This window comes from Chelonoidis abingdonii, chromosome 3, assembly GCF_003597395.2.
Source record: "Chelonoidis abingdonii isolate Lonesome George chromosome 3, CheloAbing_2.0, whole genome shotgun sequence".
NCBI classification, from domain to species: Eukaryota; Metazoa; Chordata; order Testudines; family Testudinidae; genus Chelonoidis; species Chelonoidis abingdonii.
The window spans coordinates 112,082,493-112,133,086 of NC_133771.1; the positions used below are offsets into that span (position 1 = coordinate 112,082,493).

The 50,594-nt window shown below is 41.3% G+C and overlaps 1 protein-coding gene across 1 annotated transcript; it reads right to left on the reverse strand.

The window, feature by feature from the left end:
- Positions 1-22,907: 22,907 nt before the first annotated feature.
- Positions 22,908-50,163, reverse strand: NMBR (neuromedin B receptor). The gene is made up of 3 exons (XM_032795063.2): positions 49,136-50,163; positions 26,306-26,654; positions 22,908-23,566 (listed from the first exon to the last, which is right to left on the reverse strand). Exons 1-3 carry the CDS (start codon positions 49,561-49,563, stop codon positions 23,165-23,167), a joined length of 1,179 nt encoding a protein of 392 aa, XP_032650954.1. The 5' UTR covers positions 49,564-50,163; the 3' UTR covers positions 22,908-23,164.
- Positions 50,164-50,594: the final 431 nt, after the last annotated feature.

Consider the following 50,594-nt stretch of genomic DNA (forward strand, 5'->3'; position numbering starts at 1 on the left):
ATTTAGTTGGTGTTGGTCCTGCTTTGGGCAGGGGGTTGGAGTAGATGACCTCCTGAGGTCTCTTCCAACCCCAATCTTCTATGATTATATGATTCTTACTCCTCTGGCTCTTGCCAACAACTGCTCTGGGCAGGTACTGCAACTCCCGTACTTAACTAGGAGCACCAACCTTCCTCCCCTGGCTCCAGCCAGCAACTGATCTTCTCTGTTCAGCAGGTCCTTTTAAAGGAGTCTGCTGGGCTCTGACTGGTTGTTCCATACAGCCTCTGTTTGATTGGTTGCTTCCTCACAGCCTCACTAGGCAGTGTTGAGGACCCAGTTCTACTGCTCTTTTCTGGGGCTGGGTGTGGTAGGACCATGAAATCCCCAGCAGAGGGCCTGATACACCCCATCACAGGTGAGCATGCATTGGAATATTTGTGTACAAGCTTTGGGATAGAGTAATGAGGGATGTAAAAATTTTAGATTGCCAACTCCACTCCTGGCTGCACTTCAGTGACTCCTTAGGAAATCAATATGTACTGCACTTTGGGACCCTTGTACATGAAAGGTGCCAGCTAAGTCATGGTCAGCTTTGTTGGTTTCCCCTAAACTGTTTCTCTTCAGTTAAATTCAAGCTGATGAAATGTGAGTCTAATCACCTAAAAACCAGTTCCAACATAACTTACTTTTGTAGAATAACATCTAGGGGCGGAAAAATGCTCTGAAGTTTGCAATTTTGTTAACCACACCGATTATGTTTGAGGGTTGAAGTTCACAGCCTTAAATCAAGTGTGCAAAACTTTCCTTCGTGTAATATACGCGGAGGCTCAAATCTTCAGGTGGCATAAATTGTCATAGCTCCATTGATACTGAAGAAGCTATGCTGATTTTCACCGCTAAGAATCAAGCCATTATATATAGATTATTTCTCTCTCCCACTCAGTTCCTTTTTTCTACACAATCTCTGTCTCCCTCCCTGTGCTTTTTCATTCTGTTCACTCTCTGCAGTTACAATAACAATAATGTTGATACACTTAAGCTCTTTCGAATATGACTTGACTTATGCCTCTTTATTCCATGTGAAACATAGGTCTTTCACCACTGCTTTCCATCTTTGATAGCTTCTTGCTGTACTCATTGCTTTTTCCAGTGTCCTTTTGATACCTTTCAATTCTGCTTATACTGAGAGTTTCCAGGTTATCCTTGGTCTACCTTGTCATCAAATATGGTGCAGTATTAATGTGACTAACAATATAATTAACAAAGCTGTTACAATATCTTGATTGTGCATAGGAAAAAAGTGTTTCTCTAAATACATTGTGCTGTGTTACTGTGCATATAAATAACAATACTGTATGGCAACTGTGTGGTATTAATATGCAGGAGATACAGTGGAATAGAGTAGAATCAGCATTGTATTTAATGTGCCTGTGATTAGGGTTTGTTTTATTCCCAGCCAAAGAAATCAAATGCCCTTAATTTGATTACAAACCAATGTTCTGTTGAAAAGCCAATGGTTTTTGCAAATTCATCAAAGCACTCCTACTTCTTTTGATCTAAATGAAAGATATTTCATTTTAAACCATGAAACATTTGTCCTTTGCTATAATTACATGTTCTGTAATCAGAGGTATTTGACTTCTTATTACATTACACAAAATGAGTTTACCTAACCATTTTATCATCATTTATAAGTCATCTGGTGGAGGAAATAGGTTTCATTTTTCATGTTCAGGTTAGGAGTGACTCAGACCTTGTCTTCACAGGGGAAAAAGATGTATTTTTGCCTTGTACTAGCTAAGACGGAGTAACTAACACAAGGTAAAATTCTAGTGAAGACAGAGCTGCTGTAGTTCTCACAAGTTAACAGATCAAGGTAAACCCAAGACTTCTCTATAGTCTTTTTACCTTGACCGGCTGATGTATGAAAAATACAAACTGTCTTTTCTTCACGGGGGTTTTTCTAGGATTTAGTTATCATGTGATAGCTAATATGTGGCGAGAACACGTCTTTTTTTGTTAGGGAAGATGCACTGAAAAAGCCATTAGTACCATATCCTGTTTCTTTGGTGGCCTACATGAAATAGATGGGGGGGGTGGTTATTCTAAGTCCTCTGATATAAGAATCCACATTACAGGGGATGCTATCAAGGAATGAATGGGGCAAAACCCTTTTAACATTAGACATGATTCCTCCAAATCAGAGTTGAGAATCATTGAGAAGCTTGCACTGCCCCTGCCCTGTGCTAGCACTGAATGGAAATTTTCAGATAAAACAGTTTAATCTGAAAATGCCAGCTCATTGAATCCAACATTTCTCATGAGAATCAAGTCAGCTTTGATGAACTCCGGCTGAATCACAGGCAGGGTTCCAGCCAAACCCTATTGATTTTCATGGTTCCATGCCTGCTTGCCTTGCAGCTGGTACTACTAATATCCAAATGATGTATACAACATACCATGTGTTGTTTGTACTTATAGTATAAGACCTGATACTTTGTAATTGGTGACTGTACTCTCATAATTACTGTTCTGCAATACATCTTGTGAACATCGCATAGTTTTAATCAGATAATTGAACCTTGCTAAACTGTCAGAATAATAGATTTTTATAATATTCTTAGTTTAAGAAACAGGAAGCAATTATTACTGGGCTGTTACCAGTATATATTTACTGTTTTAGTAACAATTATTCTCTGACACTTGTAACACTTTAAGGAACAACATCTCCCCTGCACCAAGATCCACTCTTGCAGAAAGTGGGTATAGGGTGCATCAGGGTGTTGCTTATGGCTACAGCTGGCCAGAAAATAGAATTTTCTTCCCCTGGAAAACTTAGATTTTTTTATTATTTTATTCTGATCAATCCCAAATCAAGTTAAAAAAAAATAAAAATATTGAATGGAAAGGCTTGCTCCCAGCTGCTCGGATCCTTGGGCAGCTGTCTCCCAGGGCTGCCTGGATCCCCAGGGAGATGAAAGCCTGGAGACTTGAATGGACCCAAGAGGCACCAGTGCAGAAGTCAGAGAGATGGAGCAGACTGGGCTGTCAGAAAATCAGGCAAGGAGGTCTCAGCCTCACTGACATGGAAAGTTTTGATGGAATCAACACATTCTCATGGAAGGCCTTCCATTCCTTCCAACATTTTCTGGTGGAAAAGCGTTGCATTGGAAATTTTTCAGCTAGCTCTGCTTATGGCTCCCTTTTTCTGTGGGCTGATCTGTGCCAGCCCTAAGATCCCACACACCAGATAAGCACTGAGAGAGCAAAGCTGTGCTCTCCTCCTGGCCCCAGCATGCCCCCCTACACCAACGTGGGAGAGGAGGCTGGTTCTGGTGATCATGGCTCCCACTGTCCGCAGTTCACCACTTCAGGCCAATGGGGGCTGCAGAAAGCGGCACGGGCCAAGGGATGTGCTGGCTGCTGCTTCCCACAGCCCACATTGGCCTGGAGTGGCGAACAGCAGCCAGTGGGAGCTGCGATCGGCCGAACCTGTGGACTTGGCAGGTAAACAAGCAAGCCCGGCCCACCAGGGTGCTTACCCTGGCAAGCCACGTGCCAAAGGTTGCTGATCCCTGAGCTAGATAAATATAACATTATCATTGCTAAGAATGACTGAGCTACTGACCAGTGCAGGAAGGAGCTGCAGTATTGCCATGCAGTGTTGTGTATATTAGGCCTTATGCCTTCAGGATGGATTGTGCTAAACACTGTGCTATTATACACTTTCTTCTGTAATAAAGTCATGATTTGTAGGTATCCTCTATTTTTTTTTTCTCTCATGTTTCTGGAATACTATTGGGTTTGGGGTTGCTGTATTTTGTTGTGTGTTTGTTTGTTTGTTTGTTAATACTATTATATTGATAGCAACTTTCAAAATAATGCCAAGCACAGGTAACATATAATTCAAGAAATATTTCAGAATATTGTTGGTGCTTATACAATCTTGATTTAACAAGCTTTTCTTATCTGTTGGCCCTAGAATGATATTGAAGCAAAGGTGGGTGAGATAATATACCTTATTGGACCAGCTTCTGTTGGTGAAAGAGACAAGCCTTTGAGCTTTGGTAGAGCTCTTCATCAGGTCTGGGAACTTTGTGTAGTCTCAAAGGCTTATCTTTTTCAACAATAGCAGTTGGTCCAATAAAATATTATCTCACCCACTTTGTCTATCTCATATCCTGGATCCACCACAGCTACAACAACACTGCAAATATCAATATCTTTGGAGCATTTAAGTGTTTGAGTATGCATTGCAGACTTCATCTGGGATACATTTAGTTAACCAGATGGATTTACCTAAAGGAAGCAAGGATCTTTAATCTGTAGCCAGTGATTAAGAACTGTCTTTCTCTAGTCTTCCATCAGTGCGGGGACAGAGAGGGAGAGATTGGGTAAGGCCTTCCGAAAACTGATGTCTCCCACTCTGTATCGCTTAAGAAGTTGACTCCTTTAACTGCTTGTTAACATTTGCAGCACAAGATGAAATCTTGTGCATAATACTGCCATCTGAGAATAGCAGAGCTTTCATCCAAGTTATCACTTTCTCCTGTTTTAGCCTTGGCTCAAACTAATATTTCCACATATCCTTGACAAATTCCACTCTGGCATACTTTTCTTTTGCCTGTTGAGAGAGAGAAAGAAAGATCATGTGCCTAGTCCGGGAGTCAGCAACCTTTCAGAAGCTGTCATGGTATCTTTCCCCAATCTGAACCTTAGAGTCCAAAAAATTGGGGTACCAGCATGAATTTCTCTAAGCTTAATTACCAGCTTAGATCTGATAAGCTGCCACCACCCAAAAACATATAGTGTTTTAGGGCACTCTGGTCCCCCCAAAAACCTTCCCTGGGGACCCCAAGACCCAAATTCCTTAAGTCTCACAACAAAGGGGAATAAACCATTTCCCTTCCCCCTCCTTTCTTCCTCCCAGATAAGAGGAGCAGAGAGAGGAGAGAGGGAGGAATTAGGTATTTAAGAAAGCTTTAATAAAGATAGATGTATAATAAAGTAACGAGAATAAATGTCAAGATGGACATTACAGGGTCTTTCAGCTATGAATCATGAAAAATAGGTCTCCTACTAGCAGAAGTATTTAACAAACTTTCCAGCCATACCATTAAATCTCTACCGCCGCATACACATTTGCAAATAACATGAAAGAGCCCAATTAAGAGGATAACCGTGCCTTCTTATCCTTTGGTACTTAAAAACTGGAAGCGAAGAGTTAGAGAGGCCTGTAGGGTACATGGTTGGTTCCCTCATCAGACCTCAGGAGAGGATACACACAGCAAGAGATGAAAGAACAGACACAGCACAGCTTCCCTCCAGCCAGGATTTGAAAAAAGTACTCTGTCCTCCTGATTCGGTTGCTTGTCGTTGGTCAGGTGTTGTGTTGTTACATCCTTTACAGGGTGAAAGTAGACATTAATCCCTTAGCTATCGGTGTTTATGGGTGAACAGAAGCGCGGTGTGCCGTTGTACGGTCTTCATTTATTCACTCTAACTGTAAGGGTTGTTGACACGTGCAGTAATACATTTAAACGTTTTTAAAAACGGTCTCTTTCTCCAAGTCTGTAAATAAGTACTAAACTATTGTTGTATGTAAAGTAAATAAGGTGTTTAAAATGTTTAAGAAGCTTCATTTAAAATTAAATTAAAATGCAGATCCCCCCGGACCAGTGGCCCGGACCGAGGCACTTTGAGTGCCACTGAAAATCAGCTCGCGTGCCGCCTTAGGTTGCCTACCCGTAGCCTAGTCCATTCTCTATTCAATTTGGCATGGATTAAAAACATCTTATTGCATCAAGCGAGATGCCCTCTTCATTGTTGCTTGTGAATCTGCAAACTTTTCATTTCCTGAGTGATAGATTGTGGAACTCAACTCTGCAGTCATTATTACTTACAATCCTTCACATTTTGAATGTATACTGGTATCATCACAAAGCTCAGAGAACCAGTGTATCCATCCAACCCAAGGAAGAGAAGTTCCTTCTGCCACATTCATGGGTGGCAAGTTTGTAGAAATTTTGGTGGTGCCCAGAACCTGCCCCCCAAACTCCGCCCCCACCTGCTTAAGGCTCTGGGAGGGGGTTTGGATTGGGAGGAGGAGGTCTGGGGTTCAGGTCCTGGGCTGGAGCTTAGGGTGCATGAGGGGTGCAAGGTGCAGGCTTTGGAATGGAGTTTGAGTGCTGGGTGCAGGCTCTGGGGTGGGGAAGAGGCTGGGTGTGCAGGAGGGGGTGAGGGGTGCAGGCTTTGGGATGGACTTTGGGTGCAGACTCTGGGCTGGGGGTGGGGGTGTAGGAGGAAGTGAGGGGTGCAGGCTCTGGAAGGGAGTTTGGGGGTGGGAAGGGGTGCAGAGGGAGGGGGTGCAGGCTCTGGGAGGGAGTTTGGGGGCAGGGGGATGTGGGAGGGGGAGGGGGTGCACACTCTGGGAGGGAGCTTGGGGATAGGAGGGCGTGCAGGGGTGAGGGCTGTGGGGCTGAGGATGAGGGGTTCATGATGCAGGAGGGGGCTCAGGGTTAGGGCAGAGGGTTGGGGTGTGGGGTGAGGGATGTGGGGCTGAGGATGAGGGGTTCATTATGTGGGGGGACTCAAGGCTGGGGCAGAGGATTAGGGTGCGAGGGGATGAGGGCTCTGGCTGGGGATGGGGAATGAGGGGTTCATGATGCAGGAGGGGGCTCAAGGCTGGGGCAGAGGATTAGGGTGCGAGGGGATGAGGGCTCTGGCTGGAGCTGGAGGATAAGGGGTTCATGATGCAGGAGGGGGCTCAAGGCTGGGACAGAGGATTAGGGTACAGGAGGATGAGGGATCTGCCTGGGGCTGAGGGGTTTGCGGCATTGGAGAGGCTCAGGGCTAGAGCGGAAGGGCAGGGTAAGGGCAGCCTGCCCTGCCATTAGTGAATGGGGAGCGCTAGGACCCTGGGGCAGCAGACAGCAGTTCTGCCGGGAGCGGGGCTCCACGTAGGAATGTGCTACACCGGCAGCACAAGCAGGCATGGGAGGGGCACACGCCACATTCTTTCAGGCAGGGATGCGGCAGAGGGGCCAATCCAGGGAGGGCTGGAGGAGAGACCCAGCTCCAAATATTGGTGGAGTAGGGCCCCTAGCCCTGAATATTCCTGGTGCCTGAGCACCACAAAAGTATATAACCTGCCGCCTATGCCCACACTAAACTATAGAGCTCCAATTTTCCCTTTCAAGAAGCTTCTCCGTATTGACAGAAATTAACATGTTTAGCATAACAATTAATCATGCCAGAGTAACAATCATGTTTTTGAAGTGAATCTGCAGGGAAGATTACTGAATAAATCCTCACCAAACTATCTTGTCAACTCTTTGGGGCAGGAACAATGTCATCTTTTGTGTTTGTACAGCACCTAGCACAGTGGGGACCTGATCCTGGCTGGAGCTTCTATGCACTGTCTGTCACAAAACAAATAATAAGTGAAGATGACCCTGCTAAGACCACACCTGTACCCTAACCCTCTTGAAAAAAAGAATGAATAACTGTATGTCAGTCTGTTATGTATGTTGTTAGATGTAGTGCTGGAAAAGGGAGTTGCCAGAATGTAGGGCTAGATGCTCAGAGGATGTAAATCAGCATTGACTTCAGTGTAGCTCTGCTGCTATACACCAGCAAGGGATCTGGTCCATTATATTTCCTTATAGGAGAATACACTGGTAAAGAAAAGACTGTCACTAGGACTGCCATCATAATGGGCATTAATCAACACATCCCTGCTGGCAGCTGTTGCTGTTAAGTCACTGACTGACTGAGCATGAAATCTCGCAACCACAGAGCTGCTAACAACTTTCTGAACTGAATACTGCAATGCATACCCAGCTGTTGAACCTACTGCTTATTTATTATATTGTTAGAAGGGAAGGAGTGTAGAAACGTGCATATAGTAGTTGTGTTTTTGGTGTGTCATCTTCTTTTCCCAATATATATTTCATTCATACTGAAACATTCTCATGCATGTCAGTTTCCTACCTCTCTGTACAGCGGTGATCTCAGCCAAATTAGATCATTTTAGATAAAGATATTGGAAACTATGCACCACACTGGTTGCCTCTCTCATCAAAGAGGACAAGGACTGAATGGCCATAACTGGGCTACTCTACAGCCCAGAGATACACTTCCAGATCAAGAGTAAGGCACATTGTTGAGGCCAGCACTGTTCATTTAAAAAAGTCTCAACCCAAACTGCTTAACGAGATTAAATATAGGAAGTACAGTTAGAAAAATACTCGAGGCTATTTCTCATTGGAAAAGAACAAAATAAAGCAATGTGTATGAGTTAACAGTGCATTCATTCCTCTGATAACTACTGCAGACATTAAATCTGAGTTTATAAAATATTGTCTTAGAAATAAACTGCAATGCCAGTAAACTCAGGCTCACACACCTCACTGTGGTATTGTCATGAATATTAGACCACTGAGAGCCATAAAATACCCCAAATGTAGGCATTCTGCACACTACTTTTACAGAGTAAAATACGTTCAGAAAACACACACTTGGAGTAGGATGCAATGAAAACACCTGTCTCACAATATTAATCCCAGAATTCAGAAGTAGGTACCATTATTTATCTATTTATATCTTATTTCAGAAAAGCCTAGAGGCCCCCCACTGGGGCTTTGTCCTTACATACAGTTCCTATCCCAAAGAGTTTGCAGACTAAACAGATAAAACAGACAAAGTCAGGGAAATGAAACAGAGGCACTGAGCAGTGAAGTTACTTTCCTAAGATCACATGACAGAGCCTGAAATAGCCCCTCCCAGTTGTGACTCCAAGTCCAGCGTCCTATGCACTGGACCATACTGCTTCTCTATGGAAGATTGTATCTATATCCATAACCAAAACTTGCTAAAAGCTTGGGAGAATGACTAACTGAGGTCAGGTTTCAGTGGTAGCCGTATTAGTCTGTATCAGCTAAAAAAACGAGGCGTCCTTGTGGCACCTTAGAGACTAACACATTTATTTATGCTTAAGCTTTCATGAGCTAGAACCCACTTCATCAGATGTATGAAGAAAAAAATATAGGAGTAGGTATAAATACGTGAAAGGATGGGGGTGCTTTACCAAGTGTGAGGTCAGTCTAATGAGATAAGTCAAATAACAGCAGGATACCAAGGAAGAAAAATAACTTTTGAAGTGGTAGGAGAATGGCCCATTACAGACAGTTGACAAGAAGGTGTGAGTAACAGTAGGGAGAAATTAGAATTGGGGAAATTAAATTTAGGTTTTGTAATGACCCAACCACTCCCAGTCTTTATTGGAGCATTTTTCTCACAATGTGCTATAACAATAAAAGCAATTTTTAAAAAATAGGGATTAAAACCTCATTAGATTGGAGTGAAATCCATCATTTTAATTGCTATGGCAGGCATTTAATATCGCTCAGGGTACTAAAGTACCTGAATCTGAATTTTGGATTGAAAATCCCTAGTGCAACCACAGGGATGAACCTTGGAGATTTTCAAATGTGATCTTTCTTTTGTACTGTTATTTACATAAATCTTTGCCTTCACATACAATATTTGTTATGGTTCCAGTGGAGATATTTGTCTTATTATGTCACCCCTGCTTTGTTTATATATGTAATTGTTAAATCAGTAGGTTGTTATCAGTTTATCTTTTATTTTTGGCATACAGCCTGATTGCTTGGCCTTGTCCCTTGCATAGCATGTATAGCCTGCAGGTGAATGTGTTTTATGAGTCCCCCGTATGTGTCAATTCACACGGAGATGAGTTGTTACAGCCCCTAGCTACAGAGGCTTGGCTCTTCAGTGCCATTTGTAGCAGCTCATGCTTTTAGCTCTGGAGGTCCCTGGTTCATCCCTAGTGCACTGGCCAAAAGGGTAGCTATCACTTTAGCAATTTTATCTCCCATCTAAAAGGCAACACTTCCACTGGTAGTGTCCTTTATGTTGCTGGGGCACTACCTCAGTGTTATCTCAGAAATTAGATTTGTAGCTACTGCCTTCAGAAAGTTATGTGTAGGGCCCTACCAAATTCATATCCATTTTGGTCAATTTCACAGTCATAGGATTTTAAAAATCATAAATTTCTCAATTTCAGCTATTTAAATCTGAAATTTCACAGTGTTGTAACTGTAGGGTTCAAAGTGCAAAGGAAGTGCAAAGTGTGTGCACAGTGTTACAAAATCAGAATTCTCCACTCATTGACATCAGAAGCAACATTTTCCACTCACTAGGCAGGGGTGTAAATGATTATAGAAGGTACAAGGCATTGGAAGTTTATATCTATGTTGTTCCCAGGTTCAAAAACTGTTCATGAACTGGGGCTGATTTTTGCACACAAAGAAGTACTCACACTCACCCTGGTTTGAAATCAATTCCTGGTTCTATATGAAACCACAGGGCATTACATCCAACAAGAATTACTGAAAGGTGACTTGTGTAATAAGGAAACATCCTAAAGATTTGGATCTGTAGATATAGTTTAAAGTTGTATCCAAGTGCCACCTACTTGATATGTTCATACTTATACCATTACCAAGGGAAATTGCTCTTTCCATTCAAAACTGATTCATAGCACTGCTGTGTGGCAAGCTCTGGGAGCAAACTCAAAGGTTTTGATAGGTCTGTGTCCACTGAATTCACTTCTACGGTATTCTTTGCAAGTAAGAATTAAAATTGGAATCAAAACAATATTGTTATTCTTTTGCATTGATTCAAGATGAAAATTTTAATTTCAAATTATCTGGAGAAATTTTTGAACAAAATAGTTTTTTAAAATGTTGTTCAAATGTTTTCCTGGAAAAGAATTCCCATGTTTTCAGACTATCCTACTGTAAACCCTGTACCCAGAGTAATACACCTGGCCTGGGATACCCAGGTTCCATTTTCAGATGCTATTTGCTGTAGCTGAACCAGATATGGGAATTCTAGCAGCCAAGTGATATGAATCAATGAGTTTTAAACAGATTTATGACAGCGAACATTTGCCAACATTAACTCATCTCAAAAAATAAAGCATCTAAAATTTAATTCTATGAACATCCATTTTCCAAAAGCAAAATTTAATTAGAGCTTAATTATACAGAAATTGGCATCGCTGCTGAGGTAATGCAATGAATACTCAATCCCATCTGGTCTGGTTTATTATCCACAGACACTATGAGATCACTTATTGTCCTCTCTGTATGTGCATGCAGCTCCTATTAATATCAATGAGAATTATGGGTGTTTATGAAAAGAATACATCCTATTGTACTGTATGTTTATTTGAGAAGAATTTTAAATAAAGTAAATTATTGAAGAATCTTTGTTCTATTCCGTGTTCATTACAGCTATAGGTGCCCAAGAATGAACCTGCATAATTTACTGTTAAATTTCAGTGCTTCAAAGCTCACATTAATAAGTTCAATGGAACAGGAAAGGAATCTGTTAGAAACAGTAGCTTCTTTTTATGTGTGCAGTACATATAGCTCTTCTTACAAAATTACAATGTATAGGCCAAATTCTCTGCTCAGTTACAGCAGTGTGAATCCAAAGTAACTCTACTGACTTCATGACTTCAGTGGAGTTACTCCAGTATTATGTTGGAATAATTGTATGTAGTTCCATGTATGACCAAGCACAATCTTAGCTCCTGGTCCTGCACTCATCAAGAGCAACAGTAATGTTGCCATGCAACATGGATAGCCACTTTCCTGACCCTTGATTAGTCACATAAACTTATGCAAAGTGGGTGTACGATATTATGGGCCTGAGCCTCTTCTCATGAAAATCAGATCTAACTCCACCAAACAGCAATAAAATTATACCTAGGACTAGCTGGAAACAGTTTTCACATCCTGCACATATTTTTGAGATCTCAAAAAAAAAGAGTCCTTCTTGACACGTGCTCAATACTGTTTTCACTGAAAGATGAGGTTAGAAGTAGCTGTCATTATTCATTCTTTAGCTTTGAAGAGACTGTTCTTCTTGTAAAGTTTATCCTTAAGAGATAAGAGTTTCTTATGAATAAATCAGTTTTGGTTGGCAATCTTATGTTAGCTGTGCACTATTGAGATATTGTCTATGGAGAAGGTTGTCTTGTGTTTGTACATTTTGAAACAGGGTGGGTGAGGTGGGCATATCTAAAAACAAGCTAGTTTTATGTCAGTGGTCAGGCGACACAAGGAAGCAAGCTGGCAAGATGATATGTTTATGATATTAAATCTGTGTTTTGCTAAGATAGCAGGTTCTAACAAAGCCCTTTACCTCTTGCTCTGGCTTTCTGGAGGTACATAGTCTTCTCCAAGAAATAAGATTCTTGAAAATGTACTTTTCATTTTATCCAGTTTTTCCAATTGCATCTCTAAGCACTGTCCTCTGAAGAGATACAGTATAGCTCAATGATCATATCACACATACTCCGTGGACCACACAACATTGCAGAATGCTAATAGATGCTTTTAATGAAAGATGGTATCATAGAGCTTCCCCATAAATCATTATTGACCTGGAGTGATGCATTCTTGATTAGAGCTTGTCAAAAACTAGAGCAGAAAAAAAAATCATTTTTTTCATCCTTTTTCAGTCTGGCCAAAATGTCATTGAAATTTGAATTGGTTTTGTTAGCTCTGTAGTCAGTTCAAAAATGAGAAGCAGATGAGGAAGATTACAAATACTGGTAAACTATGTGTCCTATATTTTCCCATGTAGAAAGGAACAGAAGGTTCCAGTAGTGATACTGAAGCTGTCAGTATCAAAAGAGGTCTCCCTCTCCTCCCCATGTATCCTTCCCCTCCCTTCTTCCAGGCAAGAAGAACCACACTTTGTGAATGTGCCTTTTTAGGGGGTTAATAATTTTACTACTTGGAAGTAGATCTCCTCAGTCTGTATTATCTGGTCTAAAATGAATGTTCACCTAGTGAGAGTTTCTGGGTGGTCACTGCTGAGTTCTGGCTGTGTATAAACTGGTTTGGAAATTTGAGTGTGTTGTTGGCATTGGCCAGCTTGCTGGAATATGTCTTGACTTCTTGTGAAACAAGCAGTTTATCTGTGAGCCATCTTGCCTGAATAATGGCTAAAGGAACAGTGTGATATAAATATCAATTGTAACAGTCAAAAATATATTAAAAGAACAGAATTAAGTGCAAAATGAAGCACACAAAAGTTATCAAATGCCAGATTTACTGTTACCTCTGCAGTCTTAATTCATTCCCCTCTATACTGGACATGGAATAAATGGCAGTCCTATGGATGCATATACACAAAAGAAACAGAATTAGAGGTTCATGAGCAACCATACATCTAGCATTTCCTAATGTCTGAGTGCTTAATAATGCAACATAAATAATGTTGTTTTAGCATAACTTTTGATGTAATTTCCCAGCTATGTGTTTTTAAATGAAAAAGGTAAAAAAAATGTATTATGTGAAGAGGGGGTACAGACCACTAGGGAAGTGTGCTGGGTCTGAAGTGGTGATATGGAAGAGCCTAACTGCTATCTTACTCTTGTATTAATGGTATTTGCAGTATCTTAAACACCATGCGAAGCCCCCAGAGGAAGTAGGAATGGGCCAGTGGTCCACATGCCTGATATGCAGGAATGCTCACAGAAGGAGCAGCCTGGCCCATCACTTTCTCTCTCACCTACCCCCACTCCCCAATGTGGTTCCCCCAGAATGGAAAATGGGCCTTTGGAGTCATGTGCCAGGTCGCATGATGAAGAGGGACCCCAGCCTAGCTTTCTTTTCCCCTTTTCTACCCACCTATTACAGCTGCTCCAGCAGCCCCCAGATGTTCCCAGAGGGTGCTTCTGCTTTGACATCGGAGTCAGCTGGCCTTCAGAATTTTGGTGTGTTCAGTTGGTATTGTTTAATTATTAATTGTCAAGCTGCCAAAATTTTCCCAAGGAGCACAAGCCAGAGAAGGGAAATAATTTTTAACAGTTTATATCTTAGCAAAAGTTGAATGGAATTTCCTGGGACAAAAAAAAAGGCATTCTTGTAGCCTGTGATGTTCTCACTGCTGAATGTCAAAGCTTCTACTGCAAGCAGTGGAGGTGTGAGTGCTATTCAAAGAAAAGGTTGCAAGAATTCTTCACAATAGAAAGTGTTAGACAAAGTAAGGGCTAGTCTACATTAGAGCTCTCCTGTTGGCATAATAAAATCACCTCCACAAGAGGCGGTAGCTATGTTGGCAGGAAAAGCTCTCCTGTCGACATACGCTGTCCACACCAGCACTTAGATTGATGTAACTTACATTGCTCACACCCCTGAGCAACATAAGTTATGCCTATGTAAGTGGTAGTGTGTCCAAGTCTCACCCAGTTCCCAGCCCTGGAAGTTGTTTATCTATCCAGAGCGATGTAGATCAGCTCTAAATAATTAACCATTGGAACAATTTACCAAGTGTCATGGTGGATTCTCCATCACTGACAACTTTTTAATCAAGATTGGATGTTTTTCTAAAAGATGTGATCTATTTCTAGAAATTATTTCGGGGAAGTTCCATGGCCTGTGATATACAAGAGGTCAGACTGATCACAATGGTCCCTTCTGGCCTTGGAATCTATGACTCTGTTAGGCAATGTTAAGTTGTAACAGGGATTGGACTGCCCCAAAATATGAAAAGGTACAAAGGTGGCATAAAGCCACCTCTGCCCTTCCATTCCATTCTTGTATAGAGTGGAGTAATGTAGAATCTGGCACCTTGTTCCTTTGCTGAGAATGTAGGGAAATGTTAGTGGTAATTTATGGTGAATATGTCTATTTTTGTCTGTTGAGTTAATGAAAACAAACAGTATCTAGAACCAGGAAAATATCCAAGACAGCTTGGTGCACAATAAAGGATGTAATAATAACCTTTTCCAATTACGGGCATTTTATACCGTTAATACAGTTGCTGATAGCTGCAGCACAGTAGCCTGTGGCTCTGGAATCAAGTCAGAGAAGCTGCTTTAGAATCACAGATGTGTGCTCAACCGAAGACTCATTGCATTCTGCTGATGGGGCTGCTTAGATGTAGAAACCAGATGGTAACTATGCTCTCAGATCAGCAAAGCACGGTGAGCTGACAGCATTTGATTTGGAAATTACTTGACAGGTCACTTCATGGCGTTTTTAGTTCTGAACTGATGATCTCTTATACGGTCTTTATTTATTACAATGTCTTCAAAAAGCCTATCCCTAGCTCAGAATGCCTTTAAAATATTTGTCACCTAAAGCAAAACAATTACGTAGGGCTGGTTTGCAATCCCACAGTCCAGCTGAGTGAGGGGCAGTAACCAGACTGTGACTGTGTGAATCCCAGTCTGATACTTCCCCCTTTCTACCAGCTCCAGCCCTTTGGAGAACATGGATTGGAGGGAAGGAAGAGGAAGAAGAGCTATGGCTCCACCCACTCCCTACCCCTATTTGCCTACTGTGTGGGATGAGGGAGTAGCAGCCCAGTAATGATTTTCCTCCATGTGCAGGCTCCAGCAATAGAAAGCCTGCTCAGGGAAGTAAGGGGGCTTCTAATGTCCCACTACTTTGCATGGTTGTGGAGAAAAGCTGAAAACATGATCTGAGTATATCCTAAAAACTCTCAAGGCAAATAAAAATGATCCACAATTTTTAAAGTCTCATGATTTTTAAACCAATCGCATGCTTTGGGAGTCTGACTCATAACTTTTGAATGCTTGGGGTTGGCAATATTGCACCATAGCCCCTGCTCCCTCCCCTCCAGGGAATGCAAATTCTGTATGGCAGCTCTTTGTGAGCCTTAAGTGTGTGCATAAAATTAAGCACCGCTTATGAGTTTTGTTGACTAGAGGTGGGATTATTCACACACTTACAATTAAGCAAGAGCATAAGTGCTTTGGTAAATCAGGGCTATGATGCAGCCAAAACTATCTGGCTTAAAAGAACCTCTTTTGTTTTATGCTTTAACTCCAGAGCTTTTCGGTGATATTGCTGGAAATTCCATCCAAACAACCTTGCAGTAAAAGCACTACTGGAACACCATCGCAGACAGAGTTAACTCTAGATCTAACCCTTCAGCAGCTGAAGGGTAGGTAATCAGGCAGGGTTGCTAGTGAACTCATAACGACCAATCAGGTGCTCAAAGTTAAAGCTGGGAGCTCTATAAAGGCCATTTATGAAAACCAGAAGTGGAGAGTTTCAGGTGTGTTAGGGAAAATGGGGGACCTAATCTTGTTCTCAGGGATTTTGATTAAAGAAGGGCTGGGCCTTAGGTTTGTAGTCTGAACTGACCTTCCATTTTGCCTGGTTGGCTTATATAAAAACCTTTTATTGTGGTTACAACCTGTGAACCCTCAAACCCAGAAATAGAACATGTTTAGAAAGGGGGCACTTGTGTAGAAGAACTTTGGGTTGGTATTGGATAGCTTGGTGCACAGCAGTAGTGAGAGGTCCATGAAAGACAATAAAACCAAAAGCTAACAGCTCTTTGATCCTCAGGGGCATTGTAAGTTCAGTTTTGATTTGACTTTGGACAAAGGCTTGAGCTGGGTCTTAACTTATCTTGCTTGCCCATCCCTAATGGCAACTAAGATTGATGGTAACAAAAGTTGTTAAAGAGCATAATTAAATAGCAAAACTGCACAGGACTTTTTCATGTCCATTCATTATTACTAACTCCACCAGCTGCTATACAAATTTCTAATGCTACTGAGTTCAATGAGCTCCAGGGTTAGCTTATTGATATATTGCTGCTTTAAAAACAAACCGTGATATGCATTCTGTGAGCAGTACTGTGTCCCAGGAAAGAGAGAGAATGTCAGAAACCCCAGATAAACTACAAATGAATCAAGAAGCAAAAGCAGGGAGAGGTCTTGATATTAAGACTTAATTGTCTGTCTGTATGACAGACAAATGGCTCTGTCTGTTTAACAAGTGAACCTGCAAACAGTGTCTCCTTTTAGACTAAAATATCTCCATTTTTAGAGTCACTATAAAGCAGTTGAGTTAATTACTTACTGCTGTGGCTGATACTCTGTGTTACACCAGAGCCTGCACAAAAGCAATATTACAGCACTTGCTAGCTCAATTATGCCACATTCTAGTACTGAATCCAGAGCTGTCAAATCTATTAAACTTCTTATCTGTAACAATCATGCCTAACTGTATCCAGTTAAAGAGAAAATCCTAAATTTAATAAACCCTTGCAATTTCTGCCTCTTTATTCTGATATTTCTTCTGATTGTTCAGGTTTTATATGCAAGCAGCACTGTGTCATAGTCTCGCTCTCTAAGGGAAGAGAAAGTAACAGAGGAGATTAACTATTTACCTTACTTGGCTGGAGCAAACAGACTCCTTTAGCACCACTGCTATTTCAGGGCAATCCCAGCCCTATGCTCAATGCATTAGACCGGTGATATTCAGACCTCAGTGGTTCAGGAGTCAAATTAGCGATGAACATTACCCAAAAGAGGCACCGTAGCGTGATTGATTAACAACACAATAAAAGTATCCTGATTGGTTAATAACTTAGATTAATTAATAATTAATCACAATATTTTAATATCATGTGCTGCAAAGAACTGCAGGAGACCCATTAAAGAGCCCTTTGCCACTTGCGAGCCTCAGTCTGAGTACATCTGCATTACACTGTGTGGTTATCACTAGTCACAGGCCCAATGGTTTTTAAGCAAAAGGGGCTTTTCTTTCTGTTTCACAAGCACCCAGAGAGTGAGAGGTAGTAGACACTGACATTTGCTTAAAGGCTCCAGACATTGAAAACCATCTTGCCAAATGCTGTGAATTTGTTCCAGTAATACAAATTCAATAACAAGCATATGTCATTTTTAAAAAAATCTTTTTTGAGAAGAATATTTTACACAGCTCTCCCCATGAGCTACCCTCTCCTGTCTGCTCCATCTTGCATAGTTGAAGTGCCACATCCTGCCTTTCTCAGATAGGAGCACTGAAACTCAATGCAATGTGAGGAACTAGGGAGATTCTATAGAATCCTCTTTACTCCTTCCCAAAAAGAACAGTACAGCTGCTATAGGTAACATTCAGGCAAAGATTTTCACAAGTGACTAGTGATTTTGTGTGCCTCCATTTTTGAGTGCCCAATTTCAGACATTGGTAAAGGGCCTAATTTTCAGAAGGTAGGTGCTCACTTAAGGTTACCTCAAGTTGTGCCTCCAAAACCAAAGTGATCCAAAATCAATAGTCGCGTTTAAAAAACTTCAGTTTATCATATATGCAACTTTTCTGAACAATGAAAAGAATATTCTGGTCTCCTCCCTGTGTTTACAATCTCCAGGAGTCCATTTCAATAGTGTCTGGGGAAAAAAGGATAATTGGGTTGGGTAGGACCTCAGAAAGAGTTATCTTTCTGCATTGTGGCAACGCTGGTATTCATTTAAGAGCAAATTGCCTATAAAATATAAGATTAAACAGAATACACTGTTTGGTGTGATTGTTGAGAGCTCAGAAGTGTCAACATTTCAGGATTCAATTAAACTGTTTCTGTTACTGGCACATTGGGATGACAGAGTGCTGTAAAGACTGCTTTTGCACAGGCTCCATTGTGGCAGAGAAAGTGTTCTCCACAGAAGGATATGTAACCAATTCTGCTCTGTCATTTCTCAGGAGCGGTGAAATAGCAGTGCTTTTCTCAAGCATTTAGAAGAATACTGTTCAAAGTAACCACCTCAAAGCTCTAGTGAGCCAGAAACAAAAAATTCTTCTGAAACAGAAAAGAACTGTTTCCACTATAGAAATAAAGGGGTCGAATAGATATCCTTTAAGAAGTGTTTCAACATTGACCTCAGGTATTATCCGATGACAATTTCATTCCGAACAGAGGCACTCTCTATTACATTTTTTCTCTTTCTTTCCCGTGTGATTTAGAAGAGAATACTCCATACACAGCATGCTGTAATGGTCATTTTAATTATTACAACATCAAGCCACATGGAAATAGCACAACACACATAATTATACATGTTTACAATGTTTATTGAAGCACAGGAATAGAAACAATCAAATTACTTTTGTGCGGTACATCTTGCCATAGCAAAAAACCTAGCAAAGCTTGAAGAGAGTCAAATAACTCTCTATGGCTACATAGAGAGAATGGCCAAGGAGAACCAGCTGGTTTACTCAAGTCAAGCTTTGAGCACTAAGTCTGAGGAATATGAGCTGAAGATCTGCTTTTCTTCTATCAGCAAGGGGCTGCGTGTTGTCCCAGTGTGCCTTCTCCACACAACTGAAACCGCAAGGCTGTAGCTTGGTATTTTACCCAAAAGCAAGGTGCATGCTGCCTATGCCACACAAAGCAATTTAAAGCAGTAACATGGAAAAGAATACAAGTCAAATGTAAGTGTCAAATAATCCATTATAAAGCAGGCTGTTCTTTTGCAGTAGGACAGTGGTGTCATTAAGTAATCTCTGCACCAGAAAAGTGCTGCTATGGATTAATAAGTGTGATACGCTTTAACGGTCTGTGAAATGCTATGCTGTACAGTGACACTGTCTAGCTTAGATGAGAAAGGCTAAATAGGTGCACTAGTAAAGGAGGCTAAATAGGTGCACTGGAAAAGCTGAGAGAGGACCAAGGGCAGTGATGGGCACTGGAGATAGAAAAGGGGGGCCTGGGAGTTAAAATGAAGTGTTCATCTTTTGGCATGGTGGGGTGAGATAGTAGAGGTGGACAGAAATATGAGAATAATGGAAGAAGCCAGGCTAGCATTGGTATTTGGGAGTAATTGGCATAAAGTTATAAGACAGGAGGTGAGGTCACCCAGGGATGGAGGATGTAGGGAGACAAGGAGAAGACTCAGGAGAGAGAACATTAACAGAAAACAGGAGAGGGGAGTAGAATGAGCTGTAATGGGAGAAAGAAGACTTGCAGTTGAGGAAGTAGGATCAGACAGAACAAAGAATTTAGAGTTCTGTCTGTGAAGATGATTGTTCTTTACAGAATAAAGAAGGAGACATAGTTCTGTCATACATTCCTACTGGATCAGAATTCCTCTGGCTCGGTCATTCCAGTAGTCTGTAAATGGCCAAATACGTACCTCCCAAGGAGCTACTGTAGACACCTGGGATAGGGTCATCCCCAGTGCTGCCACTGAACCACAATTTTGCTTAACTTTGTGAGTTTCTCAGTTTGAATCAGGGTATAATTGTACCTATTTCAGAGGGGTGTCAAGTTTCAGGTAACCTTTGTAGTGATACTTGGACTGAAAGTACTGAGGGAAAATTCTTTCTTTTTTCTTTTCTTCCTACTTGGATACCCAGACCCCTTTTACACATTCCAATGCATCTCTCAATACAATTATATTATATATAAACTCCAGATGTGAAATCCTGTCCCCACCGAAGTCAATGGTAAAATCCCATCGACTTCAAAGGAGTCAGGATTTCACTTTAAGTTTCTAATCGTACTGCTGCCTACTTTCTCCTGGGTAAATCCTCTCTCTCTCTCTAGCACAGGTGCCCCTGTGGGGGAAATAGGGATACAATTTACCCCCTCATTCCTTCTTAGTGGTAAGTATACACCCCAATACATAGGCCCTGCTCCAGCAGAGCACTTAGGCATTGAAATCAGTTGGACTACTCACGTCATTGGCTACACATATACTGCAGTCTTTAGGACCAGGATCTAAATCACCATGTTATTTAGTACAATAATCTGATAACTAAAAGAGAAGTAGTGTTACATTTCTCTGGGTATGTGAACAGAAGATTGCTTCTTCAGTCCTCATGAAAGCAATTTTCTTCTTGCTGTAGGAGCATGTTAAGTATCAAGTGTTCAGCCCAAAAGAGACAGTTAAAACAAGGACATATTTTTCTTTGTTCATTGCTCTTGGTTTTAATTAACATCAGTTTGTTATTTTCATTATTGCACACTAAAGAGTTGCGTTCTGATGATTTTAGATAAATAGCTTAATCTAATAATACATTTGAACTACATTTCATTCTAAGAGGTTTAAGAGAGATTTGAAAATATGATCAATTGCAGGGTTGTATTAAAATATCTCCAATGCTTTTAAAAGTGGAGGGAACTATTGTTGTGCCTTGATGATCAGAGACTGGGAAAGGGAATTGTAGTTTGATGCTTTAACTGGTTCTACCAATCCACAAGTAGCTTGTACTTAATAGTAGCACAACCGTAATAGTAGCTTAAAGGAACTGTAACACAGAGGCATTGGTTCCTTTGAAATTATGAGCGACCCTAAATATGCGGACTTGATTTAGATTGTGTTGTGTTATTGATTCATTAAGTGTAAGATGGCCTACTTCTACAAACGTCTGCATGTGCAGTCCTGAGAGGCTTTGTGGCTGGTCCACTGAGTGCTCGATGGTCACATGGTACTGTTCATCTTTTGCCGTTAATTGCACTAAAATAAGTACAAAGTTTTAAAATCCCTGCTTGAGGGATTTAGGGTAAAATCTTCAAGAGTGCATCAGTGACTTAGGTCCCACTGACTTTCAGTGAGAGAGTGAGGCTTCTATGTGTCTAAGACACTTTTGAAAATAGGATTTGGCTCCTACCTCTCTTAGGGATCTTTGAAAACATTATCCTTAATCTTGCCATACTGCATGTTCAACATTTCCATTAATATTTATAGTAGTTTTAAGTCAACAATGGCACTTGGTAGTAGGGAACGAGAAGTGAAATATAATAAGCAATAGACACAGTAGAAACCACTGAATACATCTACACTGTAATTAAACACCTGTGGCTGGCCCATGTCAGCTGACTCAGGCTCATGGGGCTCAGGCTGCAGGGCTGTAAAATTCCAGCGTATGTGTTAATGCTTAGGCTGGAGCCCGAGCTCTGGGATCCCATGACGGGGGCGGTCCTGAATCCAGCCTGAGTCCTAACACCACACTGCAAATGTGTAGTCCCACAGTCCAAGTCCGGTTGGACTGAGTCAGCTGACACAGGCCAGAGGTAGGTATTTAATTGCAAGGTAGACATACCCAGTGGGGTTACAGGCTTCACAAAACCGTAGAATTTAATTTTGAAATTTTGGTTTCTGAGAAACTTTGAGTTTCAGAAAATGCTTTTTCCCTGACATTAGCTAACTAATTTTCAAAGGAACTGTCATTTTCAAAATTCTAACTAAATGGAATTCTGTGCTATGCAAGTGACAAAGATTCTGGCTGCCTAGTAATTCTTGCCCTGCTTCTAGGAGTATAATACAGAGGAATAACATTTTAAAAATGCAGCCTCCCAGAACTCATGGTCTGCCAGAGCCAAACAGAGCTTGGATTTCAAAAAACAAATTTGTATTTGTCATAAATTGCTGTAGGTCCATTCAAGTGAATGGAACTACATAGATTTGCACAACTGCAGATCCAGCCTTCACAACCTTTTGATTACTCTTCTGAATCTAGAACCTGTGGCTTTGGAAAAACCACGTTTCCCAGCCCTAATGAACAGAGTGTGTGCATCATTTTTAGTTATGTTCCTCATACACTCTATTAGAGCAAGACAAGAGCAATGAGCAATGGTCATAAAATGTTACCTATCATCTGAAGTGAAAGTGGGCCAATATGGCATACCAGTAAGAAGTGGCCACTGGTACCACCCTGTACACAGTTGACATAAAGCACTGCCATGGCAGCACTTTAAGGACCCTCAGTAAAGCGCTGCTCCGGCAGCGCTTAAACATCGCTGCCCCTTTTGGGACAGCTGCCCTGGGCCTGGTGATTTAAAAGAGCCTAGAGCTCCTGGCCACTTCTGCTGTAGCAGTGGCCAGAGCCCCAGGCAGCACAGGCCAGGCAGCATGGAAGGGCTGGCTGGGAGAGGCTGACCCCCACTCCTTCCGCTCAAAGCCCTGCCCCTTCCAGGGGCCCGGATCAGGGCTCCATACTGGTAAGTAATTTATCTTACTTTCATTGCTACCTACCATAAATTGTTCAGCTAAGTGAATCAATATTCTTCTTTAAATAATATCAGATCAGTTATACCACTATTAATACCATACCTTTGTTACTCTGTATATTAAGTGTACAGAATTGTGCCCCTTAACAAATAGTCTTAGAAACACTCATTCTTCTTTTCTCACTCAGTAATATCATTCATTTCTGTTTGAAAGTAATTAGAAGTTAGATATGCAATAGTCTCGAACTGAGAGACTGTTTCAAGGACTCTGTTTCAAGGACTAGTGAAAGCATCTTAAGCTATTGACATGGCTGTGAAATAAAGGCCCAGATTTGTTCCCAGGTAAAGTGCTACACTGATGAAATCATAATGACATTTCCTGTTTTAGGTTGTGCCCATTCAGTAGAGTCAAGGTAGTCACGGTGTTCTTCGCATTGCTTTTCAGAGAAGTCATTCGTATGGCAGAGGAGCTGAGCAGATAACTGGTGGATTTCTCTCGATGAGATTTCCTCCCGCAGCAAAGTTGACTGTTGAAATGTCTCCTAAAGCTCTCACTCAGAAAATACAGTGCAAATGGGTTGACGCAGGAGTTGCAGAAACTCAATACTCGGGCCACTAAGGTAATGATCATATGTCCTAGCGATGGGTCGATCTCACTGTAATTAAAGGACCGGTACATGTACAATACATGATTAGGGAACCAGCAGATGGCAAAACAGCCAACGAAGACCAGAACAATTTTTGCCAGACGCTTTCGAGTTTCCATCTAAAATGATAAATCAACAGAACCCAAATTAACAACACAGAATAGAACTAATCCATATAACAGACTTAATTAAAACGTGTGACATTTCACTACAATAACTCCAACAATGAATTCAGATAAGATCAGTAAAATTACTCCCTTTAAGGGCTAAATTACTTTTGCTATCTCATTTGCTTTCATTTCTCATTTACAGTTCATTTTCATAAACCAATCCTTAGCTGCTGGCAGCTACAGTAGATAGACTGGCCTTTATATTTGGGTTTGTTACATAGATAAGTACACCAAGATGGACTTAGATTCCAAGTATACATTGTCTTTCAGTCACCATAGTAAGCTGGTAAAATAGTTTCCTTTGGAATATATCTCAACACTTGGCTAATTTGAAAAAAGGTTTGAAATTCAGAGACATTATTAGTCTGATGCATGGAGTTTTAGTTCTGCAATGGTACTTACATCCCATTATTTCCCTCTGAGGTTGAAATGCCACAGTTTGTACCATTCTCTTAGGAAATCCCCAGAACAGATGCTCTTAGAACACAGTGGTGTCTCAGATACAGACTGAGGTAAAGGGTTTGGCAAAGCATCCAAAGTAACACTAGAGAAGCAGTTCCCAATTGCATTGCTGTAGGATAGTGGGAATTGCAGCCCACCTGTTCCTCCAAAGACATTTACAGGGCTAAATGTGGGGGAATATGGCCTACATACTGGTCCTCACAAAAAACAGGATGGAGGGAACAGGCCAGATGGTCAACCCCTAAAGACAGTGAAGATAGAAAGCCACTGTGTGTTCCCTCCACTGTAGGAAGAGCCAGGGCCTGCTGTGGGGAGGAGGGCTTATGCAGAGGATTCATGCTTTCTGGCTGCATTTTTTACTAGAAAAACTCAAATGAACTTGGGGGTGTTGGAGGGTTCCAAAACCCTGTTAACTAAACCAGTAAATATAGTTCACCACTACCCATCCAAACCCAAACCAGTAGGTTTCCCACAGCCATAAAGAGCAGGCTGTTTTCTGTCTCTGCAAAGTTTGTGCCATGAGGGGCACACACTTTAGGACTATGGATCTCTTCCTGCTTCTACTCGGCCTGATTCTCCACTGCCTTACCCTTGTGCAACCATGTACACTTGTGCAAAGTGAGTTGGAAATTGGCTATAAATGCTACCATTCTGATCTTGCAGGATTTTACACCCATTTTGCATTCATTGTTCATTGCTGTAAATTGCAAAGATAGCAGAAAATATAAGATACATATGTTCCCCGTCTGTGCTCTTTCCTAGAGAAACTCTGGTTGGCATCAGGAAGCTGAATCCTTTACCATTTGTCAAGTAATATGTACATTGGTCAGGCTGTCCTCCCCTTTTTAATCTAATAGATAAACTCAACAAATAATGAAAGCAAAAATCTGTTTTGTTTTTTAAAGAATCTCTAACAGTTTCGGAAATGTGATGTAAATTAGCTTTACTTTCACTGAGGTCAGACAAATGACTCTTTATATTTCACAGAATAAGAAAATGGTCCATGCAGTGCTGGTAAGTGTGTGTTTTTAATAAGAAACAGGCTAGAATAGGAACAAAATGTTGAGTAGAGAGGACACCAGAAAATGTTTTCATCATTATTCTGTTAAATGATTTGCCATCTAAAAAAATGTTCTTTCTTATCAGGGGGTGAACAGGTAACAGGCTAAAATATGGCAGCAAATAGCCTACCTCATTCTTTTCATCAGCATTGGTCTTTTATTAAGCAATCTAAGCTGCTGTAAAGTGGATGTATGATTTTGAGGCACTTTCCCTCAGAAAGATTTACTTTATTGAACAGTAAAACTGTTGCGTCATTTACATTGATGAGTCGGCTTCTGATATGGCTTGCTGATATGTCACACCAATTTGAGTTGGCTGTTAAAATGCTCTGTCTCAAAGATTTGTAGCATATTGTAATATAGAGGATGCCAAGAAGGCTGGTACTACTAAATTTGGATTGTGGAGAATCTTGGTAGATTCAGCATTTCTAGTCAAAGAAATACCCCCAGAATTTGACTGCTTATCCAAGCCATATTGTTCTAGAAACAACGAGAAACCTTTACAACTACAAGTTTTCTCAAGGGATTTCAGTACTTCATGGTTTCAGCTAGACTAGATGTCCTACAAGAATTGCCTTTTCTGATGTATTTCAATACTTAGTTTCCAGTCGCAAGGTTTTTTTACATCTTTGATGACTCTGGCCCTTTATCGTCTGTTTCCACAGATTAATCTGTAATGCACTGGACTTCTTTCAGGAAGAGATGAGTATATAGAGGTGAGAAAGCTACAATTGGTTGCCCCAGCAAATGCTGTTTCTTAATGTATACAAAAGTGATTGCTAAATCAACAACACATGCAAATACTCAAGTCACCAATACCGTACATCAGTATAAATAGTAATTAATATCATCAGTTGAATCATTTTTGTTTCTTACTAAAAGGCTAAGACAGAAAAGAAATAAACACACTCTTCGGCTTGTTTTTCTTTGTATTTCTTATGTAACAGAGTAAAAATACTCATTCCAAACTAGTCTTAGAGCTGTTGTAAAATAAGATTTAAAACAGGGAGTTTTTTGAGGTAATGCTAGACCTGGGTCCATGCCTATGAAAATTTTAATATAATCCTAGGCCTATACTAGCTATATTATAGCTTTTGCGCTTTTATTTTAAAATGTGTACAGCAGACAAATCTTTCACCATACAAGTGCACTGCAAATAGCTTACCTGTCTTTTAGAATGCTCACTATATTCTCCAGGGATATTGTGTGCACTCTTAATTAAAGTCTTGGCAATATGATAGTAGTAGATACTAATGATAGTGAGAGGGATAAGGAAATATACTAAGAATATCAGCACAGAGTGGATCTTCGGGTGCATGTCATCTGTCTTGGGATACGGTATGCATGCCCTGAAACTGACATTATCTGTGCCATTGATGTGGGCCACTTCAGAGAAAACTGCTTCAGGAACTGCTAACATCATGGAGATGATCCAGATGGCAAAAACTTTAAAACACGTCCACAGAACTGCGTTTGATGTTTGGATATCCATGGGATTTACAATTGCTTTGTACCTGGAGAGGGGCAAAAATAATTAATTAATAATAATAATAATAAACATTCTATGTCTGATGCAAAAAGGCAATACAAGCCTTTGATTAAAGTAACATGTAACACTTCAATTTTTCTGATGTGATGTGTCAAGATTTACATATAATCTATTTTTACTACAGTATACTATATTTAGTAATGTATATTACTTTTGCCAGGATTGATAAATTAACAAACAGTATAGGATACAAAAGGCAAGCACTTATAAAAGAACAGGAATATCATTCCACAGTAAAGTAAAATAAAAGAAAGAGAAAGACAGCTGGTCAGGATTGTTTTTCACAAAACTAGTTCATCAAAACTAAATTTTTTGGCTGGAAAGGGTTGGTTTGAATAAATTTCTCAACTCAAACATTTTTGAAAAAACAACACATTTTGAACTTGTTGAAATGTTTTAGTTCTACATTATCAAAATGAAAAAATCTAGTTTTCTGGTTCATAACAACCTTAAGTTAATTATAGTAAAAAAATTAAGAAATAACAAATCTTCAAAAGCAAAACAAAACTTCAGAAATTATTGAAATGAAATGGTTTGATTGACCCAAACTGATTTTTTTTCCAGATTTTTAGTTTTTGACATTTTGAATTTGTCCCAATTCAGGATCAGAATTTTTTTTTAAAAAACTCTTGAAAATTCTCACAGGATGGGAAAAATGTTTCCCACTCAGCTCTAAGCAGAAGTCAACATATAGCTAAGTGGACACCAAGGGCTGGTTTGTGGCTGCATCTAACTCAGCCACACAAGGGAGTAGAGTGAAGTTATGCTGTGATCCAGTGGCAGATCTAGACATTTTGCCGCCCCAAGTACGGCGGCATGCCGTGGGGGGGCGCTCTGCTGGTCACCGGTCCCGCGGCTCCAGTGGACCTCCCGCAGGCATGCCTGCAGAGGGTCTGCTGGTCCCACGGCTCCACAGAGCAACTGGCAGAGCGCCCCCCACAGTATGATGCCCCAAGCAGGAACTTGGCGTGCTGGGGCATGAGGCCGCCCCTGCCAAGGGGTCTCATGCCTGGGGTCCCAGCCAATTGTGAGGCCCTGGAAAAATGGGCTCCCCTGCACCCCAACCAGCTCAGCAAACCAGTGTTCCTGCTATGGGGGGAGAGAGATCAGGGCCCCGGGGCTTGCCCCACTCCGCCTGCCTGTCCAGCACTCCTGCCGGGAAGCAGGGGAAGACCCTGCACCCTGACCATGCTCTCCCCCCAGCAAGAGCACCGGGAAGGTGGAGTGGGGCAAGCCCCCATGCTCTGACCCTGTTCCCCCCAGCAGAAGGGGTGGGGAGGGGTCCCCTATTATTCTAGCACCCAGCATCACATGGCTGCATTAGATGTCCCTAAACTGCAGACCTAGGCACAGAAGGGAAAGCAGGAGCTAAACATCCAATGTCCTGCACTGTGAGTGAGTGGAGGAGAGGTTGAGAGATGTCTCCCCTCCCCTATGTGCCAACCTTCAGAACTGGCTGGAAATCCAGGGAGGAGTATGTTATGCCATGTATTATTATTATTTTATTAATCATGTTTATTATGGTAATGCCTAAGGGCCAATCAAGAGTAAGTTCTCATTGTGCTACACTCACTTAACAAACAAAATAGTAGACACTGTCTGCCCTGCAGAGCTTACAATCTATATAGTGCTGCAGCAGATTCCTAAGCCAATGCAAGAGAGAAGCACTGGAGCTACTGTTCATCAGAGGAAAGTTTCTGGGGCACAGTGTTTCCTGAGGCAACTCCTGTGTTTGGAAACCTTCTTGTTCTATACAGAATTTTTCTGTCTCCATCTTGATAGCACAAAGGATTTCCATTAACCTGAGTCACAAATTGTCAAAGGTTTTGAAGCTCCTAACTTCAGTGGGATACCTTTGAGGGTCTGGGCATCAGGCTTAATGGAAATCTTTCATGCTATCGTGATGGAGACAGCAAAATTCTGTGCAGAACATGAAGACTTCCAAACACAAATTGTGACCTTATTAGTCAACAGTATCTTTCTTAGTTCTTTCTTCCTTGATTTCATTATATGAAGACAAATGATATGTTTCATTTTATGATTTGATTGAGCAGACACTGGGTCATTACATCTGCCAATTTTTTAAAAAACATTACATTTTTTTCTGTGAAAACCATGTATTGTATTAAGAAAATCAGTTCTCTACCTCTTTCCCTCTCTCTCTCTTTCATGACAGGACATTGAATTATTATAGCTGCAGCCACACCACCTGGGACTATGGTCTTGTGAGCTCTCATCAGTTAAGCAGTGTTAGGCCTGAACCAGAAATTGATGTTGGTGATTCAGTGAATGGCACACTTTCACTTGAGCCATCACTGAGTCAGTGTTAGAGGGTACTGTGCTGTTGGTGGTGTCCTCTTTAAGATGAGACATAAAGTTAGTGATCACTTGTGGTAACAAAAGAACCCCTGGCTTCAGTTCTGAAGAATAAGGGTGATCAGGCTGCAAAATTTCATCAGTGTGTCCTGTCTAGTTAAATTCCCCAGGCATTTTCAAAGAGACACATTATTCTTCACTCCTTGTCTTAGGGCTCAATCCTGTGAGGTGCAGAGTGCCCTGATCTCCAGCTGAAGTTAGTGGGAGTAGAACTCAGCACCTGTCAGGAGGCATTCAACATGTTGCAGAATCTGGCCCATTGTTTATACCTATGAAGAGACATGGCATAGGAAATGGTAAGTAATAGACTACAGATGAAATCAAACATAAATGATGCATTCTGACATTAATTAAAGGTAATTATGCAGCTTCTCTATTTGTACAAAATTGGCACAGATGTAGATAATAGAACACTCTGAAATCTATAAGCTGCTAGATTTCTATAAACAAATTTGACAAATTTGGCTAGGCTTTATTAACATTTGGAAGTAAACCTAAGTAAGGAATGTTATTTATTTAAATTAGCAAGGAAAGCCAAGTTCCCATTAACCTCTTTGATGAACCCAATGCATTGTACATTGCCAGTTGGGTCATGTAGTTATTACAAGTGAGTCTTCAGTTTTAATTAAAAGTCTTCCCTAAAATTCTATCTGCCCCCTTCTCTAACATTACCACCAATGACAAGGGTGCTTCATTGTAGGAAATATTTTTATAATAAATTTCCTTTCTCTGAAGCTTAGGCATTCTGCTTATAAATACATTCACACACTCATTTGAAGCTTCCACTGCGAATATCTGAACCTGCCTAGTGGATATGTTACAGAGCTTCTTATTGTTGGCATGGAAGAAACTCCCTCCGTTGTCCTCACCCCTCACCCCCTCAACACACAAACTAAATGTCTTAGTGATCGAATGAAAGATTTTTTGAAAGAAATTTTTGTTGGAGTCACATGGTCTCAAACCCTAACATTGATTATATCATCTGTGATGATTATTTTAAAAAAACTGATATAATTACTGCTTCAAGAGAGAAAAAGCCACTCAAGTGCTAGATACTGTCATCTTCCATTGCACCTAATACTGTGGGAAAGAGCATTCTTGTGATTTGTCTCTTTTAAATAATAAAATGCCATGAATCAGGACAATAATTTACTATAAATATTCATTTTATGAATGAAACAGCAAAGTACCATTCTCAATGTTTGTACTTCTGTGACTGCACTAATGTCATTCAAGGGGCTGAGACCTCCAGCCTCTAAAGTATTTAGGCACCTAAATACCTTTGAGAACCTGAAGCTTGCTGAGTACCCTCTGCTTGCGCTGTTTTCAGTATTGTACCCTTTCCTTCCTGCCTACAGCATATGCATGCACAGGAAGACATATGAAAGTTCAGATATTATCAAAATATGACTCTGGTACTGGGAGTAGATCTGAATGCTAAGAAATGTTTCACTTCCTTCTGACTATTTTCCTTCTCTTCCCCCAGTAACTTCATCGTTCTCATTGAAGCTGGTTGGGGAAAATATTTTTTAAAACAATTAACCAAATTCAGTGTTTGGATGTGCATTTGGGACTCCCATGAATCCAAGTGCAGAATTTAGCCTAGTGTTCAGTCCTTTTCCAGTGCTATGAAAGTATGGGAGGTTACTGAAAAGTGTCTTCATGAAATGATTGAAATTTGGAAGGGTCAGAATGGATTTATGCCATATTTGCTCTATGAGTACTCAAGTTCAGAGAAAAGAGATAGCAACTGAGTGAGGTCTTTATGGACTTGGAGATGGTGTATGATCATGTACCACAAGAATTAGTTTGGCAGACTTTGTGACAGAAAGCTGTGCTGGAAGGATATGTGCTTCTTTTTTAGGATATTTATGATGGAGTGACTACCATAATCAAAACCAAACATTGCTACAACTGAGAATTTCCAGTAAATGTTGGCCTGCATCAAGGTCAGTGTTGAGACCTTTTTCATTTTTGTTGTCTTGGATGTGATAAGTGAGAATATATGAAGGGAGTCACCTTGGAATATGCTATTTGCTGATGACTTAGTGATATATGCAGAAGACTGTGAGATCCTGCAACCAACTTTGAACAGTGACAACATAGTTTAGAGTGAATGTTGGTAAGACTGAGGCTGTAACAACTGATGGAGGAGGACCTGCCATAAAGGATATTACAAGAAAAGAGATTAAAGTGAAATAATTTAATTACCTAGGATCAATGGTTGCTGACAATGGTACCTTCCTGGGTGATGCCTGAGATCATACCAAAGCTGCTTGGTGCAAATGGTGAGAGATGCCCCCAGTTTTTTGTGATAAAAAGATACCAACAAAGTTCAAAGCTAAAGTGTATAAAACTGCAATTCAACCCATCCTAATGTATGGAACAGAGACTTGGCCAGCAACAAGAAAAGAAATCAGTATGCTCTCCACCATGGAAATGAAGCTGTCAAAATGGTCAGTTCCATGATAGAAAATGAAATGAGGCTGTGAGAGGCCTAATGCAGGTTGCCCCAACTGAAGACAATTTGAGGGAGGTGAAGCTATGTTAGTATGGCTATGTCCAGTGGAGACCTGAGAGTTATGTTGGTAGGATGGCCTTTTTAATTAATTGTGGATGGAAGATGATCGAGGGGGTGGCCAAAGACTCAGAACATGGACTGGATATCAGCAGAACTTATAACAATTTTCATGACCGCCAGGAGTATAATCATGAGTTTTGGAAGAAGGCTTTAAAAGTTGCTAAACCGGAATAGGAAAGTAGCAAGAAAAAAGAAGTCTCTAGTCCTCACAGCTATACCACCACTTCCTGACCACTGCTGGTCTGCTCTACACTACACTGAGTCCACTTCCTGCCACACACACTTGTACCCTGAAATAAAGCATGTCTAAATGCCTTTTGGGTATAGCTTCACAGCTGGACTAGGTTTTTCTCTTACAAAGCCATCAAATCCACCACTTTCAGGCAGCTTGTCAGCCATGAGGAAAAGCAGTTTTCAAGGTAGCAACCACAATGACAAAACCGAAATATCCCTTTTGCTTTTCTGCAAATTTGCAGTGTTTCTTTCCTTGTCTGTTTGCCACCAGCAGGGCCAGCTTCAGGCACCAGCATTCCAAGCAGGTGCTTGGGGCGGCATTCTGCAAGGGGTGGCAGTCCCTGTTGTTTTGCCCCCAAGCAGTGCACTGATTTGCTGCCGTGGGGGGCAGGGGCAGTCCGTGTGCCCTTAGGGCGGCAGGTGCATTTCCGCGGTGAGGGCAATTTGGCAGCAGCTTCTATGTTTAGCTGTCCGGGGCGGCTTCAGCTAAACATAGAAGCTGCCGCCAAATTGCCACCGCCCGCAAACATGCCTGCCGCCCTAAGGGCACACGGACTGCCCCCGCCCCCATGGCGGCAATTTGGTGCGCTGCTTGGGGAGATGAAAACTGTAGAGTCGGCCCTGGCCACCAGGGAGATCTGTCTCATGGCCCTGCAGCACTAACAAGCAGCCTTGTCCAAAACATGATGCGAGATTTTCTCAATACTTCTAACACTGAGATGACTTATTTGCTTAGGCCTTTATCCTGCACCTTTGAAGTCAAGGGATGTTTTACTGTGCAGGATTAGGGCCTTAAAACTACACCATGTAATCTGCACAGAAATCAGTTGAAACGAGGACCAACGAAGTAGTCAAAGGAGAGTGATCCTCACATCAGAAACTTCCAGTTCAGGGTTATGTTTTAGAGACAAGCTCCATCCACACAAACTGTTCAACAGCAGTCTGAGAAGTGTAATGACAACCATTTGTCTGTACCTTACAAAAGAAAATCCCTTCAAGCTCTTCACAAAGAATCATCATTAATAATCTCCAGGAATATGGAACTACAGGGATTTCCTTTACTTTTATTAACAATGCCGTGGACCATATAAGTAAGCTCTTGTAGAAAAGTCAAACAGTTACGTGCAATGTCCTGTGTAAATGGGACATATAGGCTCTCACGACTTACATACACACAGTGCTAACACACCACATCCTCAGCTGGTGTAAATCAGCATAACTTCATTTGTTGTTTGTAGTGATGTTTTAGCCATGTTGGTTCCAGGATTTTAGAGGCAGTGTGTGAGGTAATATCTTTTTTTGGACCAACTTCTGTTGGTGAAAGACAAGCTCAGAAGATATCACCACTCCCCCCTTGTCTCCCTAATTTCATTGATGTCATTGGGGCTATGCCTCTTTATAACAGCTGAGGATCTCTAGCCCAGATTAAGATGTTACAAATTTATTCATTTCTATAAAGGCAAGCGCCAATACTGTCCTGCAGTTATAGAGACAGCTGGATCCCCCAGTTATGAAAAGAGTAAATGTTTTTGCAGTTTGAAGGCATTTGTGAAAACATAGATGATGCAGAAGTTATATCTGATTACATTGCATTCCTGCTGCTTTTGAAACAGATTGAAATGCAGATTGAGTTTATCTGAGAATTTCAGAGATGTTAATGGGGCCAACTATTGACTTGAAAAGAAAAGGTGTTGATCACTGAGATGTAATTTAAAGCTGATTATTGCAAATTGTTGTCATATTACTGTGATTTGTATTGGATTATGTTTTACAGCTATTGGGGAAGTTTTCTGGTACAACTGACTTAGCCACATAGCTTCCATTTTAAGATAACAGGGCCAGTGCTTAGCCCACAGGTAATCCCCCAAAATGCCATCTGCCATGCTCATCTCTCTACTGGCATTTTACTTTGAGTGTGATTATGTTAGGTTTGAAATATAAGAAGACATTGTTTAGCTTGACAATATAAATGGTCATCAGGAGTCTAAATACAGAATTAAGGTGTTGTAATGCAGCACTTCTTACAAAGAATCAGTGTCCAGTAGTAGATCATGCAAAGAAATTTTATACCAGGAGGGTGAAAAGTAAACCCTCTAAAACAAATCCTGCTTTCATTACATGAGCAGCTGCATTGACTTAATGAGTCTATTTGCCTGAGTAAGATGAGCAGAATTTGACTATTCAGTACTGGAGAAAATGACCTTATTCATATGATGGTCTAGTGTCCTGGGAAGTTCTTTCAGGACACCTGCAATTTCCTAGTTTTTCATAGAATCAGTCTATCCATTTGGTGCTGTTTGTTTTTTAACAAATATAAAATGCTTGTTCAAGACAAATCCCTTTGCTGAGTAGAACTGGTTCTGCATTTACCAGTGGAATGATCATTCAATGTGATGATAAGCATTAGGAGTGAAGGGAAATTGAATGGGTGAGTGAAGACATGATTAAAACTGTTCATATGCTCAAAGCGAATGTCAATGACATGTGTTCAGTGTTTCATGATAAGTTTCTGGGGAAACAAATTCTGCCACTCCAAGAAATTGGTCCTGTTGAGCCCAAAACTAGCAATAGCAATAGCCTAGTATGACACTTTTTAAAATGATACTCTTGTCTTTGGTATGATGATTTCTCCACCCTAAAAGGTGTCACCTTAAAAATTTCCCTGTCTTTGATTTTGAAAATATGATCACCTTGCAGGTGGGAAGTACAATTCTATCCTACTCAAACTCCCCCCTGCCCCCCATATCTGGAGTTTCACAGAAAGATGGGAACATTTCTCTGCCTTTTCTTTTTCTCTTGCCTCTGCCTCCACCTCTCATCTAAAATAAACCTAGTGTACTTCTTACAGGCTAACAGACCCTTGCAGCAAGAGGCCAACTCTGATCCATGGAGAGCCATAGCTTCTTACTGCCACTGGCCTGAATCCATTTAGCTGGTATTGCACAGCCTTTCACTCACTGACTGATAAAAGACATCTTTATCTATTTGCTCAAGCCTATTCCTGAGGAGGGTGATGGTGAAAGAATTAATGGAGAATTTTCAATATTCTCTATTTTAATGATATTTAAGCATATACACGCCTCCAAAAATTCACTGATGGGCACCTTTTATACAACTTAATGTTCCATAACAGATTCAGTTCAATATGGAACATGGTCAGAAAGGCTAGCAGTGGCTGCGAAAACAGCAAAAACTAAGGGCCTGATTCTTCATTCCATGACACATTTTACACTCCTGTCTAGTCTAGTAATAGACTAGAAGATCAGGCTATAAAACTTTTTGGCTCCTATGAGTCTTGTCTCCTGGAGGTTTGAACGGGCAAGGCATTTGAAAGAAGTGAAGCATTTGGGGTTTTATTCCTCTCCCCCTTGCCCTCACTATGGGCCTGATCCAAAGCCCATTGAAGTCAAGGTCCTCAGTGAACTAATGATTTCCAAAAACTTCCCAGTATATTGGAACAGGTTGGTTTCACAAAACTGGGACAGTGAAACAACTTTTAAAAAAAAATGGAGATATACCTATCTCCTAGAACTGGAAGGGACTCTGAAAGGTCATTGAGTCCAGCCCCCTGCCTTCACAAGCAGGACCAAGGAGTGGTTTTGCACCAGATCCCTAAGTGGCCCCCTTAAAGATTGAACTTACAACCCTGAATTTAGCAGGCTAGTGCTCAAACCACTAAGCTATCCCTCAACATAGTCTGTTTATAATACACTAATACATAATTTATATAAACATCATTTCAAGGTGCGTATATATACCCATCTTGATATCATATACTGTATAGCTATTGCTACTGCACATCCTTAGGCAGGGGATCAAGAAGCACACTATTGCTCTGCACATACCTGAATAAAGAAAATCAATTTTCATCTCCTAAAGGTACCACTACCAGAGGAGAAGGTCAATAAAATGTATTTGTTGCACGGAAGCATAAATGTCTAGAGGCAGAAGCCTATGGTGTAAAATCTGTTCAATTACAGTTTACCCTTTTAAAACTATAACTGTCATAAAACCATTCCCCACATTTCCTTTCTAAATTCAGAAATAGCCTGTGCCAGTGATGGGCAGAATAACTAAAGAGCAGCTATAGGATAACACGTCACCCTAATTTTCAGAAATGTTATGGCCAATACTCAGGCAGTGGAAATGAGCACAGCTCTGTTGACGTCAGAGTCGTGTCCATTTACAGCAGCTCAGGATCTGGCCTTACATTTTAAAATCCTGAATAAAAGGAAACTGTTGCCTCATCCGCCTTTTCAGCTGTTCCATACCAGTTGCCTCATTCTCCGCTTTTCAGCATATCTGATTCCATTTCATTTGCATCTTCTGCAGAAGCTTTGCATTGTAGCAACACAGAAACATCCACTTAGATTTTTATGTATTTGTTTATTGTACTTAATAAAAGGATCAAAGACACAAAAGTGCTTTTAACAAAAATAAAGAAGGTAAGGAGAGAAAGCAAAAATACACAATTAAAGAGCTGAATGTGTAAATGAAGTATTGAAAAATAAAACAAAAGGTAGAATATTAATGTGGAAAAAACAATGAATAATACAAAAGGAACAACACACGCACAAAATGAAGACACAGACAGAGGAGGAAAAATAAAAAATGATATACAAAAAAATTAACCCCCCCAAAACCATAAAGCCTGAAAGAACGGATGTTTCTATAACAAAACACACATTAGAAATATTCTGTTCCTGATGCAATTCTGCAATCTAAAGCAATATGCAACATAAATATACATTTTGAGTAAGATATATATAAAAATCAATCACTCTATGTGTGCGTATATATATATATATTTATTTACAGATAGTGAAGATACTTCTCTCATAAAAAAAAAAAGAAAATTCCCCTCTCACCCCTATGGGTGGTATGGGTCTTCCTCAGCCTCGGGTCCTCTACCAGAGACCTGGGAGTTTGAGGGTTCTGCGCAGTATCTTAGCTGTTAACTAGCACTTGCACTCTTCCGGACAGGAGAGCTCTGATGTTGTGCCTGGATCTGTTGAGCCACAGTCACTATCCAGCTTGAGGAGCACAGACGAGTGCTCCTACCACTCATGGGACACTTTGGCCTTCACTTTCGCACATTCCTCCTCGAGTTCCCTTCTCAGGCCTGACTTCTTCCAGCTTCCCATATCCTCTCCTGATGTTGCTCGTCACTTGGCACTGCTATACTATCACCGACCGCCTGGTCTTCGGTCCTGTCTATTACCTGAGTTGGTTGATTGGCCAGTACCCTGCCTGTCCACTGGATCTGGAATGTCCCGACAGAACTTGCCCCTGGCTATTCTCCACAACTTCTGTGGAATCTCCCATCGTGTCTTGGGAGGGTCCTAGCCCATTAACGTGTGCAGATGGTTCTGACAACATGCCAGCGCACTTGGTTGTGCCGTTCAGTGTAATGCTGTCCCGCCTGGCTATCTAACATCTCGCCACTAAGTTGGACTGTTCTGTTTAGGCCTCTCTGCACAGTCTGGCACCTTGGTCCTCTCTAGGTGTGGTAGACCCCTGCTTCAATGTGATCCTGGTGCTAGGCCTGTTCTGGCTGCTACGATTCATGCTCAGTGCTGTCTTTGACCAGCCTTTTCCACCACTGGTAGATTTCCCATGTCACCACGCTCAGCTATCTGTCGATGGTAAAACATCCCATGCAGGTCTTGTCTGTCCATGACACTTCTTGCTGCTGTGCTTACTCCCAGTCTGCTGCGCCTCAAGGCATTTCTCTCAGCAGCTCATCTTGGGGCCATCTTACTGATGTACTCTGATGTTCCGGTTTCTCCAGACAGTGGCTTGACGCTCACCAGAGCCCCGCCCGCCTCTTTCCGCCTGTATACAGTCCTGGTGTGGACTTGGTGGAAATCTCCCGGCGTGAAGAAGCTTCCGGGTTCACATCGGCAGCCTCCAGTCCTCCTTGGCCACTCACATATACTTGCCGCAGGGTATCTGATGAATCCGGCAGGGGCGGATCCATTTAGGCGTTGGGATCTTGTCTTCCCCACTGATTGGCCTCTTCAGTGCCTGTCTTATCCTGTGGTGATACTGGATTTGCGTTTTCCTCTTGCCCTCCTCATCATTGGTTCCATTGACGTGGATCGTCAGTACTGTTGTAGCTGGTCTGATGTCTTGCTATGTTCCCGCTGGTATTCCAGCCCCTCAGTCTGACTACTGTCCTCTCTCACTACCGATCCAGCCACACTTCTCCAGGTCCGAATGACTCCCCTCGATATCCTCACGTATGATCCACGTCCGTGGATTACGAGTCGATGTCTCAATTATTTCTATCTATTATCAGCTTAATGTCATCTCTATGTAAGATGGAGGGTGCTTGATGGTAGTTCCCTCTTCTAACCTTACCCTATCCAGTCCTGTGATAATCTGGCTGAGGGGGTTAAGCCTAGCAGATTACACAGCGGGACAAGGCAATCACCTTGGTAATTGCCACACTTGATGCCAGCTGTGTCAATGCTGCCTGAGTTGACTTCTAGTGTTGTCTTCCATAGCCCATTGAGTTCGTGAGTCGAAGGTCCTTAGTGTCCTGTTGACTTTGTATAGCGCCAGACATTCACAGATCCACGTGTGCGGCATTGAGTCGTAGGCTTTCCTGTAGTCAATCCAGGCTGTGCTCAGATTGGTCTCTACCCTGATATAACGCAATCCAATATAACATGAATCCAGATATAACGCAGTAAAGCAGCACTCTGAGGGCGGTGGGCCTGTGCGCTCCGGTGGATTCAAAGCAAGTTCGATTTAATGCGGTTTCACGTATAACGCGGTAAGATTTTTTGGCTCCTGAGGACAATGTTATACCGGGGTAGAGATGTAATTATTTATAGAATAAATAGTGAACATACTTATATATATGAGCTGAGTATCTTCACTATTTATTATATAAATGTATATATAAGAATACAAGAGCGAAGTATCTTCACTATTTATTCTATAAATAAATATATATATAAGAGCTAAGTATATTCACTATTTTTTCTATAAATAAATCTCATCTTCAGTATGCTCAGTAAGAAATGTTTCCCCTCTGGATAGCATTGCCCAGAGAGCTATGTGGACTAGGTTTCCTTTTTCACTTTACTTTGGAGCACTGCTAGGGGCAGAGTACTGATCTTGACAATATGATCCAATAGAGTACATCCCATGTTCTTAACCTAGAGGAAATGGATATTTGCTAACAAGGGCTTCTCAGCATACTAGAGAAGCTCATTCAGCACATGGTCTTGAGGGACATGTTGAACAAAACTGATTGAGAAAGAAAGAGTAGAACCAGCAAAGAGAAGTTGTATTTGATCTGAATTGCATTATTTGTACTTAACTTGCAAACGTTTCAGGTTAGGTGATTTCTCAGTCTGTTCCAAAGATCAATTTTCATACTGATTTTTTTCCTTGAATAATTCTCCCATACATTTAGTAAAGCTGTGTGAAAGGGTTAAAACTCAGAAACAAACTGGAAGATTTGGGGTTTTTCATACTGTAAATTGGCGACATTCTGACCTTCACCTGAAGAGAGAAGATACATTCAATGCATATAATACACAATGTCCCTTTTCTGGGGTTTGCCTTTACTGTTAACTTACATAACAGTAGAACATAAAACTCATCGTAAGCTATCTCCCTGCAGAACCTCTTCTGACCCAGACCCTAGTTCTCTGTGTCATAGACTCATAGATTCTAGGACTGGAAGGGACCTCGAGAGGTCATCGAGTCCAGTCCCCTGCCCTCATGGCAGGACCAAATACTGTCTAGACCATCCCTGATAGACATTTATCTAACCTACTCTTAAATATCTCCAGAGATGGAGATTCCACAACCTCCCTAGGCAATTTATTCCAGTGTTTAACTACCCTGACAGTTAGGAACTTTTTCCTAATGTCCAACCTAAATCTCCCTTGCTGCAGTTTAAGCCCATTGCTTCTTGTTCTATCATTAGAGGCTAAGGTGAACAAGTTTTCTCCCTCCTCCTGATGACACCCTTTTAGATACCTGAAAATTGCTATCATGTCCCCTCTCAGTCTTCTCTTTTCCAAACTAAATAAACCCAATTCTTTCAGCCTTCCTTCATAGGTCATGTTCTCAAGACCTTTAATCATTCTTGTTGCTCTTCTCTGGACCCTCTCCAATTTCTCCACATCTTTCTTGAAATGCGGTGCCCAGAACTGGACACAATACTCCAGTTGAGGCCTAACCAGTGCAGAGTAGAGCGGAAGAATGACTTCTTGTGTCTTGTTTACAACACACCTGTTAATGCATCCCAGAATCACGTTTGCTTTTTTTGCAACAGTATCACACTGTTGACTCATATTTAGCTTGTGGTCCACTATGACCCCTAGATCTCTTTCTGCCATACTCCTTCCTAGACAGTCTCTTCCCATTCTGTATGTGTGAAACTGATTGTTCCTTCCTAAGTGGAGCACTTTGCATTTGTCTTTATTGAACTTCATCTTCTCAGAGAACTAGCTCCAACCCCTCTCATTTCCTGATTAGAGTTGTTAATATCCATCTGCTAGACTGATTTAGCAAAAAATACATCTGCATCTCTCCATGGAGCTCAAGTTCTTGACACCAAGATGTCTGAGCAGAAGAACTCTGCATTCCAAAGCAAGATCCTAGAATCTGATGCCTGGGTAAATATCTATTCTTTTGTGATGTGACTACTTTGGGCGTGCCAGCTGCTTTGTATGTCCTAAAATAGTTTTTAACTAGAAAAAAAGAGCCATGTGTGAAGATCAGCACTGTATATTTTAGAGAGCTGAGCCCACAAGAAAATACCTATACAAATCTGGGGATCAGGATCAAACCTGGTGCCCCATGTTTCATCCCTCCTTTGAACATCATGGTGGTACAGTACCTAGCTCCCTCATGGATTAATGTGGTGTCTTGTGACATCCTCCCAGCCCAGGGTCTGCCAAGCACAGAATTATGTGATGCAGTGAACTGCGTCTCCCATCAGCCAGGTGTGGTGTAGAGTCAGTAAATACTGTTCAACAAGCAGGTGCTTGAACAAAGGTCATCCACATGACAAGGCAGAACAGTTCCCAAAAACAGTATGACTGACACCTGACACACTGGCATCCCGTGGATCTATTGTAGTAGTCTAGTCCTATCTGTGAACCTTGCAAGGAGAGGTGGTGCCAAGGGCCCAGACCCAGCCCTACATCCCTCCTCCCTGACACAACACAGTGAGTGACCTAAGAACCCTGCATTTCCAGGCATAGCTAGTTTAGGTATTTTGACTGCTACAAATACACATTGACTCCTACAAATACATGGATTATTTTCTAGCTAAATTAACAAAAAGCTACCTACATACCAAGGGCCCAGTTCAGCAAGGTGCTTCAGCATGTGCCTAACTTTAAACACGGGAGAAATCCCACTGAAGTATCTTGCTGAATCAGGACTACAGTTCCAGCAAAAGTCTTTCTAGCACAGGGGTGTTGGAGAGGATTCTCAACAGAAATGTCTGCCGTATGCTTTTCCTATGGGAATCCACTAACTATATATATTGCAATTTGGGACTGGGCAAGTACAAGACCAAGAAAATGTTGGCTAAACCTGATCTGTACGAAAAGAACATTACCTGAAGAGAAACAATTCCATGTATATGCTGTGAGCTCCAGCCCCCAACTCAATTAACAAACCTTTTGCCAAGCCCTGTTAATTATCTGTGATTCTACTCGCCTTCCATCTCTTGAAACTTTGTTACCTGACTGTAACGATTAGTACCCAGAGTACATATATGTAGCTCTGAAGATTTTTTCCTATGTAAAAAAAGAATAGCAAACACCTATACCAGACTCTAGGCACCTTTGACATAAATTTGAAAGAGCAACTACATAAGATGTACAACAGTTTCTTTTGTCCTAAGCCAGAAAATAACCATAAAGAAGGGAAATACACCACCTAGTTTATGTTATCCATGAATGAAAAGAAAATGTTTGTTGCTCCAAGTCTAGCAAAATGTTCTTCAGTACACATCTAATCCAGTTGGCTTTCAGAAAGTCTGCAGGTACTTTGCATGACATGTTTGAAAATTTAAATAAAATATCAAATAAAAGACTGGCCTGACAAAAAGAAAGAGAGGAAAAGGATCATCCCTTTATCCTTTGGTTTTCTCTATGTTGCAATTTATCAAACATTGAATCATATTTTTATGATCTATTATATGAAAATCACTTGGACTATTTTCTTGAAATTATCTTAGTAAACAAGCCAATCCAATATATTAACCTGTAGGGTCCTGTTCTCCCTTCTTGGAACTAACAGGCTAATGCAGTTCTTCTGACTGCATTTCTCCTCCTTCTCCCTTCCCTTTCCTTTTCTATCTACTGTATGCAATCGAGTCAGTTTCCCCTTTTTAGTCTGATTGGCTTTATGTTTTCTGTTATTTTACCCTTGGTTTAAACCTGTTCTTGGTTTCTTTCAAGTTACTTTCAGTGTGCTGTTTATTGCTGCTTCTTTATTTCTGAGGGTTTTTTTAGGGTATATGCACATAAGTACTTTTCCAGTATCCTATATATGTATTCACTTAACCACTCACCCTCTTCACTTGCTTCACTACAGGGAAGAAATGAGAACTTTGGGGGGCTCTTAACATATTTGACACAGTAGGAGCAGTCAGGATATTCGATGACTTTCAAATTCGTCCCTCCACCTGTGTGGTGCAGTGGACTAATATTAGGCGATTATCCAATACAGGGGCCATAGGAACCTTGCCTGTTTAAGAAGAAAACAGATAGGGCTTTACAAACTTAGAGTACAATCTTCAGAAGTGCTTGGCATTGACCATATTCTGCTCCCATGGAAGTCAGTGGGAGTTTTGAAGACCCCACCCTTGACTTTTAACTCAGTCTCCTATTCAACTATCCATTGCCAATACACTAAGATGTATCTGAGTGTGTGAATTTATTTCATGCCAAGGAAAGATTTCACATGGAATTCCCAGCTGCACCATTTTCCTTCCCTAAATATATTGGGATGGAGATATAGGGCCTGATTCTCTGCTCATATCAGGGTAAACCCGGAGTAACACCATTGGAGTTCATAGCATTACCAGTGTAAGTGAGAGCAGAATCAGGCCCAGTGTTGGGCACATTAAAAATACCTAGATAGAGAGACTGATAAGGAATTCACTTATTTTCCTCTCTTATTCAGTCTCTCTCCTTCCTATTTCTTTTAAAATATCCTTCCTGAGTTAACGAAGAGAACCCAAGATGGCAGACTGCTGTCTTCTTGACCCTTGATGTCAGTCCTGGTATAAGGAGGTTGGGATGGCAGATACAGCACTCAGTATTTGGTTGACTACACCGGTTGGACGGTTTAAATTTCTTTAAACCCCTCCATCACACACTCAGTGTGCCAACGGAGTTTAGCACCAAAAAAGTGTAGAAAATAATTACTTTTTGCCTCCAGTCCATGTTTTTAAGAGAGACAGGCTTGTTTAGGAGAATGTGGATACCTCTGAACACAGACTTCTAGTCAAGGTAAATCTTTTACTATTAGTTCCCCACTTATGAAAAATCAATGTTTTATGTACCATAACTTATGGGATACAGTCCATAAGACAATATTACTTGTAATGATGTTTCAGCTCTGCAAACTCTAATACTGTGACATGACATTACTCATGAAACTATCATTTTCTGTGCCCTATGTCTCATAAAATGACCTCACGGTCTGGTGTGTATGCAAATATTTAAGGATACAAACCCAGTACCTGCTATGTCAGAGGTTCTCAGACTTTTGTACTGGTGACCCCTTTCACACAGCAAGCCTCTGAATACCACCTCCCTTATACATTAAAAACACTTTTTCATACATTTACCACCATTATAAAAGTGGTATTCAGAAGCTTGCTGTGTGAAAGGGGTCACCAGTACAAAAGTCTGAGAACCTCTGACATAGCAGGTACTGGGTTTGTATCCTTAAATATATGTATACACACCAGACCATGAGGTCATTTTATGAGACATAGGCCACAGAAAGTGCTAGTTTCATGAGTAATGTTATTGCACAGTATCAAGGCAAAACGAAGTTTGGGGTGGAGGCTGACAGCTCATGACCCCCCATGTAATAACCTCATGGCCCCTTGAGGGGTCCCGACCCCCAGTTTGAGAACCCCAGTGCTATGGGATATTTTGGTGCCCACCACACTCTAGTAAGGGACTTTAAGACCACTGCTGAAAGAACTCATCCTAATTTTTCAATTGGGTATCTGACAATGTAAGAAATAATAGAGGTATAAACTGACTCAACAAGCATTTTGTTTTCTGTTATAAAGTCAGAAACCAGAACTGAACTCATATATTTTTAAGGTTATATAGAACTGTAGTTGTCTTTCTCTCCATTTCTACAGCTACTTATGCATAGTTCCAAGAAATGCTACTTGAAGCCATAGAAGATTAAAAGTAATATTGTATTGATAGCTGAGCTATTCAAATCTCAATAATGATGTAAGGTGCTGATCTAGCAAAGCACTAAAGCAGGCTCTTAACTGTAAGCATGCACTTAAATGCTTTTGGATTGGGGCCAAAATGATGATGGAGCTTTGCTATTAAAATGTAGGAGTTAAAATGCTGGCTCTAATGTAGTCAATGACAAAACTCTTATTAACTTCAGTGGAGTCTGATTTCAACCATGACCATTACTCAATTATCCTAAAAGCCATCTAATTAGTGCTTTCTTTCCGTCATGCTTTTAAACAAGAAGAATAAGTCACTCTGTATGTATGGTGATAAAACCCAATTTATGTTTGGTCTAATTCCATTGATTTCAGTGGAGTTACACAAGGTTTGCATTTGACCCTCTGCACTTTAAGTGTTTGTTAAAAAGAGAAATAAATCTAGAGAAAACAGCAGAATTGTATTTGATCACAATATTAGAAAAATGTGACCATGCAAAAAAGTATGAACTATAAACAGTAGCCCATGATATCGTTAAAGGAAGCTGAAAACGTTGAGCTGAATCTTTAGCTGGTATAAATCAGCATAGCTCCATTTACACTTCCTGAAAATCTGGTCCATTATCCTGACCTAATTGACTAACCTAATTGCCTTCTATGACAAGATAACTGGCTCTGTGGATGAGGGGAAAGCAGTGGAAGTGTTATTCCTTGATTTTAACAAAGCTTTTGATAAGGTCTCCCACAGTATTCTTGCCAGCAAGTTAAAGAAGTATGGGCTGGATGAATAGACTATAAGGTGGATAGAAAGCTGACTAGATCGTTGGGCTCAACGGGTAGTGAACAATGACTCCATGTCTAGCTGGCAGCCAATATCAAGTGGAGTGCTCCAAGGGTCAGTCCTGGGGTCGGTTTTGTTCAATATCTTCCTTAATGATCTGGGGGATGGCATGGACTGCACCCTCAGCAAGTTTGCAGATAACACTAAACTGAGAGGAGTGGTAGATACACTGGAGAGTATGGATACAACACAGAGGGACCTAGATAAATTAGAGGATTAGACCAAAAGAAATCTGATGAAGTTCAACAAGGACAAGTGCAGAGTCCTGCACTTAAGACAGAAGAATCCCATGCACTGTTACAGACTAGGACGAATGGCTAGGCAGCAGTTTCTGCAGAAAAGAACTAGGGGTTACAGTGGACGAGAAGCTGGATATGAGTCAACAGTGTGCCCTTGTTGCCAGAAAGCTACAGCATTGGGCTGTATAAGTAGGGGCATTGCCATAGCAGTTAGGGATGTGATAATTCCCTTCTATTCAACTTTGGTGAGGCCTCATCTGGAGTAGTGTGTCCTGTTCACCCCACACTACAAGAAGGATGTGGAAAAATTGGAAAGAGTCCAGCGGATGAGGCAGCAAAATGCGTTAGGGGCTGGAGCACATGACTTATGAGGAGAGGCTAACGGGAACCTGAGATTGTTTAATCAGAAGAGAAAAATGAGAGGGAATTTGATAGTTGCTTCTCAACTACCCTAAAAGGGGTTCCAAAGAGGATGGATCTAGACTGTTCTCAGTGGTACCCAGATGACAGAACAAGGAGTAATGGTCTCCAAGTTGAAGTGGAAGAGTGCTAGGTTGGATATTAGGAACCTTTTTCACTAGGAGGGTGGTGAAGCACTGGAATGGGTTACCTAGGGAACTAGTGGAATCTCCTCCTTAGAGTTTTTAAGGTCAGGCTTGACAAAGCCCTGGCTGGGATGGTTTAGTTGGGGATTGGTCCTGCTTTGAGCGGGGGGTTGGACTAGATGACCTCCTGAGATCCCTTCCAACCCTGATATTCTATGATTCTATGACAGAATCCAGACACATTGAAACTTGTTTTCTAGGCATTTTGCAGATATAATTGTTTCTAATCATCATGCAGTACGATTTCTTCAGGAAGTTTACATGGAGAAAGATCATGGGAGCCCAGTATTCTACAAGGGACAAGATACAAGGTACACATTTGTTTCACTAAAAGGAACAGGTCACCAGTTTTCTGAAGAAAATATTTATTTGTAACAGAAAGGACAAATGAAATACAAAGCACAGTTAGAATAGATCAGCGGTCCCCAACATTTTCGTGTGGCGGGCACCAGACAAAGGACCATGGCGGCGGTGGAGCATCTGCCGAAATGCCACCGAATTTCTGCATCATTTTGGTGGCGACACCTTTTCGATGATGTCATTTGTTGGCGACAAGCGGCGTCATCGAGAGGCGTCGCCGCCAAAATGACGCAGAAATTTGGTGGCATTTCAGCGGATGCTCCAGCACCAGCCAGGATGCGGGCACATTTAGATGCCCCCGTGGGCACCATGGCGCCCATGGGCACTGCATTGGGGACCCCTGGAATAGATGTATATCCAATGACTACCATTGTAATATCCAAACAAGGATATTAATTGACCCTCATCCACAAGAAGTCTCAATACTCAAATATCATAGTGTTCAGTCCATGGTGACTTATGAAGTCAACCCTTGTAATATTTTATTTTCAGAAATCACCATTACTGTAGCACATGTCATTTGACATAAGGAACTTCCAAACTTATGATTACTATTAATTACACTATGAGAATATTTACACCCTCCCTTTTGCTCCTCATTCCAGTTCCTCCCAACTCCTTTTATACGATCCAAACAGTAAATGTAGGCATACTGTTAAAAAAAATTCTGAATATTTTATATGTGTTACTTTGTATGTTTAACCCCACTGAAGTTTAAAGGGACAAAGGGATCCCTTTTTTCTCCTAAAGCTAAAAAAAGACAAATTCACAAATCTCTCCTTAGGTCTGTCTGAGTCTTTTCTGTTGATTCTCATGGCAATGATAGACCAGAAAAACTTTTAGTTACAATGTAGTAAAAAATACATGTACTGTAAAGGATATCTGTGAAAAGAGTATGTTTACTATGCACCAAACTAACCACTGTAGTAAACAGTGGGGCTCCTGTAACTTCTTTGGAGATCAGTCCAGCATTCCTTCAGTATGAATGCCTTCCATTTAGTTCAATGGGAGCTTAGTGCAGGATAGAGTTGAAAGAGATCTCTCCAACTCCCATTAAGGCAAGACTCTCATTGACTTTAATGAAAGTTGGACTGTGTCCAAAAGTAATAACGACTCAGTCAACTGAAGTCTATGGAAGGTTTTGGTAAGTAAAGACTGATGGATTGAGATTGGTAATTATTTACCAAGTGAATAAATCCACGGTAAATTAAAAGATAATCTACAGAAGAAAAGAAGAAACACAGTTGTCAAATAATATGCTTGGCTTTATCAGGGAAATCACTCCCATTTTTACTATACAATAATATATACAATAATACAAGACAACCCTCTAAAATGTTAAAGGAACCACCTGTAATAAAAATATTTTATGCAGTCAAGACATCATGTGTATTGCTGTTTTCGAGGATGTCAACACTAAAATATATGCAGTCATCATGACTTCAGCATTATTATATAACAAGGAAACAAAACTATATGTAAAATAATATTGAATTTATGATGACTCAGAAGTTGTATCTCAAAAGTAAAATAAATGAAACTTGAACCACCACACCACCTCCACCATATTTCACTGGTGATTTTACAAATCTCTGATTTGCAAATACATTTCTTACATATCATATAGAATATCACAATAGCACTTTTAAAAATGAAAGAATATTTTGCATGTCCACTTTCATATACAAGGCAGTTTGAGGTAAATTCCTGAACTGATGAAATCAGAGTGTTACATTCCCCTTTAAGGATCGTTCACAAGTTGCAGTCAAAGATACAAAACATGAATATAGACTGAATGCTTTATACAAAAGTAATAATATAGGGCCTGATTCAAAGCCAACTAAACTTAATCTGACTTTGAGGGGCTTTTGGATCAAGCTCTTAGATGAAATTAGATTCTTTTGTAAACTGGCTGAAAACCTGAAATAAAATTGTTTTATACCCTGAAGGAAAAAGTTAAAACAAAAACAAAACAAAAAACAACAACAAAAAAGTGTGTTAAAGCTAAAGATACATTTTCCAACACAAACCTTTATCAGTGTTATACATTTCAAGCCAGTCATACATGCACATGCTCAGGTAAAACTCCCACAGAAGTCAGTGAGAACTTTGCCTGAAGGAGTTCAAAAACTTTCATCTGAAGCTGAAGAAAAGTGTTCAAAACAGGAAAAAAAAAAGACAATGATAATTTAAAGGATGCAGTCAGTTATTTTGCAACACATTTGTCATTTAGGGCCTGAGCCTGCAATCCCTTCCTTATTCAAGTAAATACTACACCTGGGAACAGTCCCAGTGGAGTCAATAGGGCTACTCACATGAATAATCACTACCACTGTGAGTAAGAATTGTCAGACTAGGACATGAGGGATGGTAGAAAGAGAAAGTGTATTTTTCTTTATCTGCTATTCCTCTACAAAAGTTTGAAAGTGTTAATGGAGCCAATCCAGTAGCCCTGAATTCCTTGAATGGTTCTCTTTAAATCATTTAGCAGAAAGAGATGCAGGAATAAGCCCTTTCCTCTTTATGTGCTGGGGGAAAGAGTGAGGGAATTTGTTTGTTGTTTTTTTCTGTATGTTTGGAATGGAGATGAAATGGGTGTCCCTGTTTTGGGCAACAAAATCAAGATATAATTCAAGGGCATGTCAAAATAGAACATTCTGTTGCACCAGCATCCCCGTGGTACCAGAATAGGTCTGGTACTAATATCTGGCAGCTAGTTGCTCCTGTAGAGCAGAAATTTCTCTCTCACACACACACACACACACACACGATCTCTAGGCGTATTGCCATCTTACCTGTCTGCACTCAGGGCGGTGAGAGTGAAGACGGACACGCCCACCGAGGTGAGCTGGATGGCCGGGATCAGTTTGCACCCCACCTTCCCGAACATCCATTCGTCGAAGAGGTAGCTGGAGGCATCCACCGGCATGCAGGTCACCAGCAGCAAGAGGTCTCCGGAGGCCAGGCTGGAGATGAAGATATTGGGCACGCTTCTCATAGCGCTGTTGGAAATGAAGATCTTCACCAGGGTGATGTTGCCTAGCAAGCCCACGGTGATGATGAGCAGGTAAAGCGAAGGGATCACACAGCGGACGATAAACATCGCCGTGCTCCGGGAAGGGGCCAGGAGGTCTGTCTTCAGTACCACCCCTGGTACCAAAGCATTGCTGACATTTCCTCCTGCGGGCTGCACGGTAAGGTTGAACGAGAGCTCCCCAGCCATCCTCCCAGCTCCGGAGACACCGACTGCAGTGGGAAAGAGCAAAAGGATTTCTCTCTGAGTCAGCAAAGAAAATGTTCTTTCTTTCTTCCAAGTTTTCTCCCACCGAAAACGCAAAGGAGAGATTGTCTGCGGGCAAACGCTGAAGAGTTAAAAGACAGAGACCTTCAGTTGTGTCATTTCTCTACTCAGTCACTTCTTCGGGGTCAGAACAGTCTCTTGCACAATGGGAAGCTGAGGGGCACTAAACCAGATCCAGAACGAAACTTTCTTTTTGACTTAATCATAATCTTCGGGGTGCAGCTATTCTGAAGGGCGCATCCCGAAGTTCTTTCTCACAGCTGCCCACACAGCGATAGTGATGGAACTGGCATAGCTTCCTAGCTGGGTCTTCATTGCTCTGGCAAGAGAAGAGAGTACAGCCCTCCAGGGTCTATGGAACTGTACAGCTCCTTCCTCAGGCTTTGATGGTCGCCAGCCTCTTCCTGTGCTGTGTTTCAGTCTCTTTCTCACAGAGCCCATTTGATGGGCTGGAGGCAGGCTGGGTCTTCTCCTGCCTCAGTCCTTCCATTTTTTACATTCGCCCAGCTCCGCCTCTGCTGGGAGGAGTCGCCAAGCCCATTGGGTGGTATGCGTGAAGTTTGGTCCGTGGTGGTTGTGGACTGGGGGAGCTCTTCATCTCCAGAGGAAGGAACATTTGACTCGGAGACCGCTAGAAGAGGCGACAGTGAGCACCCTCCACACCTGTCCTGCTCCGAATTGCTATAATTTCCAGCTGGAGCTCAAATCGGAGTGACAAAACAATCTCCTAGGAATGCTGCTAACTGGGTAGTTCTGCCTTTGGCCAGGGAGCTGCCCAGTCCGTGTTACGGGCTCTAATACCCATGCATCGCGCGGGCGGGGGGTAGAGCTGTTCAGCATTTAGTGCTGAAAACATGTAAACTCTCCTTAGGAAACAAAACCTCTTTAGTCCCGGACACTTTCCAGAGGCTCTTGAAACCGACTAGCTTTAAAGGTCGGGTGTGGGGGAGCGG

Coding starts and splice junctions, on each gene's coding strand:
- NMBR (XM_032795063.2), bottom strand. CDS start 49,563: ATGGCTGGGGAGCTCTCGTTCAACCTTACCGTGCAGCCCGCAGGAGGA. Junction 26,655..49,135: donor ACCGCCCTGAGTGCAGACAG/GTAAGATGGCAA, acceptor GCCCCTCTCCAG/GTACAAAGCAATTGTAAATC. Junction 23,567..26,305: donor GTGAGCATTCTAAAAGACAG/GTAAGCTATTTG, acceptor TTATCATTTTAG/ATGGAAACTCGAAAGCGTCT.